Source organism: Pseudochaenichthys georgianus, chromosome 1, assembly GCF_902827115.2.
Source record: "Pseudochaenichthys georgianus chromosome 1, fPseGeo1.2, whole genome shotgun sequence".
Lineage (NCBI taxonomy): Eukaryota > Metazoa > Chordata > Actinopteri > Perciformes > Channichthyidae > Pseudochaenichthys > Pseudochaenichthys georgianus.
In genome coordinates this window covers 10,038,117-10,110,205 of record NC_047503.1, presented here as the reverse complement: position 1 = coordinate 10,110,205, position 72,089 = coordinate 10,038,117, and the positions used below count along the sequence as shown (strand labels likewise).

At 41.7% G+C, this 72,089-nt stretch overlaps 2 protein-coding genes and 1 long non-coding RNA gene across 3 annotated transcripts; 1 reads left to right on the top strand and 2 right to left on the bottom strand.

Annotated features, from left to right (window-relative positions):
- Positions 1-1,249: 1,249 nt before the first annotated feature.
- On the bottom strand, positions 1,250-10,273 carry LOC117453748 (ras-related protein Rab-33B-like). The gene is made up of 3 exons (XM_034092713.2): positions 9,759-10,273; positions 7,213-7,391; positions 1,250-2,556 (listed from the first exon to the last, which is right to left on the bottom strand). The coding sequence occupies exons 1-3, from the start codon at positions 9,975-9,977 to the stop codon at positions 2,235-2,237; spliced, it is 720 nt and encodes a 239-aa protein (XP_033948604.1). The 5' UTR covers positions 9,978-10,273; the 3' UTR covers positions 1,250-2,234.
- A 9,372-nt stretch (positions 10,274-19,645) lies between these two features.
- LOC117447320 (N-alpha-acetyltransferase 15, NatA auxiliary subunit-like) lies at positions 19,646-40,610 on the bottom strand. Its single transcript, XM_034084058.2, has 20 exons — positions 40,410-40,610; positions 37,308-37,392; positions 37,107-37,211; positions 34,944-35,101; positions 33,407-33,541; positions 32,832-32,985; positions 29,677-29,796; positions 29,471-29,566; positions 25,740-25,846; positions 25,471-25,543; positions 24,448-24,617; positions 24,208-24,360; positions 23,620-23,748; positions 23,235-23,448; positions 22,938-23,131; positions 22,688-22,796; positions 22,496-22,594; positions 22,239-22,382; positions 21,807-21,904; positions 19,646-21,375 (listed from the first exon to the last, which is right to left on the bottom strand). The coding sequence occupies exons 1-20, from the start codon at positions 40,461-40,463 to the stop codon at positions 21,178-21,180; spliced, it is 2,595 nt and encodes an 864-aa protein (XP_033939949.1). The 5' UTR covers positions 40,464-40,610; the 3' UTR covers positions 19,646-21,177.
- Positions 40,611-44,192: 3,582 nt separating this feature from the next.
- Positions 44,193-45,169, top strand: LOC139434448 (uncharacterized). The gene is made up of 2 exons (XR_011643802.1): positions 44,193-44,361; positions 44,873-45,169. It is a non-coding gene; the product is annotated as an uncharacterized lncRNA (long non-coding RNA).
- The last annotated feature ends 26,920 nt before the right edge of the window (positions 45,170-72,089 follow it).

The following is a 72,089-nucleotide window of genomic DNA, read 5'->3' as shown; positions in this document are numbered from 1 at the left end:
AACAAAAAACAACTACAGAGAAACATAAAGTCATTTCAGAAAGGGACGAAACATAGAGGCTAAACAAGTAAAGGTTCAGTTTATCTTGCTTCTATGTAGGAAGTTATGCTTTTGCATGTCGACACATTGTATTGATTCACAGTGACAAAATTACAGATGACTCTTTCTTTCTTTTGGAGTATGTTGCACGCTGTATAACGTGAGATAATCATGTTGCCTGTGCTGTGGAGGATCACACATCCTCACGCTGGTTTGTTTCAAGTGGATTACAGGCCCATGTGGTGGCACGGATAGCGACACTGAACTGTGGTTGCATAATGCACACTGTCCCAGAGCTATTGTTGGCCTGCACCAAGCATGGTTTTAATGGCAGAGCCCGAATAATAGAGTGTAGTATTAAGATGGTCTCACCCATCAATGTGTCAACACAGATATTTTTAGTTGCATGTGATCTGACACTAATAAAAACATCCTAATGCATTTTATACTTTGTTTCTGCCATTAGATCTCTATAAACCATTACACTATGGACCTTGAAGAAACATTTCAGACTTTTAAAGAGGTTAAACGTGTCTATCAAAGGTCACCTAGTCTAACATTAAGTGATAAATGTTATGCTCCATATTTATTGCTCTTTCACAACGTGGGACTCGCAAAAGAATGGTCCATAGCAAAGCAGCAGAGGAGGAGATACCCTATAACATCAAATTACCTAGTCTCTGGGTGTTTCTCAATGTCGAGTAAAGCTATTTCAAGTATACTACGTCATCGAGTGGCGCCGAAGGACTGTTTAAATGCCCAGCATACATGTGCTACCAAGCAAGCCTCCTCGACATTGAGAAACGGCCTCTGTATAGCCCTAAAAATCCTTGACCCGCCATTTCCCATAAATCAACTCAAAGGCATCTTTTCTTTAGTCGGCATGTGTGAAATTGGTGGAACACCCCTTTGAAATAATTTACTCTGTATTATTGCTATACTTTGCTTTCACAGTATATACAGACCATAGTTTATAAACTTGAGATATTACCCCTTCTCCATGCACCTTGGAAGTAGATACAATTGTGCTGCAAACCTAAACTCTGCTTCCACAAACATTAAATCATAAATGATGTTGTAGTTCAAAGTAAACGGTCAGCAAAACTGAGATATTTTAACTGTTCATTTGTTTTTTTCACCTCATAGCATGTATTCATGATTTGTGCAATGGTAAATAAGACACATTTTTCCTCCAGTTTATCATATTATGCTCATTTTCCAGTTAATATTGGTTTATCTGTGCCTCTACTGTGACATGTTTGCATGCTTTAATGTTTAAAAAGCCTTTTCTGCTCTGATTGGCTAGCTGGTCGGCTCTGCTTAGAGATATCCAGCCCTTAGCCTATCAGTACAATGTGTTGGAGCACTAGCCAATAGAACCTTGAGTGATACAGAATTAAACAAAGGAGTCAAATTGAGGTGTTTCAGGCAGGCTGGGGCGGGGGGGGAGTGTGGGAGAGAAACTCCTTTTGGGGGAACTTTGGGATTTTAGCCTTTACATTCAGAAAAACCTATACAACACACTACACCAAAGGCCCGCGGGCCGCTTATTGCCGACCCATGCACTACAGGAAAAGGAAAACCCCCAAAAAGCATAATAGGGCCTCTTTAAGTCTAGAGAAACACATCTACCAGATTGATGCTGAATGTTGCACCAACGTGACACATGCATGTGCACACACAACACACTCGTGCACACACACTCAGCTGCCCGTACCTCTGGTGTGTTGCAGGATCTACAGTTGTCATCATGTGACGTCCTATGAATCATCGATTCGACACAAAATCACAACACATGTGAGACATAACGCCCACACAGCAGCAGCCATCCAGCAGACCGGTCATGGCCATCTGGACACGATGCTGTGGTGGGAAACAACCACCCCACATAACCCCGCTGCACTAAAGTTACTCATACAGCAACCCTCTACTAAATAATGTTTACATTCACAGTCTTTATTTTGCACCCATTGTAAACAATAAGATAAAAATATACACACATTTCAAACAAGAACGTCTCACATTATTAAAGAGTTTTTAAATATTAAAAGTTCTGTGTGGGATTAACTTCATTCTCTAAAGAAAAACTGTAAAAAGTTTTAGATTTGTGTTTGGTCAAAAATTAACATTATGCACAGTATGGTCATCTCTCTCACGCACGTTCACACACTTCCATCTGAAAAGGCCTCTGTGTCTCAGCAGCAGGTCCACATGTTTTTCTCCGGTGTTCTCTTGTTCGGGATTTTAAAGGACCCGTTCATGGGGGGGCTTGCAGGTTTATTCTGTCTCCTTAGTTTGGCAGCGACAGCAAAAACGATGTCCTCCACTTTATCCTGCTGATACGGCACTTCCTTGCCACTCCTTTGACTGTTGCCGCTATTGTTTGGAGAGTTCTTGGCGGACGTCTCGAAAAACATCATGCCATGAGACTTGGCGAAGGTCATCGGCAACTCTTGGCTCACCTGGTTGTCAGCCCAGCTGGGGTCACGGAGATCACTCTTATTACCCACCAGGAACCTGGGAGCAGAAGAAGCAAACAAAGGATGATGTTATAAGAAAGTCACTCAGTAAATAAGCGCCACAAAGATCATTTTTGAAATACTCTACAGTAATGTATTTTTCAGAAATCATGACCCCGATACTTAAGATATACAACTATACGCATTTTCATGTTGGAACTATTTTCTTTCTACCAACATTTGAGCACTAGCCTCTGGTCCATGAGTAGATACCGTTAGTGGATGTAGTTCGGTATAATTTGTTTGCTGCTTTGTGTAAGACAAGCCATCTAGATCAGTGGTTCTCAACTGGTCAGGCCTCGGGACCCACTTTTTCCTTTGTCAATAAATTGCGACCAGAAATTTCGTGCTGTAATATATGGGCCATTCTACCGAATTGGTGCAAAGTCAAGTTGGAAATGTTTTGAATTTTTTATTTTTCTACCAAAAATGATCACTACCGAAACATAGTACATACACTGTAGTAAAAAAGTATTATATTAACCTGTTAAGATTGTTTTACCTTCCCTTCTCTAAATAGTATTTTAACAAATATTTCAATGCATTTTTAATCAAATTTCAAAGTTCAATTTATACAATTCATAAAAATCATAATGCAAACTTTCTTTGTAAAATGCATAACACTGATCATATTGATTCCAGAGTTGATGATTGTTGAAATTGAACATACATTAAACCAACCAGTATCATATCATTTTAGTTGATAACTCAATATACTTTATTTTTTACAAAACATCCAGTGTTTCGGGAGTGACCACAGTATTTTGTTCTCAAAGTTGTATCATATTCCCTCAACCTTATTGCTTAATCTTAACTCATAACATGCCTTATGTTGAAGTGTGAATGTTTGAAGCTACTGACCCAGAATCAGCACTTTAGTAACAGGCTGAAATAGAGGGGGGTGAGGCTAGAATGGGTAATCTGTTTGGTAACACATTGATTTTCAGACTTTAAAAACACATTTATTTCAAAATGGTGGGATGTACCATTCCATTTTGTCACTACCGAAACAATCATGTCAGTTACCGAAACGTATCCATATGTTTCGGTAGTGACTGTTTCGGTAGTGACTGTTTCGGTAGTGACGACTCTAGCTAAAATTGAGCATAATTAAAGAATACTAGCAAGTACATGGCTAGCATACACGTTTTTGAAGAGGTTTACACACATAAAAACCTAATACTTTGCATAATATGTGTTCGGTAGTGACAATTGTTAAGGTTACACGCAGATTTTCAGATTTTGAAACAGATTTATCTCAAAAGTATGGGATATAGCTACTCACAGGGATGCAGTGTCACTGCCTTGTCAAAAATGCAGGCTCAGCCATTGGACTAAAACCCCTTGTGTTTCGGTAGTGACATGAAAACTGGGGACATGATTTTTTGAGTATAGTTTTTTCATTAAAAAATGAAACCCACAATAAATCTAAATATTCCAACTTCTGTTTGAATGTAATCATAAATATCTTCTAAATACACCATTGAACTACATTTAAAAAAATGTTATTTACAGAAATTGAAATGTAGATGTAGATGTAGATGATGTTTGTATATATTAAGCTTATCACTATCTAATTTAATGCCTTATGTTTGAATAGACCATAACATATTCTTAGTAAATATCTATGTCTGAATATTGTTTTTTTTGGTTAAATAGTTTTTCTTGTTGTGGGACCGCACTTTTTTACAAATTCGGTAGAATGCCCCATATACGCTTTTCAGCATAAAATATTCATTAAAGTGAAGTACACTGCATATATGCCTTATATCCCTTCACATAACTAAAGTATGTTTTTAAAAAGGTTTAATGAGATGATGATTTTTAGAAATACTAACAAATAAACTAAGCATTCTGGTACACTGAGAAGAAAATAAATAAATGTATTACTACCCGAAATTTTTATAATATTTTATGCCATTGTTTGTTTTTCACTTAGTTCTGACAGCTTGCTGCTCCACACAGAGAGAAGAGCAAAGAGGAGATAGTCTGTGTGAATTACTTTAAATTGTGGGTAAGGGTAGATAGCTCCCATTGTTCTGTGACCTGTCAATCATCAAACCGGGGGTCATATTTCATTACGTGTTCATTTGTATCTGAAGTTGTACCCATGGATGTATAAAGAATAGTTCTACCGCAAAGTTGTTCTCTGTGGGGACTTCCGGCAACAATCTTGATTCTGATTGGCCAGAAGACTCGAAAAAACATCAGCAAATATGTTTTATTGAGAAGATTATCACTACGTGACAGACATCTTCAACACCGTTTATGGTCTCCGGTACTTCCAGTCCAACGCCTACTGCATGCACAGCGTTAGAAAATTGGGCCTTTAAAATAAAAGTTTGATTTTTTTTTTTAATGTCTTCACTCACACATCTGCGACCCACTCAAAACGGGTCTGCGACCCACCAGTTGAGAACCACTGATCTAGAGCCATTATATTGGAGAGAAGTTCAACATCTCCACGGTCAATCCATTTCCAGATATCATGACTCTGCAGAGCACCTTAAACTGGCAAGCCCGAAGGTTGCAGTTCTTCTTGCCATTTGTTTTACCGGCCTCATGACTCATGGTATATTGCCAGACTCCATGTTGACGGTTACCTTGGTCCCTGTCATTAAGGACAAAGCGGGCAAGGTAGGGAGCTTGGATAACTATAGACCAATTGCTCTGGCCAGTGTGTTATCCAAAGTCCTGGAAAGAATTTTGTTGGATAGACTATGTTCTTATTTATGTACCTCAGATAACCAGTTTGGCTTCAAGGCTAAGCATGGTACTGAGCTATGCATCTATGCTTTGAAGGAAATGGTAGAAACATATAGAAGACAGAATTCCACTGTTCTGATTGGTTTCATTGATGCCTCTAAGGCTTTTGACCGAGTTAACCATCATAAACTGTTTTTAAAATTGAGACAAAGAGGTGTGCCTAACAGTATAATTAGGATCCTGGCTTATTGGTATGCCAACCAGAGCATGCGGATCAAATGGGGGAATGCAGTCTCGGCGCCATTTGGTGTTGGTAATGGAGTCCGCCAGGGGGGCTCCTCTCACCGAGCCTTTTTAATATCTATATGAATGATCTATCGGATGATTTAAGTGTCTGTAAAACAGGGTGTGTGATTGGTCATGTGATTGTAAACCATCTTATGTATGCCGATGATCTGGCAATTGTTTCTCCTAGCAGTGCTGGTTTTCAACAGTTGCTAAATGTTTGTTCTGATTACGGAGTCAAATTTGACGTTAAATACAATGCTAAGAAGAGCGCTGTAATGATCTGTAGAGCAACAGGGGATAAGAACCTTTGTTTTCCAACATTCTATCTGTCAGGACAGGTGCTGTCTGTTTGCTGTAACACGAAGTATCTGCTGTCTGTTTGCTGTAACACGAAGTATCTGGGACACATCATCACAGATGAAATGGCTGATGATGATGACATGTATAGACAGCGGCGTGTCTTATATATACAAGCCAACATGTTGGCTAGAAAATTCTCTTGGTGTTCAGATAAGGTTAAGGTGAACCTCTTTAGAGCGTATTGCACTCCTCTCTATACTGCCCCCTTGTGGGTCAAGTATAAGAAGGCGAGCCTCCGGAAGCTCCAGGTTGCATATAATGACTGTTTGCGTATACTGCTTAGAAAACCAAGGTGGTGCAGTGCAAGTGAAATGTTCTGTAATGCACGAGTCAACACGTTCCATGCTCTTTTGAGAGGTCTGATGTACAAATTCATCTGTCGATTGAATGTTTCTCATAACTCTGTCATTATGCTGCTTTCAAATCCGTGTCTCAGTACTGGACGATACCAGTCACCTCTGTGGAAACATTGGTATGGCTGCCTTTTTTTAGTTTGTATTTGAGTGTTGTATGTTTTGTAATAATGGACCAAGAGTCTCTTTAAATAAAGATGATGATGATGATGATGTTACAAAAGATACACTGTTTTGAGGAGTGTCACGTAGGAACTATTTTCTTTCTACCAAACTACACCCACCAACGAGTGAGCACAGGCCTCTTAAGGCCGTGAGCTGATGCTTCTTCTGCATGATGATAAAGTTGGTGGCTGTAGTTTGGTAGAAAGAATGGTTTTGAGCAGTTTCCCCCAGGAAGTTTTCTTTCTCAACTGAATTAAAACCAACAACTGTGTCACTACGCAGAAGGAACCGGACGTCTTTGGACAAGAGGTTCTCCTGAGCGAGCTAACCTGCAACTTGTACCATTAGCTAGCTAGTTACAACGATAATTATTCACGGGGAAACGGCTGGCAGGTGTAGTTTGGTAAAAAGAAAATAGTTCCTACACAAAACTCCTCAAAACAATCTGTGGATTGTATCGATTAAGCGAGTCAGGATTTCTTAAAAAAAATACTTTGTTGTTGAGTTTTTTTAAATGTGGTTTTTGGGGCTTTGAGAACCACAATCCCAGTGCCATCCAGGTCCAATACGTTGGACAGAAGGCAGACATCTCTACGGATAAGATCTCCAATACTTTGCAATTAACACCAAAATTATCTAAAGAAAAAAAGCATGTGTTATTGGATTTGGGGGGGAAAGTTCACAAAAAAAGCAATATGGTTGTAGGATGGAGGACTAGAAAAGTTGTATATGATTATAAAAACGAATTGTCCTGAGTTTTATTAGGAGTAGTAGTACATTACCTGGGGATATCCTGCCCGAGGGAGTTCTGCCTGCACTCCTCGATCCACGCAGTCAGGCCGCTGAAGCTGTTAGGACGGCTGACGTCGTACACGAAGAGCACAGCGTGCACGTTACGGTAGTAGTGGTGCACCATGGACTTACGGAAACGCTCCTGCCCTGCCGTATCCCACAGCTGGAGCTGGTGGGGAGGGGGGAGATAAAAAGGAGAAAGGGAGAAAATGACATTTTTTTTTTTGATTTTGATTTTGATATACTTTATTAATCCCCGTGGGGAAATTGTTTCTCTGCATTTGACCCATCCTAGTGTTAGGAGAAGTGGGCAGCCATTTTGAACAGCGCCCGGGGAGCAGTGTAGGTGCCTTGCTCAGGGACACCTCGGTAGCACTTGGTCTTGCCGGGACTTGAATTGGTGACCTTCCAATTGCCAAGCCAAGTCCCTATCGACTTCGCCACCACCGCCCAAATTTAGTCAATTCATTCACATTAGGCGGAGTTGGTAGAGGTAAACATGTGCAAAAGAGGAAATGAATGAGAGGGAAGGCACGGAGAGGGAAATGAGCCATGTGTTGAGACACCCCAAACCAGACCGAGACACATGCAGTGATTCATCACTGAGAGGACACAAATCAAAATAAGTTAGTCAGTTGATCTGATCTTTAGAAAGTCCGATCTCTTGTTTTGTTATGTCCTGTGAGATTATTTCTGTATTGCAATTGACAAATAAACCTAAAATAGTTTGCACTCATTTATGTCTTTATGCTCAAGGACCTCAGCTGGCTTCAACGATTAACACTTTGGTGAAATTTGTATTGATTCTTTTTAGCAGCAACTTCTGTTGTCTCTTAACCGTCCGGCAGCAGCAACAACTGCTTTAGTAGCATTAGGCTCTTCTGACAATGAGCTAGCCTCAAACACCTCTGCGGAGTCTGATGCAGGCCACATGTTGGCCTTTGTCACATCTCAAAAACCGACATCAAAAGAAGAGGTTCTCCTTATTTTGACCTGGACCATCTGTAGAGTAATTCTGTACCGGATATTTTATTATCATCTGAAGTTAGGCACAGTAAACGGGAAATAAATATCTGTTTGTTTGTTTTGTTGCTGCAATCTTGTCTATAAGGAAGAGCGAGGGTCCTGACATGATCTGACATTTCCCCCCAAAAATCTGATTTGTTTTCTCTTTGTCATACGCTACGTGAATATGATAAATTAAGTGCTAGATTCCATTTGAACGATGTGTCACTCCCGCTAAAAAAATAACAGATGCAACAGAGGCAACATGATAAATGAACATACAGAATAACAAAATAAAATAACAAAACATATTGGATCACTAGCTCTATGCTTTGAAAGGACTTCAATTTGCTAACTGACTTTGAATTGGTTTAAGATGACTTTTGTATTGACTTGAGTGCCATGAAAGTTGACTTGACACTTGACCTGAACGGAGACACCTTTCGTTAACTCGCCTCAGGGTCAAATTAACAGCCCTGGTAAAAAAGTGACTTTGCAGAAGAACAAAACACGTCATCAACATCCACTTACATTTTAGAAGATATTTCTTTATAAAGCTCACTCTGAAAAGGAGCATATGATTTTGTCCCATTCCATTATCAATACAATGCATTGGGAACAAAGTGTGAAACCTCTAAAGTTATAAACACGTCCTCAGTCACCGCTTACTGACACTTCCTCCATCATGTGGTCGTTTCACAACAGTCAGGAAGTAGATCAACACCCCCAGATTGAATATCATCGCATAAACAGAGTCACTACGTCACAGAGTCTTACACGAGGGGCTCAAATGAAGCTCGTTGATGTAAAAGCTCACATGCCACAAGAATCAAGTATGTGATCTTCACAGTGATTTACATGCTGCGTTAGTTCTGCAAAGCAGCCGCTCTGCTCATTTCCTTTCACCCAGAGGATTCTCTGCTGTTCAGTGTGGGACTCAGCGGCGCCACACTGCAGAAAAGTGCATTACTAAAGAACCTAGGAGTGTTAAAAGTAAATTAAGAAAGCAGTAGAAAACATGATAAAGTCACATTTAAAAGGCTGAGGCAGTCTCAAATAACCTGCAGGAATAGTACATCCTCTATTACTTGCAGAGTTGTTTTGTTTTATTTGTCTAGTCCATCTCCTAAACTGAATTGGGCCCCTGAAGAGCACTGCATTTGTTGTGATGTAGTAATGGATGGAATACTGAATGTGCTATGAGGCACAGGTCATGGGGCCCAACGTGTGAGGCCCCCCCTGTCCTTTATTTACAAAATGTCACTAAAATAGACACGCACCTACGAGGAACAGACCTACAATGACTACAAAGGAACATAATACAAAAAGATGCACTCCCATGTAGGTGGTGGTGCCTTTTGCACTTTGTTCCCAATTTAAGAGCCAACAACGTTGATAACTAATCTGTTTATTTTCGCGTCAAAACAAAAGAACGGCGTACCATTGTGTTTCTGCATTCCTGTGCACTGTTAGTCTGTTGTAGGCTACGGCCCACAGGTCTTTTTTTAAATATTATGAATTCCCCGGATACCTTAATTCTCTCTCCGTTGATATCCAGCAGCCTCTCGCGGAAGTCCACGCCGATGGTGGCCTCCACTCTGCTGGGGAAGTCTCCGGCGCAGAGTCTGTGTGTGAGGCAGGTCTTCCCCACCCCGGAGTCTCCTATCACAAGCACCTTAAAGGTCCGACAGCGGGTCAGCAGCGAGGACACACTGCCCAGAGAGCTGGAAAACTCCAGAGAGGACTCCATTTTGCCGAGGGAGTTTCACTCAAAAACACCCAAAAAGGTTTTATAAATCTGCCGCCTCACAGGGTCTAAAACAAAAAAATAAAGTAGAGCCTCAGGGGTTCAAACACTTTCTTCAGGTAGTTTAGTGTATCCTTCCGCCGGGGAGCTAGTTGCACAGTGTTCGCGGAGCTGAGCAGTGAATGAGAGGAGCCTCTAGCTGCTAAAGCCTGGTGCCTACTCGTCACCTGATGAACTCCCTCCCTCAGACTGACACCACCATGCTGTCAAATGAGGGTTCCAGAGGCTCCTCGTCACCTGATTACTACTTGAGTGAATGTACTTTACTTCACTCAGCATAAACTGGTATGCTGAGTGAATTAGGGAGGCGTGTGGCGTAGTGGGTTGTCCGCAGCATGTCGTTGTGTCCCTGAGACACTTCACCCCAAATTGCTCCTGTGGGGATTGTCCACAGTATTGAATATGTAAGTCGCTTTGGATAAAAGCGTCTAACAAGTGACATGTAAAGAAGTAACTAAGTACATTTACTCAAGTAGTGTGCTTAAGAACAATTTTGAGGGATTTAAGTTACTTTTCAAAATTGGATTAATGATTTAAAATATAATCAACACTTAAATCAGACACCTGGAGTAAATTCACAAGCTACCCTGCATGCAGCATCCAAAGTAAATAAAACTAGCTGCACCTTTACCAGCTTTGATAAACACATTAATGCATCAATAATAAAAACATATGATGTATATTATTCTGAAATGGACCAATCTGCACAATAAGTACTTTTACTTTTGGTAGCCTACTTTAAAGGTCCCCTATTATACTGTTTTTCATCCATATCAGATATATACGAAACATGTCTCTGAAGTGTTTGGCTCAAAATACCAAACAGATTGTGATTGTAGCATCCCATAAACCCCTCTGTATGACCAACAGATGTGTATCCTCCGCGGTCTTAAAATCCCCACAATGCTTTGCGCACGGACCAATTTCCAAAGTCTTTGACGGAAAATGTAAGGCGGCGCCTCTCATATGACGCACACCTGTACACCTATTAGCCTGTTCCGACCATTCTTCGTTTTCCAAGGCTCGGAAGGATTATTGCCTCGCTTCTGAAGGACCTGACTCGGAAGACATGTCCTACCAAGGAAGCGTCATCGACAGTGAGAAACACCCAATGTTTCGTTTCCATAGGTGGGTGGGTCTCCAGTGCCTCATTGCTTCTGATTGACTAGTTTACAAAATAAAGGTTCTAACTCTTTGCCTTTACACAGTGCAAAAATGACAAGCTTCTGCTATCTTTGATGAGCGATAACATTATTTTTGGCCATACGTTTTTCATAAGACTGATGAAGTTGGAATCAGTTACAACTATCCCAATGAAATACTTTTACTGTGTACTTCTTGACTACTCTCCTACCAAAGTCCCCTCCATAGTACAACAATGCCTGTCTTTCTGCTATATGTGATGAGCAATACAAATAGTGTTAAGTTCTTAAGAAGACTGATCATGTTGGACTCAGTAGTTAGACTACTAGTAAAGACTATAAAATACTTTTATTGTGTACTTTCAGAGAAATCCTCTGTCAAAGTCCACCCTGAATACCCCAGTGCAGATGCTCCTGTTGTCTCTCAAACACAAGCAGACACATTACTTTCCAAAAATGGAAAGTTATCTTGGTCCCAATCCCCACGTGAAGAACAGGGTAAGTTTAGTGATGCTAATGTATTGAAAATGGCTCCAGGCCCCACAAGATACACTGTCAGCCATGTCTAAGACCTGAAGTCAGCATTGAGCTCTTCTTAACACCATCAATAGAGGATTGATTAAACAATATACTTGAGATTATGAATTTAAAGGTGAGGTGCATGCATGGGGACAGTTAGGAGTTGGGTGGGAACCACTTACAATCCCACATTGGGTTGTTCATTTTGGCAGGAGTGTAGAAATCAAAAAGGGAGGCATGCCTTTGGAATACTGACACTGGAAGGGAAATATTTCCATATTGACCCCAAACTTAATACATGTTACTATCCTTGATAATATACTGTACATTTCTTAAATGCCAAAATTGTACTTGGAAATAATATAGATCCTTTAACAACAGCAAAAAGATCATCCTTTAAAATGTTACGTCAATCAGTGAGATTTTATGGTGATTTATATATTTTACAATGGTCACATAATAGGAATTATGGATGTATAATGCTGTGGGTGGAGGGTAGTGTTTTTATTTAAATGGATATTTAGATAGTCAACAAAGAAACATAAAGTATTTGAAACATACATTTTGGTAACAATTTTGGATATGATCATTTTCTTGAGCTTTAAACTCCTGGGGTCAAAATGACCACCAAGGATAAAGGGTGTAAAGTAAATGTGAAGATAAAGGAGGGTTAAGAATACATTATATAGCAGTTATTTGTTTTACAATATCCTAAAGTCTATTTTTAACACACTATTGAGTTGGCTTTTTCATAACATTTAAAATATAAATTGTACCTAAAATAATACTGAGTGAAGGGTATACATATTCACACCATATGTAATCATAGGATATTTTTTGTTTGAAAGATATTTGTCCAAATTGAATACAAAATAGTACAAATGCAAAACATTAAAACAAATGTCCAAAGCCGTGTTATAGATTATTTGATTGTGTAATTACAAGGTGAGAGAAAATAGATCCACATCGTCCTATTAAACTTATATTTTTCAATTGTTTTGTACAGAAAAACCTTTTCTAAATTAAAGTAAATTATTTAAAAAGGTTGAGTCTCTAAGACTAAAATAGTTGAAATTGAATTTATAGTGCCTTATTTTCAATTTGAAAACACATGAGGATCAATTCTTCATGGGTGTCAATGGCTCTCTAAAGGCAGTATCTGTTTGCTAACCTTAGATATTGATTTATTTAAATAACTACTGACCTTTGAATATATTATTGCAAACATAGCCAAATTATGTATTTGCATTTCTTATCAAATAGGACACACATAACCACAAAGCATTTTTATTTGTTTTACTGACCACAAAGTTTTGCTTTTATGAGCCTCTACCAACTGGTTGAGCAGGCCTTTTATGGTAAAAGTGCATTTTCAACAATCATCATACAGTAAGCTACAGTATTTGTATGCATCAAATTCAAACAAAACACAAACTGAAATACATGTTTTTCTTTTATGGAAGATGAGCAATATATACGACCAGATATATTCATAAAAAATAATAAATTATAAAAAAAATAGAGATGGAAAAAAGTAATGTTAAGTGTTTTTCATTATTAAAAAAAAGACTTGCTCATCTTACTGTATATGCTGAATTGGCCTGACAACAAACCCCTGGCCTAACAGCAAATGCCTATATCCTGTGTTGGCCTAACTTGCTCATCTGTGTGCAACTTTGGGCTGCATTTCATGCATGAAAGGTGCTATATAAATTATTATCACTCTTTCACTCTGAGACTCATAAGGCAGTACTAGATTTAGTAATATTACCATGAATCTAGCCATTTATTTACCATATTTTATTGGAAAACATCTCTGAAACTCTGAAAAAGTGATATTGCTAGTTTACCATAAAAGGCCAATTCGACCGATTGGTTGAGCATATTTAAAAAAAAAAAAATTACAGCCTTGTTACAAAATGTTTTGTGCATCAAGTTATATAACTAGAGAATGCAATTCCTGAAGAAATTGCTAGTGGGAATGCTTTATGCTGAAAAGCTGACGCTGAATTGCTATGCTGAAAATAAGAAGAAAGTGAAGAATTTAGATTGAAATGATACATGAACACTGGGGGCTTGAATGTGTGATGAGAGAAGAAAAGAAAGTAAAAAGACTTGGAAAAGCAGCAGAATATTTGAACTGCACACTTTTGAACTAACTTGATGGCGAATGATCTGTCGCCATGGCAACGGCATTTGATGACACCCCATAATGCACTTAGATGTGTTGATGGCTGCATCGTTACCAAACCTGTGAAGTTTTGGGCCATTTCCAGCATTTTCACTGAAGTTGTGAGAAAACCGTGTTTATAGTGAGCATTGTGTTGCCAAGGCAACGGCATTTGAAGAAATCTTAAAACTTCTGAATGAAAGATAAACCTCTTACATGTGAACGTTTTGTTGAAGAACCGTAACAGATATCGGTGAAATTTAAACGCGTGAAGCATCTGAAGGAAGTTGAGCATCTGAAGTGTGCTTTCGGGTTAATAATGTGGCCTTTTTGGCAGATTAACTAAAAGGTGTGTGGCTAATGCTGTGAGTAAAGATCAGCTTGAATTTACAATTGGCTTTAATGGAGACATGTTGAAAGTTTTTGTCACTTCATGCCCTCAAGAGGCATTTTGTTTAATTATTTTTGCCTCATTTCTTTTCATTTTTCAAGCTATGAGCTGTTTTCCTACGTTTGTCATGACAAATTATGTCTCAGGAATGTAGGGTATGGGAATTATGGCAGGTTTAAAAAAATATATGAAGGCGAATTTCAAGCTGTCCTCCATGCACTCTAGCTGTGACATCACACACTCTAAAATCTGAAGGCCTCTTTAACAAGGTCTGAACAATGTTTAATATCTCTAAAAGTATGAATCAGATAAACAAGTTGTTTAACATGAATAATGTCAGAAATATGTGTAACATTTTAAAGTTGGAATGAGGTTTCTGAGTGAAAGTATGAAGGAACAGTTAGCAGTTGAAGTCGCATGAAGATTTTTCAAGTCTGAAGAGTTTCTCCATTGACTTCCATGTTAAAAATGTGATGAATTATGGGATGTATCTCTGGAATTATGAAAGTTATGAATGAGAAAAGGAATAGCCATCGATTCCCGACCGAGCTGAACGTTTTGATGTTCGAACGGAGTTTCTGCGATGTGGAATGTGGGAGAAGAAGAGGCGCAAAATAACCCGGCGGAATAATAAAGAATTTCGTGCGTAGCATAACAGATAGTTGGAATGCTGTGTCAGCATTCCCACCACAGTGACATCTAGAGGTTTTATTGTGCATAACATGTCAACCAAACCAGGGACGGCCCTTGGCATAGGCAGTATAGGCGAATGCTAAGGGCGCATCAATCTATGGGGGGTGACGAAAACAAGTTAGAAGTTAAAACATTTTTTTTTTTATTTCATAACACAATTTCCCGATTTTGGATCAACAAAGTACATCTTATTATCTTATACTAACAGAACCACGCCTATATTGCGTACCCGCCCCCCAAATCAAGTTGAACTGCCCCAGCCCCAGCAAAAAAACATAGACTGTTTATATAAAAACAGAAAAAAACAGAGGTTTATGTGAAATAGTTCTTTTTTGGAAATAATGGTTTTAGTGTGCAATTATAGGTTTTAATGTTGTATTTGTGCTAATTTAAGTTAAAACAAACTCCAACAAACGTATACAGCTTTTATTAACATTGGAATTTACTGTGTAAGCGGCCGCAGGGGGGAGAGCTTAAGCAACCTGATCTCACCAGAATGCGTGACTCCACCACGACTCCTTAACACCACAATGCGTGGTGGAGTCACGAACTTTGTTACATTTGCGTGTCGGCACCACGCAAACAACCCCAATGTAAAGTGAATGAGGCTCCTTTGTCGTGGTGCACACACGCATTTCTACAACGTGCATTGTGTGTAATGCAACTGTGATTTTTATTAAATTAGTTAGTTTTTAAGGAAGGCCAGAGCTTCAGCTGTGTCAAATAGATTGTTCCCTTTAGTTAACGTTATTTAAAAGATAATGATCATGTCTTGTATTACGAGCGTCCATTCCCATTGGATAACGGAGAATTTTACACCTGGAAGTAAGTAGCCTATTCTCCTTACTGTCGATTGATTTTACAGTGATATCTGCACTACTCATCGACTAAAAAACACCAAATTGTCCTTGTTAATTACACAACATTTATTGGTTTGAATTGTGTGCAATGCTTTTGTATTTTCCCCCTTCGATTCGGAGAAACAAATATTTTTTCGGAGTTTTTGGACGGCAGAAGACACTACACTACCCAGAATCCTCAGCTATCGTTTGGGACTACACCATGAACCCCGTGATCAGTCCTCAAGTTCTTTGATTGGTTGACCTCCAACTGCATTCCATATGAAAAAAAAACGTTTCGTAAAAGAGAAAATCATACTTTATTCAGCAGTGCTTGCTTTACTCTTTGATAGTCATCACATGAATGCATTGTAATAAATGGTTTGGCTGCATTAAATATTACACATCTGTCTTAGTTCTTTATTTATCTACAGAGATCGGGCATCAGAATACACCGGAAACTATTCTTCTACCGTTCTGTTTTAATTTCACAATAAAGTTAGTAGTAATATTTTGTTTTGATATTATTGTTTTTTATTAACTACTAGACGACTGGGTCATGTTAAGACCATCTTTTTTTGGTTGCTATGGGTTTTTTCCATCGCTTTTGTGTTACAAATATCAAAACAATAACAAAATAATATTCGTCGTAAACTAAACCGGAAACAGCAGTAGGCCTATATTTTATTTTGTTAACACTGTAAACTTGACAGCCTTTTAACCCAAACCACCTACTGGTTAAAGCACGTTATTACACGTTTAGAGTAATTGCAATGCAGGAAGATTGTGTTGCTTTTTAATGACTGTTAAAATGTTAAAATGCCTTTTTCTTAATGTCTTTCATTTTTGTAACGCACTTTTGAATGTGTTATATTTTATGAAAACATTCAAATATTAAGAGTACATACAAAATAGTGGGAAAGTAGAAGGTCAATTATATAAATATAGAATAGAAAATATCAAGAAGATACTCAAATGATATCTAGAGTAAAACAGTTTAGTGCCTGATAGGAGGATGTGCTAACTAATAAGGCTTTATTTAAAGAAATGTGCAGAATACGACAGTGTAATGGTGGAAGTATACACACATTGATAGATGTCTTGTAATGCACTGTTGATGAACCTGTGACCCAAGTTGTTCATTCATTGCATAGCTACACTGTTGTGTATATGATATGTCAATAAACCTTAGAAAATCTTGAAATCTTGAAAGGGATGTGCAAAATAGCAATTATATACAGTCTTTAATGAACTATTAGAGAATAACGAGTAATGAATATGCTTTAAACGGATCTGCAGATAAATATTTAGTCTTCTCAAGCACCAACTATCAAATATCTCGCCTGATTGTTGGCACTTGACAATCACCTTCACTGAATTTCATTCAGGTGTAACTAAAGTCTGATTTAAGGGTTGTTTATATTTCACATCATTAATCCAAATCTGTAAAGTAACTAAAATAAATGTAGTGGAGTAAAAATACCAGGTTAACCTTAAAGAAAGCCCTCAGGATTATAAAAGACCCCATCACCCCAGCCACAAACGGTTCTGTCTGCTGCAGTCTGGCAGGCGGTACCACAGCATTCGGACTAAACCACCAGACACAGAGACAGCTTCATCCCACAGGCCAGAAGACTATTAAACACCTGCACTTAGAAATAACATTCATCTGGCTGCTACTTAGAAATTATTTATCTAATATATCATATTCCAATCACTTGTATATAGACTCTTATTGCACTATTTCACTATTTTTTCTGTGTATCTGTTTTATTGCGTAGCACTGTTGGAGGAGCCTGTGACCTAAGGGGGGGGGGGGGGGGGGTAGGACACGTTCGATTCCTGTTTTGAATAGTGTGCCGTCGATGGGTTTCATTCCATTTCAAAGTCCTTTTGGACGCTCCGTGTAAACGTCGCGCATCCAATCACAGAGGTTGAGGATTGATCACGGGGTTTGTCAAGCTAAGCACATGGTGTAGTCCCAAACGATAGCTGAGGATTCTGGGTAGTGTAGTGTCTTCTGCCGTCCAAAAACTCCGAAAATATATTTGTTTCTCCGAATCGAAGGGGTAAAATACAAAGCATTGTACACAATTCAAACCAATCAATGTTGTGTAATTAACAAGGACAATTTGGTGTTTTTTAGTCGTTGAGTAGTGCAGATATCACTGTAAAATCAATCAACAGTAAGGAGAATAGGCTAATTACTTCCGGGTGTAAAATTCTCCGTTATCCAATGGGAATGGACGCTCGTAATACAATACAGGGGACATGATCATTATCTTTTAAATAACGTTAACTGAAGGGAACAATCTATTTGACACAGCTGAAGCTCTGGCCTTCCTTAAAAACTAACTAATTTAATAAAAATAACAGTTGCATTACACACAATGCACGTTGTAGAAATGCGTGTGTGCACCACGACAAAGGAGCCTCATTCACTTTACATTGGGGTTGTTTGCGTGGTGCCGACACGCAAATGTAACAAAGTTCGTGACTCCACCACGCATTGTGGTGTTAAGAAGTCGTGGTGGAGTCACGCATTCTGGTGAGATCAGGTTGGCTTAAGAGAGCTCTCTCCTGAAAGACTGAGAGGCTCTGATAAGTTATAACCTGGGCAGCAAATTGGTCAGGTCTGGCCAATACGACCGTATCAATTTAGCAGTGTCAGTAACATCAAACAGAGAGATACTCATACTTTATAAGATAGGGATTCATGACTGACAGATCGCGAGACAGACAGACGCGCACACATATATACGCACCCACACACGGACAGACTGTCTTGTGCATGTTTTTCATGTAGCCATATATTCAATGTTGTGCAAACACGCACTGCACTGTCTACTCTAGGCAAAGAGTATGAACCTTTATTTTGAAGAGGACAGCGCAAGCATAGAGCAAACTAGCCAAAGCAAGGAGGCACTGGAGACCCACCCATCTATGGAAACGTGTTTTAACAGTAAGAACAGAAAAACGAAATGACGAGCTGAATTTCCGTTTTGGGGCAAAATTGAAAAACAAAAAAACGACCCGTTTGTTTTATTATTAGTTTCAATTAGAACTAAAAAACAAATGGTTAAAACGTAACTTGGTCGTCTTCCCAAGGATCATAGAGGATGTGAGGTCAACACCCAAATGAAAACATGTTCACATGGATGGTAGAAATACATTTGTACCCTTTTTTATGTATATAATCTGTCTATATGTTTCCGTTGAGTTTTCAGTTATTCTTTTTATTGTGTATTCCTTGGATACGGTATTGATAGACAATATATATTTTGTACTGTACAATTTTCAGGCTGGGGGGCACCACCTAAAATCTTGCGGCTCTGACTCCACCCCCGTTTCTCCCTCCTCCACTCACCTGCTGTTAGAGGCGTCGTGCTACCCTCTACTGGTGGAACTACCTCAGTCATATTTGTGTCTTTCCAAGTCAAGTATCAAGGGAAACATGGATGCAATTGTATAGGGCTGCATTGAAAAAAATATATGAAAATGAGTAGTGTGATTTTTTGTAAACAATTTGCAGCAAAAAAATATTTAAAGGTCCCCAATTATACTGTTTTTCATCAATATATTATAGGTCTTGGATATATACAAACATGTATCTGAAGTGTTTGGCTCAAAATACCAAACAGATCATGCATTGTAGCATCCCATAAACCCATCTGTTTCAAAAGTGCTGATTCTGTGTCTGTTACTTTAGATGAAAATAAGGAGCCACTCATAAAGTGGCCAAAAAATGATCAGCTCATTTACAGGTTTTTATATAAATGGATCAGGACAAAAAGTGAGTGAATCCCTTTTCCCTCTACACAGAGGGGACACATATTTATGTACACAATACATGAAAGTGGATTTTGCACAATAGGTGACCTTTAATTAAAACTGTAAATACAGATAAAAACAGTCAATTGTTTTTTTCTTTCGTTTGGTTTTAATACAAAAATCCAGAGATATCATACATCACCATCTCAGATTTCATCTTTCACATTAGAACCCAAATTAGAGGAAAAAGGGGAAGAAAAGAGATTATTGGGGATAAAAAATAAAAAGTATAACACATTTCAGATGCTCTTACGTTTACTTTCCTTGTAACCTGTTCACTTCTGTCACCTTGGGAAACGGGCCTGGATGCTGAACTCTGACCTCTTGGAGCAATTTTAACTAGCAGAGTTCCCGCCCTAAGTGATGGAATCCCTGTGCATGCAGATAAAACCATTTCTAACAGTGACAACAGCAACACCACAAGTGACTGCCAGGAGGCTCAGTGGAATCACTTCAACCAGATCTACAAATGATTATCATCAATAATACGTTTATTTGATCCATTATGGACAGGAAGGTGTCTACGGTATTGCTTAGATCTATCCAACTCTCAGAACTTGTTAGAATGTTAGAACAGCAGTGTATTTGAAAAGGATCACAATCATATGTGCTACGATGTGCTCCATATGAACAGAAAGGGAACAATTTCCGAAGTTTAACCAGGAGCGGAAGCACAGTCTGACCAAAAAAACCAGAACAAAAACATGTGCGGTGACGTTCTTTGTGCCGGGCCTCCGCAGAGATCAGGCTTCCTCACTCACTCCATTGCACTGCCACTTGTAGATCGGCGGTTACTGGAGCGTTACAGCAGATTGGCGTGTGGTCGCTGGATGTCCTCGGTGTGTACTTCTGTTCCTCAGTAACTCTTCCTGCTCAGCTTCCTACAGATCTGTCAGAGATCAGATCCACTCAGCTCAGTCTCCTGTCCCCCAGTGACAGCTGTGTCCTTTTTAAATTTAAATAACCTTTTTAAAATAAGGGGAACCGTTATTGATCATCGAGGAAATCCGGCAGTCCATGTCAGTCCATCGCGGTTTCTCCAGACAGTTGGCCAATAACTAAAGTTTATTTTCCTACTCAGCTTGGTTGTCAGCTTTATTTAAAAATAGAAAAAAAGAAGTAAAATGGCCATTCTGTTATCTTTCTCTTCCCCCCCTCTTTCCCACAAATATACACAACCGCACACATGCTCTCAACACACAACCGCACACATGCTCTCAACACACACAACCGCACACATGCTCTCAACACACACAACCACACACACACACACACACACACACACACACACACACACACACACACACACACACACACACACACACACACACACACACACACACACACACACACACACACACACACACACACACAGTCCTGATTTTCACCAAGTGGGAGAGCCAGGCCATGCCAGACCCAATTTAAGCGGAGCCAAAATAATGTAACACCCATTTTCGCTTCCTGTGACTGGCTCTTAACAAAATGGCTGCCAGGCGTACCACAAGGCTCAGTGCTCGGCCCAATTCCTTTTGTCATCCGCTGTTGATCTGTAGCATGCTCACATCTCGTTGGCTAGCTCTTCCGTCTCCGTGGAGACATCCCCGTTGGCGATCTTTGTGTTCTCCTCATACCCGGGAGGTGTGAAAGCTAACGTGTAGGGGTAAAGCTTGTGACACTCTGCACGGTACGACTCGGCATGCTCCTTACAGTCGCCCAGCAGGCCGCCTCGGAGACAATCCAGGACCTCTGTGCAGATCTGAAGAGGGGAGCAAAGAGAGGAAGAATTATAAAAAAAAACAGCAGTTCCATACATTTAGAGATTTTTGTTTTTTAAAAGTATTTTTAAAGGCATAGTTCAGATTCTTTTTAAAAAGGGGTAGTTTTTATCTAAATGTATTTTGTGCCATTACGTTTCCATGCTTGAATATTTAACAAAAAAGGGCTATATTTGTCCTCGTGCTGCAGCACATGATAAGTGAACCGCTTAGAGATGCGTAGGAAATGTAATTTAATTACAACAGTCATATTTATTAAACATTCTCTGTGTTCATTCACATTATTGTTATGATAATTTAATATCAGTCTTAAACACACACCTTCCAAAAAAATTGTTTACAAATAATTCAATTATGCAGCTTTTTAGGCCTTTTCCTTTGTATTATTACTGACATTAGCATTGATGCGTACCTGTATGGTTCTGTTGTTGAGCGACTCATCTAGTGCAGTGGCCAGCTCTGTTGCCTTTGTTTCCGTCGATGACTCCAGATACACCATCATCTTAGCAGCTGCAGGAGGGAGGAGTTTGTTAAAAAGGTAGATCAAACCCTCAAAAGTTAAATGACGTGGTTCCAGACAGAAAAAAACTTGCAAATGTATACCCATTAAACAAGTGTTTTTTTTTTCTTGTAAATGTACCACCTGGCCATTCTGTGTTTCTTTATTGGAATAAGACAGGCCTCTGTAATTTTTGGAAATGTTTAACTACAGTGGCTCTTATATGGGTTCATATATTGAGTATTTAATGGGAACCCGACCTTTTATAACAGATGTACGTGTGTGTGTGTGTGTGTGTGTGTGTGTGTGTGTGTGTGTGTGTGTGTGTGTGTGTGTGAGTCCTACCAGCCAGTCGGTGTGGTATGGAGTTGGAGTGCTTGGTGAGGTAAGCCTGGTTGAAGCTCGTTGCGTTGCTGTCTCCAAACAGCCGGGTGATCTCCTGCTTCAGAACCGTCCTGACCGTCTCCGGCAGCTCCGTGCTGTCAAACACTGAAGGAATGGAGGAGGGGGAGAGATGTGAGCAGTGGTGTGAAGAATGTAGAAACAAACTGTGTAGTAGATAAGACTGAAACCCTATGTAACAAAGTGGAACCCTCTCGTACCTCCTTTAAAGAAGCGTACTAGACACTGGTGTAACCATGGGTGGTCTGGGTCAATAGCCAACGCCCTCTTCACGGATTGGAGCATCAGCAGGTATTTTTCTGGGGGAAAAAAGACCAAATGCAAGGTAAGATGTGAGCTTCAACATGGTAAGAACTAAAGAAAAGTCAGTGAATTTAAATGCTCTTGCCAACCTTTCCTGAAGTAGATCTCGAAGGCCATTAGGTGCGTGTCGATTTTGTCCTTGACCAGGTGTTTGAGAGGCATCAGGAACTTGACAGCTTCCTCCAGTGGATTTTCTACCTATAAACAGGAAGTGACAGCAAGGGAACACAAATCAAATCACTGATTGCTTGCTATTCTATGTGTAGCTATGTGTGCAGCATCAAAGACAAATTGCCTTGTCACTGACTCTTTAGGATTTTTCATGTTGTTCTTTCTAACCTTGACCAGCTTGTCAGGTATTAGCTCCTCCTTAGGCCCGCCGATCTCCTCATCATCATCCTCCTTCTTCTTCTTCTGGTTCTTAAGCTGCTTCTCCTTTTCAGCAATCTTCTTCTCCTCCTCTAGCTGGGCCTTTTTCTGGGCTCTCCGCTGCTTGTTCCTCAGCTTCTTCAGTTCTTTGTCCGAGAGGTTAGCTAGAGAAGAGAACGGGGCGTTAACGTATGGATAAAAGCATTTTCTCTTTTCGTTTGGCCCAGGAAAGTTTTAAAATGTAAATAAAATCAGTGTGGGACTTACCGGTGTCGGCCTGCAACTCCTTGCTGTCGTCAGTGAGCGGATTGTCGTGCAGGCTCAGGTAGATCTGGATGGCGCTGGTGGCAGCCTTGTAGTAGAAGGGATGCATTCGCAGCACGTCCTCCAGCTTCAGTAGATCCACGTAGGAGCGTAGCGTCATCTTCCGCATGCAGTAGGTGTGGAAATCAAACTGGTCGTCCGTGATCTCCACAAAATGCTGATAAGAGATGGGAGAAAAAAGGAGGAAGATGTAAAAAAAAAAAAATGGAAGAAAAGGAAAACAAGGATTTGACCTGTTCATGACATTTAATTTGGGTAGCCAAGGAGTTTTGTGCAAACGTTGCTAGGACAAATACACCAAGTACACTCCATGATAATAAGGGCTCACCCTTTCAATCTCGTGGCACTTCTTGAGGGCATCCCCAAACTTGTTCATGGACTTGTAAGCGAGTGCACACTCTGTCTGGAACCACATGCACTGCATCTCGTTCAGGTTCTCCACTGCTGACGCTCCCTCCTGAACAAAGAAGCAAAAAACACATGCATGAGCAAAGTCAATTACAAAACAGGGGGATGCTCTATTGTCATGTGAGGTCAACTGCTGCAAACGGATTTGGAAAGTCAGTATGTGTCACTGTGAACCTAATACTCCCTGGGATGTTAGGTTTGGCCATGTCAGCAGGATTTCTGAAAAACTACTGCAACAACTTTAGTGACATTTGTTGTAAGGCTGTAGCATGGGAAAAGAGAGAACTCTTAACATTTTGAAACAGATGCAATTCATGGATACATTAAATATTGTGCAGTTCCATTAAATTTGTGGGACTGGGCATTTCATTTTATTCTACATTCATGCTTTGGAAAAATTAGTTTTCAAAGTAAATTCATAGGAAATGTTTTATGTTGTACGTGTGTTTAAACAATTTTTTCTGATATTTTCAGAACCATATCTCAGCTCAGTTTGTGCTTTTCTCACCCTAGTGAACTTGGAGCACATTTCCTCGGCCTCTTTCACCATGCCGGCCTTCAGCATGTACTTGGCACACTTGGAGTTGATGAATCTGTCGGCGGTGTCCAGAGCCTGGGCCTCGTCCATCCACTGAGCAGCTTCTTTGATGTTGCCAGCATGCTGTGGGAGGATAAAGGTCAATACGGCAGTCATGACACTAACACAGCTACTCGGTAAACACTTGGAGTAATGTGTGCCGTGCGTTACCTTGTAAATCTTGGCTTTGATGAGGAAGAGCTCGATGAGCGTGGGAGTGCTGTCGATGGCGGCGTTGATGTAATCTAGAGCCAGAGTCTGTTGGTCAATCATGTCGTAATGCTGAGCCAGGAAGTACTGTACCCAGAGCAACGTGGTCGGAGGTTCCTCTTTACCGTCATCTGCCACAGTACAGGAGAGATTGCGTAAGTTCACGTCTACGATTACTAAGAAAAAAAACTACAGTTAACCTTGTAAGTTATGAATGCAAATGAGTAAACTTGGTTGTAATAGAATTTTATAGAAGTCAACCCCATTTTTGTTGCATTTTTTCTGCAACATTCCTTTAATGGATTTAAGTTCTGAAATGTCCTCTTGTAATTATTTATTTCACATTATAAGCGGTAGAATGTACCATTCAATGCTATGGATTCATAATAACTACCTATGCAGGAAGGATTCACAAGTACATTTGCAACATGCAATTCAAATAGTTAGATATCAGCCTCACCATTTACTGTTTGATCAAAAAGAAAACTTCTGAAAAAATATATTGATATTGAATCCTTGTTGATGTTATTCAGTTGAGAGAAAGCTTGTTCTTGGCATCTCAAATTAGGAGTGCTATGGATGTTGTTCTGGCTGATTTAGATGTGATTATCCGTGCCTGTGTCAGAAGATGGGGCACCCCTGCACATGGAGGCATTGCTGGCTCAGCTCTGCAAGCATGGCTTTATACTCTTTGGTGAGTCATTTTTTGATTCAATTTCCTGAACGACATTGACATTGCTTGGACATTAACATACAAGGAGGCAATTCATTCAGGAGACCAATCATAACAGAGCCAGCCAGCTAACCAATCAGAGCAGACTGGGCTCTGGTTTCAGACAGAGGGTGAAAAGAGGTGCTGCAGCACAGGCAGTATGAGAACAATAGAGACCTTTTTGAACATTAAAGCACGTAAGTAAAACATGAATAACAGAAAAAGCACAACATTAACATAATTCATCCTCTTCATCCTGATTTATTCCTCACCGTTCTGGTTGAACATTCGACAGCTCTTTAATGTGGTTTCATATCCGACCACCAACTCCTCTATTATTGCCACCTGTAAAGAGAAAGTGGAGTACATTAGATCACCTGCAGAAACCTTGGGAATAACTTAAATCTAGCACACTAGAATATTTCCTTCAGATTGACCTCGCTTGCTTCAGTGCATTATGTAAGCTGGTTTTGAGGTGAGGATAAAAGTGTCATTGTGATTTAGATCAGTTATCCGACATGTCTTGCAGCAGTGCCGTCACCTTTTCTTTGTTGATGTACAGCGACTTCAGGGTGGTGAAGACGGGCGGGCAGCCCTTACTGAAGTTCAGCCGCAGATACCTGTCCAGACACTCTCTGAACTTCTCGCCTGCAGAAAAAAATTAAACGAGATGGAGAAGATCAGAAAACTGCACTTTGCAACACACACACTTAAAGTGGAATAAAAACTGGGAACACAAACAGAGTGGTGCAGTGATGACGTTATGTGGTGGGCCAACCCGGACGTTACCATCTCAAAAGGCTCCCTTGACTAAAAGAGGGATTTCTCAAATTTTGGAGCAATGAAGAAAATAAGATATTTGGCAAACACATGTTTATTATACCAACATGTTTTGTTCAGCAGGATAATATAAATGTATTAACACTACTTATGATTTTTAAAGCATAACATTTAATGGGCAGAAGTAAAAAGCTAACAGTTAAAAAAAACGACATCATGGTTGCGAATCACCACTGTTAAGCTAAAGGCAACTGACGTTTAGTAGTCTAATTTATTTAGTATCTTACGTTTTTATGACACATAGGAACTTCGGACATTCAATGTGGTGTGATAACTGATGTATTATATGTCGTAGGACAAAACCTGATGTTTTAACCACAAACCTTATTTTAGTAATCTAACCACAAACAATAAAAAAAGCCGACTTTTGCCCTTTTCACATCAATGCGGTTCCAGGGCCGGTTCGGAGCTAGAGCCTGACAGTGTGAGAAAAAGTTTTTACAGAGTACTTGTCCATGGACAAGTGAGTTTGGCAATTTATTGTCCGAATACATTTTTCACTTGTCCAGAATGGACAAAAATGTGGGGCCACTGGAATCTTCTTCTTCGCCATCGTATTTTACATTTTCCCACGGTTTTTACGACACCGCTAACGTAAGTGAGCGGTAAGCTTTTAATGCATCACACATAGGGTTGGGTATCGTTTGGATTTTAACGATTCCGGTTCTGCTTTTCGATTCCGGTTATTTTTGTTTCTCGATTCCGGTTATTTTTGTTTCTCGATTCCGGTTCTTTGAGAGGGTAAAAATAAGTCCCATGACAAACTGGGAGAAAAATATATTTATGAAAACATTAAGTAAAATCTGTATTCCTATTTACAAATCACTTCATACTGTTTAATTTCTTTCGGTTATTGAATACAATTATATAAAAATAATCTCTGCATTGTTTAGTTAGTTCTAAGTGGTGCAGTTTGAGAATGTACAGTTGGCCCAGTCTCCTCTGATGTTACACTGCAACCTGCCTGTGAGACAGAGTCCAACCACACATGTCCAACACATAGGACATATAATAATAACAATAATAATAATGACACATTAGATGTATAGCCTAGAGGCCTAGCGCTTTTCTACAACTCAAAGACGCTTGCACGATTACACATGTCCTGCAATCAGGGCCGCTATTATTAATAGAAGTTGTTTATTTGCATTAATTATATTTTAATCTTTTTGAGAATAGTATTTGGCAGGAAATGCAGACGTATTCACCTGTAAACGCATACTGAACGACATACATGCACAACCATTTACCTCACTGCATAAAAAAGTGTTGATAATAATAATAAACAGGAATTATATTTATATTATTATATTAGCCTACTTTGTTTCGAAGAAAAAAAAAAAGTTAACTCCTGTCGGTTGGGGGGGGCCTCATCTCACAATGTCACTTGGGGCCCCAAGTTGGCCAGGGGCGGCCCTGCCTGCAATACACATGCTGCAGCTGCTCACTGTTTGTAAAAGTAAATAAATAGTATTTTCATTTCAATAATGTACTTTCTATACCCTGCTTCATAAACAATACTGACATCCCTGTGCTCCTCCGAGTCTGGGGGTCCGGGAATGTGAGGACAGGGCGAGGACACAGACAGGGAGGCTACTTCATAAAGGAAATGGCGGGCAATATTAACAACATAGGAGTTAAAACGCTTAATAACCTTCATTATGTGTTAGAGAAAGAACATAAGAAAGTTTGACAAAGATTAGGCTGTTAAACGGGCAGAAAGAGTGTGTGTAGAAAGAGAGAGAAAGACGCTGAGCTGCACCGCGCAGCGATCAGCTGATACGGAGCATAGAGAGAGAGAGCTGCGGTCCGCGGGGCTCGGCCTCGCCTCCTGTCCTCACAACTCTTATTAATCCCGGTACCGGACAATTGTTATTTGTTCCCACCCCGCTCCGCCCCGCCCCCGTCTAACTGTACAGAAAGCGGCGAGATGCATTTCCTTAGGAATCGACAAGCAGAACCGAAACTAACATTTCTAAACGAACAATGGCGGGCACGTACAATTTGCGAATGAGTTCTGCCTTTTGTAAACTGAATGTATCAATAATTTGTCAATAAATCAGGCCGAAAAGCGTCACTTGTCCGCCGGACAAGTCAATTGAAAGATCTACTTGTCCGATATTGTAAATAACACGTCCCGGACGGTGGGACGTGTACTTTTTCGCACACTGCCTGATAAGCACCGTTTTTTCCTGTTCACACCGCAGCGGAACCGCCTCTTTTCCCCGTAAACCGGTTCTTACTTATCACGAAAAAATTGTCGGTCTAGAAGCAAGAACCGTATACGCCACACTTACGTCGCAGGGGGGCGAGATTAACCTGAGCTAACAGTTTATGACGAGTACGGCAAATAAAAGTTGTAACAAGCAGTAGCGCTGAGCAAAGTGACTAGAACGCAACCACATACTTATACAAAAAACACACTTTATAAAGTCAGGCAACACTAACCAGGCTTTGTGTGATTCTGTTTATTTGTACCTTACTTTGACCATCCGTTCACTGTTATTGTTCATTGTGGAGAGAGGCAGACGTTTTGTTTTGTCTTATAGCAGCTATCGGATGGAATCAATACATGGGCTGCACAGGTTGTCATGTCCGACTATCACAAGTAGAATCATAATGAAAAATACGCCGGTAAAATGTGCCTGTAGAAAACGGCTTATGCCACGATAGGATAGCAACAAATAGTCAAGATAGTCAGTTTAGCTTCGGTTGCTATGCTAACATCATTTTATACCAGAGAAACCTTCATAACAGCGTTGTGATGCCAAACAACGTCAATTCAGACTGACAAACATTCACTTAAGGGGAATTGGGGATATTTATCAGATGCTTGTGTGACAGTCAGACAGTGAATACTTTACAGCGGCCGCTGCCGTGTGAGCTAACCCGGAGCTAACGGGAGAATAAACTCCGGTGGTCGGCAAATGCCACTAAAACACATGAATAAACAATGAACCACGGCACTCTGGAGAAAAGTATAAGGTTAAAGAAGTAGTTATTTAATTTAATCTGGCTTCGTGTGATTAAAAGCAACGCGATCATCGACCCAACGCAGTCCCCTCATTGTTGTTGTGAGCGCTGTTGGAGAGAAAATCAGCGACGTAAATGGTGACGTCATGACGCAGCCGCGGCAGCACCAGTCGGGCTCTGGGCGGTGTGAACAAAACGGGGGCTGAAAATAAAAACCGGTTCCGAAACAGAAGAGCGCAAGCACGGAGCTAGAACGGGAACCGCGTTGGTGTGAAAGGGGCATTAGAGACAAGGTAACTGGGAGTTCTAAAATGCTAACTCCGTTTTTAGAACTCATTCCTGCATCACGAATACAATCAAACAACGATAGCTGTAGTGAGCTGTTAGCTAATTTTTTTATTGCTTGGACATGGATGACTGAAGTCACTGTTGAAGTTGATAGGAGATTATTGGCCTTACCCAACAGGAAGTTGAGGGGGAGCCGACGAGGAACCAGTCCTTTGGGGAACTTCTCCCAGGCGTCTTCATAGATTTTTTGTCTCTCTTCTATACTGCCTGGAGTTAAGCAAAAATGTAATGTTGACAATTGTAGCTTTTACAATGAATGTGGACATTTTAATATTCGTCAATATCGTGTTTCAAACAGAAAGCATAAAGTGTCCTACCTGGCTTCAGGGCACCTTCCAAGCCGCGGTAATAGGCCCAGTTCTCGGGATTCCTCTCCTGCAGACGGCGGTAGACTTGTGTCGCGTCATCGAGACGCTCCAACTTCAACAGGATCTCTCCTATAGAAACATGACAGAAGGGTGTTAAAGTACATAAAAAAGAGTCACAATATGTAGGATTTCCACTGACAACTCAACGTTAAAGCTGGAGAAATGTATGAAGTATAAATTGGAATCTTGGAGAGAAAAAAAAATGCCATCTTCGTATCACTTCTCACAGGCAGCAGATAAAACGTGTTGCCTGTTCTGTTGAGCATTAAGATATCTCATAACATGAACAAACTCAGTCTGAGTAACTGAGTATTTTGCAAGGTTATCTCATGAAATTGCCCATCATGTTTCATATTCTTTGCCAGAACAAAGGGCAGAGATTGCTGAAGGACTCAATGTCATGTGCATATCGACTATTGTATTATAACATTATTAGTGCGAATGCTGTGCATAGTTCTTCAAATCTTTATATCTTCTTATTTCAACCAATATTTTGCCGTCCGATAACTTCAGCCTACTTTCAGCTACAGAAACCATTCAAATATCAAAAATATTCAGCCTTTTCAGCACATGATGGGAAACTTTCTCAAAATATTTTATACTTTTTGAAATATTCAGCTTTTTAAACTCTTTTTTTAACATGTAACTCAATGGGAGGAACCTTGAAGTCCGTGTTTCGCTGCTAAGTTCAGCAACACGCTTACTTGGTTTTTGTAGCTAAAAGCAGCTACAGAGACCATTCAACTAATAACATATTCAGCTTTTTCAGCTAAATTCAGCAACAAATATTAAAAATGAGGAATAACAGGATTTTAGCAGTCAGAACAACTAAAGCAGCAGGTAATAATAACAGAAACGCCAAAGAGTCACATCTAATAGACATATAAAAGCATTTATTTTAATTGTGTAGCAGTCAGTTTATAATTTTGGCAGCACAGTTCAGCATTTTGAAAATGTATTGTCATGCCTCTGTGCAAGGCTTAGTCTTTCTATCTTTATAGCCACTGGTGTAAAGTAACTAAGTTCATAAACTCAACAAGTACTATACGTGGGTACAATTTTGAGATAATTGTACTTTATTTAAGTATTTCAATGTTTTGCTACTTTGTTCTTCTACTCCTCTACAGTTCAGAGGTACATGGTGTACCTTTCCTCCACTACATGTATTTAATACCTTTAGTTACTTCACAGATCTGGATGAATGATGTGAAATATAATCAAGTGTTAAATTCACAAGCTACCCTGCAGTATACAAAGTCATTCAAACTAGCTGCACCTTTACCAGCTTTGAGAACACTTTAATGATCAATCATTATAAAACATATCATATATATTATTCTGAAATGGACCAATCTGCACAATGACTACTATTACTGTCGCTACTTTTACTATATTTTGATGATAATACTTTTCTACTTTTACTTGAGGAACATTTTGAATGCAGGACTTTTACTGTGATAGAGTATTCCTACACTCTGGTACTTCTACTTTTACTCAAGTACAAGATCTGAGTACTTCTACTTTTACTCAAGCACAATATCTATACTTATACCACCTCTGTTTATAGCCTATGAAAAAAACGAAGGCTAAAGCTAACGTTAGCAGATAGTGACAATGTATGCTAGCTAGCTAGCTCGCTCGCTCGCTCAACGATTCCTTAAATAATATTGCGAAAAAAACACTTTTCAGTTCACATCACGCTCTGCCGCTCTGCTCTGAACACCTGAACGGCCCGTTCTAACAGCTGTTCACCAGCGGTGCAGTCTGTGCCACAGTGACTCCGCACAGTTAACGAACGCACCGTAGATAATGTAGCTGACCCTCATCCCGGAGCAGCAGAGTTCAGCCGGCCCGACAGGCAAGAAGACTAGAGCACACAGCTCGCGCTTCATATATTAAAAAATAACACCATGCGCGTCATGAAGGCACATAACAGCTCGCGACCGCAGATTATTTCGGCGATTAGATCAAATGTAAATTATATTTGACGCAACTTTAGTTACATTTCCATGACTTTTCCAGTAAAAAAAATATTGTTTCCCATAACTTTTCCAGGGCCTGGAATTTGCATTTTGAATTTCCATGACTTTTTCAGGTTTTCAATGACCGTACGAACCCTGTTACTTGGATTACACTTTTATCCACCGCAACCAAAATACACTTCAATACTGTGGACATGCCATTCAGAGCAATTAGGGGTTGACCAAGGACACTTCTACATGTAGACTGCAGGGGTTGGGATCAGCCACTGACCCTGCGATTGGTAGATCAGCACTTTGAACCCCTGAGCCATGGCCGCCTCAGTAGGTGTACAACATGCACCCATGAAGTGCACCGGACGCTGGTGCTAAAACTTCTGTGTCAGTCAATGACTTACATAGGGAAAGAGACGTCTGTATATCAGCAAATACTTTTTTTGAAGTAAATTAGATACCCAGTACCAACACTTTTAAAGCCTTTATTAAACCATTACGGCCCGTCCAAACAGCGGCTTGCGTTGTCGCTTGCCGGCAGGTATGTCTGAAGCTAGACCAACGACCAATCACCTGAATCTCTCGCCCCGGACACACAAGCAGCGGTTTGATTGGCTAGAGCTTGTACTGGCATACGATTCGATTGGCTGACGCTTCCGTCGAAGCTTCAAAAGTTGAATATTGCTCAACTTTTGCAGCGAGCACTGCGAGAAAAGCTACGCTTTGCTCCCACAATGCAGTTTGGCGAAGCGTGAGGTCACCCCATTCAAAGTGAATGGGCAGAAGCGTTGAAGCTTCAACACGCGCCGCTGTGTGGACGGGCCGTTGGGGTCTTAAGGTTGTAAAATGCGCTAATAGTCAAATCCAAAGTTGTTTCCCTCTCCATTTACCCAACTGAGCGGTGGGAGTGCGCATGCTCTATGAGCCCAGATACGATTACTTTTGCCCCTCGAGAGGCAGGCCATTTTGGCTTTACGCACCACTGAGCAACTTTCATAGGAATGGCGTCCCGGATCCAACCGCCAACCTTCTTTGTTGGACAGCTTCTCTACCCCACTAGTAAACACGCGTTTACCCTGATATGCTCGTGTTTTAACAAGAGACTTCCCAGGTGAGACCTCAGTGACCCACCTCGTGTCTCCTCCACAGCCAGTTTGTCACAGATCTGCTTCTCGTAGTTGTTCAGATGCTCCAGGGCCTCCTTGTAGAGGCCTGCCTCCCTCAGCACCTGGTTCTGGTACAGCAGCAGCTCGCTGTACTCGTAGTCCACTTTGTCTGGAGACGTCTGGACAAACAAATGGGCATGAAATCAATATAATAAACGGTTGCCTAGTCACGCCAACCTGTTGTGTAATATATATATATATATATATATATGGCACAAAGACAGGAAGCAGAATGGTCTTATCAGGAGCAAGCCAGAGAATGGGAGCTTTATTGTAGTAATATATTTAAAACCTTTGGGAAAAAAGAATGCCAGGCTTAAAAGCACATATTAAAGTCTTTGATCAATAATCAAGTTTGATAGATGTGATGACAAAATGACAAGACAACCACAGTTTTTTTATAGACACAAAGGCTTCAGAGGTTCACCAGTGGGGCATTTACTGACGTATTTAATGCTGTTGATCAAAAACGAGAAATCTCCTAAGCCAACTCATCTCTGGGTTTAAGACACATTCTTGCACCACTCCATTGGGTCTAACCTGTTGTGTTTTCCGGAACTCCTCAATGATCTTTGCGGCCATCTCGTAGTCTTCCAGGAGGTGATAGGCGATGGCGTAGCCGATCCAAGAGGCCCGCTGTGCTGGACGCAGCTGCAGCAGCTGGTACCGCGTCTCCTAAAAAAGAAAGAAAGATATACAAATGCAGGTTTATCTTGCCATGCTTACCATCACAACTAATTGACAAAACAATGAACTCTGACCCCTGTTTGACAAATCTCATGAGTCCTAAAGAATTAGCACATTGATGTGTAGCTGGGGGGGGATTAGATAGTTACTACACCATGTTGTTTCTAGCTGGCTCAGGGAGAACCTAAAGAATAAACCTAATACATTTGGACTATTTGTAAACCAGTCTTTGATCTTCATACTTCTTACTAATAAGCATCTAAATCCCAGGCTGTGTCCCGCAAGAGCTGTTCTACATTGCGAAGCCTGGCTGTAACCTGCGACTGCCAACTGATATGCTCAGTCCTCCCCTAAAATCAGTGCCAAACTTGGTCCTGGATAAGGCAGAGCGACAGATGGGAGTGTGTATTCCACAGTTATTTTATTCTCTTATTACAAAGTAAAGTTGCCAAGTAACGGCCCGTCCACACACAGACATGAATAAAATCTTGATGTTGGGCGTGTCTGAAGCGTGGCGATTTTTTGCGAGCAACGCGACCAACAACCAATCACATGAATCTCCCGCCCCCGACATACAAAGCAATAGCAATGTTAAAACGAAGTAAACTGGATATAAAATCCCCAAACAGGCGAAAACCTACCAGTTTCACCCACTGTCTCTGCCACCTCCCTCCATGCCTGATTCCTCCGGTTTGTATCCCGGTAAATAGTTCTGGTCGTAAAGAACCGGGTGATTTGCTACCGTAATTTCTCGTTTGGAATATGAGGAAATTAACTGCGGTCTGGCTCTCCCAGCTCGCACGCGGTTTGATTGGCTAGCGCTTGTACTGGTGGGATTTGCATAAACGGGATTTGATTGGCTGATGCCAGCTTCGAAAGCATTGGGACCATCAAAAGTTGAACATTGCTCAACTTTTGATGCTCACGATGCTTGCAAAGCCATGCTCCGCTCCCCACAATGCAGTTCGGCGAAGATTCAAAATCTTCTACGTCACCCCATTCAAGTGAATGGGCGAAGCTTTGAAAGATTTTTTTCATGCCTGTGTGTGGACGGGCCGTAAGGGATAATGTGAAACGAGGCGGTCATTAACTATTTTTTTTTTTTTAAGCCACTTAAATTAGACTTTCACTAACTCTCATGTGCAAGTAAGCCATGCGTATTGGGTGTGTTGTATCCTGAGGGAAACAGGGAAGGAGCCTGGGAGCAGCAAAAGTGAAGTGCCAAGGCAAGTTTACACATGTTAAATACAAAAATGTAAAGCAATCTGAAAAGTCATTTTTGAGCCGGGTTCCCTATACATTTTGATGAGGTCACTAGAATGATGCTACGATCATGAGCATCACAGGATCAAATCCGAAAGCACCGCTCATGAACCCCCTGTCAGCTCACCCTGTAGCCCTCCAGGTCTCTCATCTGGATCTGCAGCAGGGACAGGTCTCGGAGGATCTGCAGGTTGTCCTTGTCCCACTTCAGAGCGTTGCGGTAACACTTGATGGCTTCGTCATACTTCTTGTCCGAGCGCTGCAGTAGACCGTAAACGTGCCAGCCTGGTGCACGAGGAGTTAAGGAATAATCTCCATTGATTCTGATGAAATCAAACTATTATTAAAAAGGTTATAAACAAGAGTTGTGATCACTAATGAAGCTCTCCTGGTTAGAGTGGACAATCAATTTGACTTAAACCTCTGTATATAATGTAATATGTTGCAGTGTCTGTATTGTAGCACAATGTGTAGATTATAACTTCAATTTCCTATGTTTATATACATAATTGTATTATATTCAGGGCTGCACATAACTTTTTTGCCCTGGTTCTCAAAGGAGCACCTGGAGATGTTGCTTGGTGCTCATCCTTAAAATGAAATAAACCGTAACTTTTGAGGGGGTCTTGACTTTATTTGCCAGACACGGCACTAAACACACATGCAGAGGTGAACACAAGACAACATTAGCACGACCAGTAATCCTACAAGCTGTCATCACTACCTCCTGACTGTTCTCCTCACTGTCTTCCTCTCTGTCAGACATGGTAGCTGATGATGTAGGCCTACTACTTTCTCTCTGGTTGAGTCTGCGATTAGCTGCTTGCATCCACAAGTCAACAGCTGGTTTTGGGTCGAAAGTCTCTGTTGTCATCTTAGACAAGTGGATGTAATCAAATAAGTATGTGAACACAACCAATAACCTACCATAGCTAATAACAAATTAATGTAACTTGTTTTATTTGTGTTGTTCATTCATATCTTATTTTACCTTAATATTTATTTATGCATTTTTTTTTTTTATCTCTCCAGTTTTAAAGGATATTTTTGGTTTACTGTCCTATAGTATACATTGGAATGATTTCAAACCTGTTTATCCCAATAATTATAAAGGAGAGCCTTGGAAATATGTGTTTACATAAATTGTGACCAAACTGTTTGAACTTAGACTAAAGTGAACTATCTAAACACTCAAGAGTCCTTTACCTCACTGAGCTGTAGTTATCAGCCTCTCAGTCTGACTGGAGAGGACTCTCCCTCCACATCATTGTAGAAACATCTTCTTCTTACATCCGTTAGAGCAGCTAGCACCAGATTCTAATAACAGCGCCGGTACCGGGCGGTGCGCCCTTCTCTCTCTCTCTCCCTCGCATTTTGGCTGTGAGCTGCGGGCGCCAGATAAGCCAACATCCCCCATTTTCATCACTTACAGCGCCCATCGTACAGGGCGAATGAAACGTGTAACCGGGGTGAAAAGGGTGTTACATTTACTTAATGAATGTTGTTACATCAAGGCTGAAAATTGCGCACCAGTTATGTGCAGCCCTGATTATATTTGATCCTTTACATGAACTACGTTTTTTTAACAGATTATTTTATTTTTCATTTTAAAATTGAGCAACTGTCACAAAACCCTATTTCCACCGGGATAAATCAACTATTCTTATTGTGTTATCAATCACTTCATAATGATTATTTGAAATAAAAGATATACATTTTCATAAGTGATATAATGCGAACAATTGCCCACATTTTTTTTTATCTAAATAGAGCTTGACCTAATCAAACATTTTTTATTATTATATGGTTGAATTCTTTAATCTATAAATAGGTCAGACAAATGTCCATCACACTGATTGATCAAAATCTCTGATTATATTACTGATGATTTTCTGTCTAGTCTCTGCTCTTTAAAACTTAGTATATCTTTATATCAAAGTAAAAACAACAAAATCCCAACATATTTACCACAGGTTCTTAAACTGAAGAGTGACTGGTGAGGTTAAAAACGACAGCAGTGTGTTTCCTGCTCAGAGAAGAGTGGACTATGGCATTAGGCGGCCCAGCACTATCTGCTGGAAGAATGAACAGATTTCCCTTCGGCCTGGGAGTCACAGGGAGAGACAGAAAGAGAGCAGCGAACAGAGGAAGTGCAGACTCAGAGCTCCACAATGTGTGGCATCTCAAGGTCCTTCATTTTACAAAAGACACACCAGCTCAAGGTCTTACCCACTTAACCTGGAGCATATCTACTTTAATAACACACAAATGATGACGTGGGTAAGGATACAGACGTGGCTCTTGAGGTCATTGCGCAGGCCTCTTCTCACCAGGTCGTAGGCCTCCTCCTTCTTCCCCAGACAGTTCAGGGTCAGTCCCTTCATTGCCAGGGTCTCTGCAGGGGGACAGTGAAACACCACACAGTGAGAAATATGGAACATAATATTGCCTGATTTTCATCCATCTATCCATTCAAACATCTGATGCTTACCTCCATGCTCTGCAAACTTGGGGTTGGACAGGATTTGTTTGCAGAACTTGAGCCCGTTTCTGTACTGCTTGTGTTCATAACATCGCTGTCAAAGGAAGGAGAAAAAAAGTCACAATAAGCCAAGAGATGTGGAGTGACATTTCAGAGAGAGACAGAAGTCATGTAATACTCAAAGAAACTAGCTCAGTAGCGGAAAAAAACGTTGAATCAGATTTTTTACTAAGACACCCACAGTATTACACCACTTTAAAGGAATTACCAGCTTTTTGCCCTAGAGTTATATTTAGTATGCAGTTTCACAATCAGTAGTATAGCACCTCTCTTTTTAAGCTGATCTCCGAGTATGTGTGAGAGCAATAGGAAGAGTAAAGTTGGCAGAGAGCATTTCGTTGTCCCACTGCCGACTTCACTAATGGGGAAAAAATGACGACATTACTGAACAAGGTCTGTTTTGAAATTGTGCGTTCATTCAGTCTGTCAGAGACTTTATGAGTCAGCATACCATAATAATCTAGTGAGGCTGTCCAACAACATCATCTCTGAACAGCGAATATGAATTGTTGCCATCTAATCGGAGATACAGGATCCCTCGTTTTAATAAAGTCAGACGGAAGCAGTCCTTTGTGCACCAGTCAACTCTAACAGTAAATACAGAGCTCAATCAAATGCACGTTAAAGGGTCTTTGAGCATGTTTCTCTCTGTGATTGTGATGTTGTGTTAAATGTTTGTTTTTCTTGTATTGTGTCCTAATATCTGTCCTTGTTAATGTTGCAAATGGAGCTGCTGTGGCGGAAGCCAAATGTCAACCATTAAAAGGTCCCATGTCATGGCCATTTCTACTGATCATAATTCCATTGTTGAGGTCTACTAGAATATATTCTGCAATTTTCCAATGTGTATTCACTCGGTCCTAAACGGCTTGTTGGAGCTTTGAGAAACACTGCTTTACATGCACAAAACCCTTTATAATCTACTACAGGAAAGGGAGAAAAAAAGCACAATAGGGCCTCTTTAAAAAATCCCTCCATTAGTGAGCTTGAAGAGAAATGAGGCGTGGCTGATCCCAACTCATTGCCCTTCAAATTCAAATGCAGCACAAAGGTTGAATTTCAGACTGATGAAATACACATTTTTACTGAGATTATTGGTGCAAGGGCCAACTTTAAAGTGTTGCCCCCCTACCACAACAGAACACAATGGAAACTCATCAAACTCCACTGCCATGCAGAAGTTGGAGACCTGCCAACTTCTAATAATGCATTTGGGCACTCTGTCTGGGAAAGCAAAAAATAAATGGGGTGTGGTCCACTTCTGACTACAGCGAAAGAGAAAACGGCTTAAAATCTCATACTATATTATCACATCCCCAGTGCAGAAAGCATAATATAACAGTACATTTATTCTGTGTTTTTCCTCATACATGTTACAATGTAACCAGACTAAATCTCTTTATGCCATTTTTAACTGCAAAGACTTGCACTTAAAAAAATTGTTTTGCGATCCACATACTTATCGTAGATCGCATAATACATGCAGAGTAACGCAAGACTGTGGCACCTGCAGTACCATACGTAACAAAAAAACTGTGACAAGTACAAATGAAAACAACTCAGAAATGAGAAGTGCAGGCTTTTCTTTCATTTTGATGAATGTTTCCTGCATTATTGTCCAGACAAAACAAATATTGCTTTAGTTGTCATATGCCAAGTGAATGAAAATACACAAATTCTGCACCACCTGGGTTACACGAGAAATTAACTATAATTTAAGTGTTAATTGGAAAAATGCACATTTCAGACTACACAACAGTGTGGTGCAACAACGGTTCAAGGACAATAAATGATACCTCTGCGGTATGCGTGAAAGAAAACAGACCAACCTTTCAAGATCAAGTGCAGGTTACAGGTCTGTTTGAATGAAAGAATGTCCTCTGCCAATGTGCTGATAACCAGCCACACACTGCTAGCAGATCCCCTGCCTTTCAAAACAATGAAGGCTATCTGAACTGGAAAGTGACTTTAAAGGGGTCGCTGCCACACTTTTTGGAAAGTATGTAGCTAGCTTTCGATGCAGAGATGCTTAACATCATACAGCAAAATACGCACGGTTTATTGAGTTCTTAGACAGCTCCCAAATTGTCATTTCCAAATTGCAATAAAGCTATGCTTACACCACACATGTTCAACGATTCCTTTGACCCACATCAAACTGTGTGCAGTACTTGAACACAAACATGATAGTGAGGGATGGATGTAGCTAGCTGCCAGAGCACAGCAGGCCTGAGGCACCTACAGATTTGCTGACAGTCACACCGGTCCTTCGTTTGCTTTCTTTCGTTTTCACACATGCTCTACTATTTTGACCCTAGTCAAGCTAGACCGGTTAGGGTAAAGTGTGCATCCAACGTCATCCTACGATGACAGATTAAGAGTGACAATCAGCCTAAAATACCTAAAGTCTGCTAAACCAAGATACCCAACACTAGTTGCTAGCGTTAGCCGATTAGCTAACGTCAAATGGCCAGCCGGTGTGCTGAGCTTGCATAGCTGGATAGCATGGCCCTCATACGACACATGTCAAACTTAAATATATATTCGGGTAAAACACCTGCTATGCAATAATATAACAACAAACGTTGAGCTAAACAGCTATAAGAGGTGGTTTGAAGAGTTAACTAAAGAGCCCACACGACCGTTAAACTGGCTAGCATGTTAGCATCGTGGAGGATAGCGTCAAATTATGGCTTGTTGTGTGTGACAAGCGGCGCGGCCTCCTGCAACTAACTAGCTTTCCGGCTATTTAAAGCCGTACCAATTTGCTTATTAGTGAGAATGCATTTTTTTTTAACTTCAACATGTCTGTCAAAATCACAACAAAGTCCAGAACAACCATTTTAGCTTCACGTTACGGAGACAGCGCATGTCAGGGCCGGGCTAGCTAGCTAGCCCATTCAATTATGCCATGTTGCTAACACACTGACGCTAGCGCTAGCAGCCGGGAGCTACACTGGCACACAGAGTGCCACCGATTTAGCTTTTGACCCGCCAGTGTTCTGCATTAACGACACATAACGTTATGCAACGCTTTAATAATCAACTCACCAAAATCCTCTTGAAGAGAGCGTTCTCTTTCGGCGGCAAAGTAACTGTCGGCATTGTTGAGATCAGTTTCTCCCTCGACCTCAGCACATGTAGCTAAAGTTAGCCCGGGTAGTCAAGAGGAGTAGAGCTGAGTGATGGCTCGCCTGCTCGCTTCAGCCGCTCGATTGCTCCGTCTCCTCTCACTTCCTCCTCACGTGATGACGGAAGCTCCGACACCTTTCAAAATGGCGGCGGGGGCCTTTTATGAGACGGACCCTGGCAGATTGGGATAACTAATGTCAAATATCCGCTTCAAACATGTTTTTCAGACATATAAAATACTCTGCGTACATTAAAAAGTTGTATTTGATGTGTTTTTTTACCCACTAAGTAAAAAAACTAGGCCTACCTGGTTAAAAATGAAAATAGAAGCATCCATCTAGCAATATGTAAACATTCAGAAACTTAAAATGTGCAAATGTTATGTATATTTAAACATGTCCGCAATAATGTCAACCTTTTAATATAGTAGGTTGTGATTGGCCCCAGTGCACTGCAAATATTGTTTTGCGCCCCATCGGAATCGCCCCAAACATAAGCGCACACTCATGCGCTCACACACGCACAGACATAGACTCTCTCTTGTCATTTCTCTTTTGAGCGCCGCTCTTGTGCTTTGGTTTGCTGTACATTATAAATGCAAGCTATTACATTTTTTATAATGCTGCTAGCTACAGTAGGCTACAGTACCTGTGGTTGATTAAACGGTTCGCTCGTCACGCAAGGTATTACATGCAGTGGCGTTTCTAGTTGCAAGAAAAAGTATGTGAACCCTTTGGAATGACCTGGATTTCTGCATAAGTTGGTCATAAAATGTGTTCTGATCTTCATCTAAGTCACAACAATAGACAAATACAGTCTGCTTAAACTAATACCACACAAACAATTATATTCATGTTTTTTATTGAACACATCATGTAAACATTCACAGTGCAGGGTGGAAAAAGTATGTGAACCCCTAGGCTAAAGACTTCTTCAAGAGCTAATTGGAGCCAGGAGTCAGCCAACCTGGAGTCCAATCAATGAGACGAGATTGGAGGTGTTGGTTAAAGCTGCCCTGCCCTATAAAAAATACACACCAGTTTTGAATTTGCTATTCTTAAGAAGCATTGCCGGATGTGAACCATGCCTCGCACAAAAGAGCTCTCAGAAGACCTACGATTAAGAATTGTTGACTTGCATAAAGCTGGAAAGGGTTACAAAAGTATCTCTAAAAGCCTTGATGTTCATCAGTCCACGGTAAGACAAGTTGTCTATAAATGGAGAGTTCAGCACTGTTGCTACTTTCCCTATACTAGGAGTGGCCGTCCTGTAAAGATGACTGCAAGAGCACAGCGCAGAATGCTCAATGAGGTGAAGAAGAATCCTAGAGTGTCAGCTAGAGACTTAAAGAAATCTCTGGCACATGCTAACATCTCTGTTGACGAATCTACGATACGTAAAACACTGAACAAGAATGGAGTTCATGGGAGGACACCACGGAGGAAGCCACTGCTGTCCAGAAAAAACATTGCTGCACGTTTGAAGTTTGCAAAAGAGCACCTGGATGTTCCACAGCACTACAGGCAACATATTCTGTGGACAGATTAAACCAAAGTTGAGTTGTTTGGAAGGAACACACAACGCTATGTGTGGAGAATCCAAAGGGTTCACATACTTTTTCTTGCAACTGTATGTAGGCTACAAAAGTGGTGGGGCACAACACACTTAGATGTCTATATATAAGCTTCTGCAGTGAGGTTCATGGCTGGTGAGACACTGGCACTGACTCTTCAGGTTTACAAATATTATATTTTGACCTAAATCAAAATATAATATTATTTTCAAAAGCCTCTTTAGTCTGATGCTTCAATTAATTTTAAACAGACAGTTCAACAGAAGGATACCCAAAAAATGTAATTGTATCATTTAAATATTGAATTGTTCTCTCTATAGGCCTGAGATCCCATTTTCAATAAAATGGTGGTCTTACCTTGACTTGAAGATGAAGTCCATTTGCCTATCCTTCTGGACAAAAATCTCTATTACTTTTTTGTAAAAGTCCTCCTTATCTTCTTGTAATTTTCATCATAAATCTAAATTATGGATCTATGATTCGAAAATTATAAAAGTAGGGTAGACATGTGGATATTATCCGGCTGAACAAAACGTACATTTATCTAACTACGTTTCCCACAGATCTTATTTTGAGCTATTTTCTAAAATCCTATGGAGAAATGTCATTGCTTTTTTGTGGAGGGAAGCCATGCGCAGCTTACTTCCTCCTCCTCTTCACCTGCTCTTCACACACCACACTTTTCGCGGCACACGTACTTACAGCCAATCAGCTCTGAATGATGTGAGATGACTATGGTGGGGATGGCAGCTCAGTGCGCCTATGGTCATTATTTGTTGCCACACACATTAAATAGGAAAATATTCTGAGCATGCGCAGTGTAGTTTTTACAGTCACCGTTCACTTAGACAGTGAGAGGGAGGGGCAGGATCGGGTTTTGTCCCACATGGCTCTAAACAAACAGCGGCACACACTGTAGACACTAATTAGAAGAACACATACTAAAACAGCAATGTACAGACGAATCAGATGATTAAACATGATCTTAAAATATATTTTATATATATTTTAATTTATTTTTTGCATTTTGTTTTAAATCATTATTGTAATACTTTCTGCTGACACTAGGTGGGGTTGTGCTCCACCTGCCCCTAATGACCAGTCACCACTGATTACATGACAATGAAAGCAGTGGCGAGCCGTGACTTTTATAGCTAGGCCCTCTCTGACCCCCACACCTTCCCTCGAAAAAAAGACCCCGGGGTGCAAACATGCTGTCATGCTGTCAGGCCTGTCATAAAATGCACCCCACCCAAAAATATGTTTCTATTCATCCCACCCTCAAGCATTTTTTAGGGTATGGTTGTAGGACTAGTACCAATGAATGGAGCAAGTTTCATGTATGTGACCCTTTTATTTTACAAGATAGCAAGGGGGTGCATATTGTGATAAGCAGGCCTGTCATAAAATGCACCCCACCCAAAAATATGTTTCTATTCATCCCTCCCTCAAGCATTTTTTAGGGTATGGTTGTAGGACTAGTATGGAGCAAGCTTCATGAATGTGAGACTTTTATTTTGTAAGATAGCAAGGGGTGCATAACGTGGCAAAAATATGCTGACAAAGACTATGTAACATTTGTAAACATATATTTTGTTTATATGACAAATATGCAAGACAATAAATGGCAAAGATAGGCCTGTACGTTACGTTCATAACTAACGTAACGTGGGAGAAAATATGTTTCTCGAAGATAGGCATATGTTGAAAATAAACGTATTTGAGATACGTTGATAACAAACGTAACGTGGGAGAAAATATGTTTCTAGCTAAACGTAATTGAGAATGCAGTTTAGTTCTGTGGGAACGTAAAATAAGTGACGAATGAATGAAAAATCCAGGATTCAACACCACTACCATCAAAATACGGAGCGAAAAGTTTAACCACAAGAATCAAGACTATATGACTATAGCCGCGTTCACACTGCGGTACTTTTCCCACAAAGGTTCATGCGAACTTAGTTCATGAGAACTCTTTAGTTCGCATGAACTAAGTACAGATCGCGTTCACACCATAGACTGTATATATAAATGGATGTAGGGTCCGTGACGTCACCCATAGGATTCTGCAGAGTTGCCGTGAAGCCCTTAGTAGGCGGAGTCGGCCCGTAACGGCTCGACAGCGACGTCAGAGTTCAACTCCCGCCTGTTCCAGCCTGCTCCAAATAAGGGCAAAGAGGCGGAGCCGAGGCGGGACCTGCAGCCACCGAGCTGGAAGTTCCAGAGCTAGCTGAAGCTACCAAGCTAAGCTAACATGCTCCCCATCTGTACATTGCCGTCGCATTTTACGTTTCTAAGGTAAGCGGACATAAAACTATCCAGCAAAACTATAAATAATAATCTAAGTTATTGAGTTTTTAGCATAATACTTCAGAATCTTAAAACCCCTTAACATTTATATGCAATTGTGCTAAATTCAACACTGGAATCAAGCAAATATTAATATGTTTGCATGACATTAGTTATTTGTATTTTGATATCACTTAATTATACGTTTAAGTCAAGCTAAGGTACATGTGATGGTAGCTAGTTAGTGCTCTTACCTGTGAGGCCTCCTCCAAACAGCATAATAACCAGACTGTATCATTAAAACTAAGTACCAGTTCTAGATCCTTGACTTTAGACAAACAATTCAAAAGACAACATGTATTTAAAGACCAATCTTTATTTGAAGGTGCCTCTTAACCTGAGATATTAGTTATACAGTAATAGTATTGACAATCTAAAAAAACTGAGCAACTCAACAGTCAACTTTATGTTTCTTATTGTCTAAAGCATTTATTATTTTCATTTCCCCTCTCATATTCAGTGTGGTCCAGAGAGCTGCAGAGACTTCAGGGAGAAACCTCCGTGTGATGGACGTCCAGTCTGTTGGTGTGGAGAGGACTGAGGGTCTTTCCTCAGCGAGGAGGACCAGGCCTGATGAAGGAGCCCATGCTGGGCATAGCTGATACCAACTGCACAGGCCTAGTCTGTCACGTTATTTGACTAAATGTGTTTACTTATAAATGTAATAGGTTTACACCTTCTGTCCATATGTGCTTTTTATTTAAAACATTTGATTAACTTTTGGTTCACATTTCAATAAATTGTATTTGTATTTGCACTCTTTTCGTCCATTATTCTTACTGAAAATGTTAGATTACACATTCACATCTGACTGAAGATTGGCCCCATTTATTTGTGATGTTGCAAACTCTGCGGTACAAGGCACAGGTGATGTGAAGCTCATAAAGTGAGGCAAATAGAAATAATCAGCTGATGGAGTGTCTCATAACATCAGCTTTTAATGTTCCTCTTGGATGCTCTTCTTGACCCTCAGAGAAGGAGAAAATGTCGTGTCTTTCAGGCATGTCCTTTCCTAACAAAAATGACAGGAAACATAAAACATATTATTGCAGAACAAGTGTGTTATTTATGAAAGCGTTGTGTTTGTGTGTTTAGGGGCTGTAGATATAATTATTTTGTAATTGTAATGGTTTTTTGTTTTTTTTAACAGTGAGCAATCAGATTATGAATGAACAGTATGAAGTTCATCAACATTGAAATATATTTTATTATCAAAATAATATTTAACTGTTACAAAACGTAGTGCAACTGTAGAAGCTTGCTCTGTTGTCTCACTGAAAGAATCACTTTTACCACGTTTTTACAGACAATATTGAGAGATAAATAGTAGCAGTTCTCACTGTGTTAAATATCTTTGCCTTCAATACATTAAATTAGAAAGCTGACAAAGTCATATTGCTAAATATCTAAAATGTAACTTTTTGCATGGAAAAAACCCTCAACTTAACTGATGTGTAGGTGATCTGGTATTTAGTATTGTTTATTGGAATGTATATCAGTGTATTCAAGTCAATACTTCATTTATTTAAACCAATATCTTTCTTGATTCTTTGTACAGTATGAAAAAAAGAGTCTTTGTACCTGTGCTGAAGTTCACTGCTGTGAGGAGTCCAGTTCTGTCTCTCACTCTCTGGTCCAGCCTGTCTGCATCACCTGGACACCTTAAACAAACAGATATATATGTAAAGTACCATGTGTACAAACAATATGACTGATTCTCTTCTGTTGAACATGTTGGATAGTGTATTGTCCGAGTCAGGGTCCTTTTTATTTTACTGTAACTTTGGAAGTTGTGTTACCAATGCTTACTGTTTATTTGATACCCATTTGGTAATGCAATTAATAAAAACAATAAGGTTTTGGTTCGTTCTTCAGATGACTGTGACGTTAACGTGTAAGCTCGATAATGAACTCCAGCTCAATCAACCATATTGTAATATCTAAGTAATCATCTTTAAATATGACATTAATAATTGTAATATACACACCTTATTGTGAGGTTGATTTCACATACACGACATTAGCTTGTCTACATACTTGAGCATAGCCAATTTAAATTAACCTTAGATGCATACAGTTCTACCTACATAATAAAATATCTCTAAATTACAAGGATGTAACCTTATTTTATCAACCTCAAACAGAAGCCGTTTGTTCAACAGTATTATCCCACTTAACACTTGTCTATTTCGCTTTATATATACAGTCTATGATTTTAACTTGGAGGCTACGATTAGCATCGTTAGCACCGATGTAGCTACACTAGCTTACATGCTAACCCAAGCCTTACCATTCATTACGTAGCTGATCATTAACACCAAATCATTAACACATAAATAAAGCACTCGAATTTCACTTACCGCATTCATGCACCGTCTGTTTTAACCGCAGAGCGAGTCACAATAGTCCGATATATAAGCATGAAGAACAAACAACCACGGCCGGCTACAAGTTGTGTTTCCTGGATGAGCTGAGCAGGCAGAGTCCCTGTAGCTAGCTTCACGGAGCAGCTAGCAGAGAGACAAGAAGCTAACAGCGGCAGGCACTTGACAGAGCCGTCACTCAATGTGACCACGCCCTAATTGATGCACAAACTTTAAGACCTAATATAAATAAAAGGGTCGCGTTAGAAAACACTTCACTCTCAGATCCATAATCATGAAGGTGGAATCTAACTATATCGATAATAAAATGTATGGAGCCAGGGGTAGAAACATGTTTTTTTCTGCTGTAAAGTTGGGCATTTTAACATGGGGGTCTATGGAAATTGCTCCTTTCTGCAGCCATCGCCTATCGGCCAATATATGAACTACAGTGTGTGGCACTTCCGTATTGGCTTCCCGGCTCTTCCCCAGAGTTTGCCGCTTGGTTCATACCAGAAAAAGTCCCTGGGGGTGGATTAGGCAAATGAAGCCGCTGACGTCACTTCTTCTTCTTCTGCTTTGGGTTTACTGGCAGGCCGCAACCCACTTCAGGCCGCCCAAAGTCCCCGGCCGGAAGTCCCCGGAGTTGGGGACTGGCTTCAGTAGAAGCTGCTGGGACTCCCAGCAGCTTCTACTGAAGCCTTCCGAGTAAATCGCCAGAACGCCGACACCTCCTCATCTCCACCGCTCCCATGTTTTATTTTGTGTTGCCATAAGTTAGTCTCTCTGCGTTTCTGCGCTGGGCTAATGCTAATGCTAATAATGCTAATGCGAGGATAATAAAATGGCGGCTTCACAAAACTTTTTGGGAGTTTTACGGGGCGTGGTTTGCAATCCGCCCAGCCAATCAGGAATATAGCTCTTTTCTCAAAAAAGAGCGGCTCGAAAGTCCCTGCTCTCTAGCAGGGACTTTCGAGGGGGTAAAAAGGTTCGCATGAACTACTTTTAGTACCGTCTCTTTTTGGTGTGAACGCGATCATGAACTAAGTTCGCATGAACCTTTGTGGGAAAAGTACCGCAGTGTGAACGCGGCTTATATGACTATATAGCCGCGTTCACACTGCGGTACTTTTCCCACAAAGGTTCATGCGAACTTAGTTCATGCGAACTCTTTAGTTCGCATGAACTAAGTACAGATCGCGTTCACATCAGAAAAAGTCCCTGGGGGTGGATTAGGCAAATGAAGCCGCTGACGTCACTTCTTCTTCTTCTGCTTTGGGTTTACTGGCAGGCCGCAACCCACTTCACGGCGTATACTGCCGCCCAAAGTCCCCGGCCGGAAGTCCCCGGAGTTGGGGAAGGCTTCAGTAGAAGCTGCTGGGAGTCCCAGCAGCTTCTACTGAAGCCTTCCGAGTAAATCGCCAGAACGCCGACACCTCCTCATCTCCACTGCTCCCATGTTTTATTTTGTGTTGCCATAAGTTAGTCTCTCTGCGTTTCTGCGCTGGGCTAATGCTAATGCGAGGATAATAAAATGGCGGCTTCACAAAACTTTTTGGGAGTTTTACGGGGCGTGGTTTGCAATTCGCCCAGCCAATCAGGAATATAGCTCTTTTCTCAAAAAAGAGCCGCTCGAAAGTCCCTGCTTTCTAGCAGGGACTTTCGAGGGGATTAAAAGGTTCGCATGAACTACTTTTAGTACCGGCTCTTTTTGGTGTGAACGCGAGCATGAACTAAGTTCGCATGAACCTTTGTGGGAAAAGTACCGCAGTGTGAACGCGGCTTATGAGCTACCAGCGACTCACAGTCTGTAAATTACCATTAAAAAAAACCTGGACGTTTAGCTTTCGTTTTAAGCATCGTTTTAAGGTCTAAACGTTTCATTTACAAATGCGCGTTCCCGTGACAATTTCATGATGGACCGTGCATAATTTGACACAACACCTGGATAGCTGGGTTGAGCCAAGTCTCGGTGAGAATGAACACGTTACAGTTGTTAATGTCCCGTTGAAAAGCAATCCGACTTCTGAGTTCATCTAGCTTATTTTCAATCGATTGAACATTAGCCAGAAGAATACTCGGAAGAGGGGGTCGGTATTCTCGTTGTATCAGTCTGACCAGCAACCCGGCGCGGGACCCCCGCTTCGCTTTGTCTTCTTCCTGCGCTGGGTCTCTCGGGTAGGCCTACAACAGGTAGCCATGGCGAATGTGGGCTACCTGTCCACAAAGTTTTTGATGTGAAGAAGTTCTTCTCTGCTATATTGTATAGCAGAGTTGGTGCGGTCGGCTTGCATGTTGCGAACCATGTTAAAAGCAGACGGTAAAAAGTAAATAAACACTGAAAAAATACGAAAGAGGGCAAAGTTGGAGAGGAGCCAAAAGACAATGCGGCCATCTTTCATGGCGCAGAATTTAAGTTGCATCTAACGGAAGCCATTTGTCCTTTATGGGGAATAGTGCACAGGTACACACACACACACACACACACACACACACACACACACACACACACACACACACACACACACACACACACACACACACACACACACACACACACACACACACACACACACACACACACACACACACACACACACACACACACACACACACACACACACACACACACACACACACACAATCCTGCAGGCTTTCATCCTCTCAGCCCCTTTAACCCCTTGGCTGTTTTTGTCATCAGAATCAGAATCAAGTGTATGCCGGGGCGGGTATGTTTACACATAATAGGCCTACAAGGAATTTGCCGTGGTGTCTAGAACTGCAAACATAAACAATCTAAGAAAATACGTTTCAATATGTAAAACAAATAATGATGATAAAAAGAAGAATTTTTAGGAAACGATTTATCATTTAAAAATAATAAAGACAAGTATTGAGACCACATTTAAATTTAAATATGCAAAGAACCTTAAAAGCAAAACAACTAAAACTCTTAAGACAATGAATATGACAAACAGTGTATTCTATTTTAAATTGGAGGACTGTGCAGTCATGTGTGCAGTCATGTGCAAAATATAGTCAGATATTGACTTGTTGAACAAAATCTTGTCTGTGCTTCTCTAAATGTATATAGATAGATAGATAAGAATATATAAATATAAACATATATGTAAATATACACATATACATACCTGAACTACCACACCGCAGATAGTTCCATCCCCTCTCCTCCAGGTATCTGGAACCGTTTTGGCTTGATTCTTACCAGGTCCGAGACATTGGGCTCCATGTCAGTGATTTCCCTTAGTAAAGGTTCAAATTCAACAACATCACAACGCTGCTATGCGTAATTTGGTTATCCCTTTGAGACTAAAAAAAACCCACAACATGGTCAGTATTTAATGGTTCATCTGTTCAAAAAAAGGTTTCGACTTCTCGTAGCCAGAAGACATCACTATGATAACATCAGGGTGCTTTTGTCAGACTTTGGGAGGCTCCAAGAGCAACAGAAGACATTTTACAACTGTACTCACAAGCTAGGTAGCACTTCTTGTGACAAATAAACAAATGTTGATGTGAAATATTGGTGGAGTGCCCTATAATTGGTCTAACATTATTATTACCTTAATTTCTCCACGTTCAGGATGCTGTTCTCATGTAAATTGGGGAAATAAATGTAGTATTACAGTGAACAGTTCCTGCCAGTGTCAACTAGAGGGCGCCAGATTGACACAAAAGAAGTGAAACCACATCACTGCTTACAAGCAGATAGTTGGTTGTTTATCTTTACTTCAGCCAATAAGCAAACTTTGTACTCACTTCCCTAACCATGTGTGTATGTATGTGTGTATGTTCTAAATATTACATCTACATTCGTAGGTTATCTTAAACATGCTGGGGAAAGCATGATGAGCGATTATCCAACAGTCGGATACTTTCCATTTATATAACTCAATGAAAAAGAAAGATAAATGCCTCTGCAAGTAATTAGAAATCCGCAAGTGTGTTTGTGATTTTCATGGTGTTTTATTCAAAGTGGGAAACAGCTTAGGCCTTGCTCCGCTGTTATCTGGTGGCCTCCTAGTCCTCCACCACCACAATGGCTCCAGCAACCACATTTATCAACTTGACACACACACACACACACACACACACACACACACACACACACACACACACACACACACACACACACACACACACACACACACACACACACACACACACACACACACACACACACACACACACACACACACACACACACACACACACACACAGATCCCCTGTTCCCTCTCTCTCTCCCCTTCATAGTCTTTCCACTCCACATTCTGCAGCTACATTTATTCTCCTTATTGCTCTCCGAGAGCCAGGGAGAGGAGAGTGAATGATTCTTCCAACTCATCACCCACTCTTTGTGACACATCATTTGCCGTTGTGATTAGAGACTATAACGGCGCCTCTGGGGTTTGTGCAAGGCTGATGGTGTGTGCGTGTACCATAGACTGTATATATAAAGGTGTGTACGTGTTAAGCTGAAGGAGCAAACTGGCTGTCATTAACTTGGACTTTAACGTGTGACTGGCTTGTGCTGGCGTATACCACCTGAGCGCTGTCGAGCAATAGAGACATTGTGAGTGAGATCATGAGGACCCTTTACCTGCCACTTGCGACGTGAAATAATTAATTAGTTTTTTTTTTTCAACCAGAAACTTTCAGTAACGTTACTTCTACAATTTTACAAATTAGCCTTTAGCCAGGATGTTGATTGGGTGCACAACCAACTTTGGTCTAGACTAAAATATCTCAACAACTATTGGCTGGATTGCCATACTATTTGGTACAGGCATCCATGTTCGACATATAGAATCAAGTCCTTTGACTATGGAGATCCTATAACTTTCTAGGGCAACCATGGCCACTCTTTACCTCAAAGAGGTTGTGTTTTGAGTCATGACGATTTTCATAAGCCTTGGGGAATGATGAAGCATCGGCCAATGAAGAATCCATAACACATTTGAGCAGATCAAAGAGCCCATAAGTTATGTTTCACTTTTGTTGATGTTGCAAGATGGCACAACGTCTATGTTGTTTCTACAAACTGTCCAAAATAAATCCCTTGCTATTCAAGTTTTTGGGTGTTTTGCACTTTATTTCTCAAATGTTAAAGTGGCCCTCTTTTGCTTTTTGGGGTTTTGAAACACCTCCATTGGATTCCTTTGTTTACTTCCTTAGCATAGTGACATCACTATGTAACACGTGCACTTCTATTGGCTAGCACCCCAACACATTGTATGAGATAGACTAAGGGGCGTGACATCTCTCAGCGGTTGACCAATTCATTTCATACAGAGGGTGAAACATTAAAGCATAAAAGAAAATGTTTTGTTTTTGCTCCTTTTTAATCAATTGCAAAAAAATGCTTGGTCGCTTTAGCGTCTGAAATGTGCCATTATTTTAATAGATATAATGATAAATAAATACAAAAACCGACACTGGCACTCAGAGAAGGCAGACCTCCCCTATAAGCAGGGCCGCCTTAATGCACGGGCTGACCTGGAATGGGGCCTACGGAGATCGGGGGCCTATCATGAGCTAATAAAAAATAAATAAATGTAAAATATATTTTTTATTATTTCGTGTGTTTTATCTTAATTTTAAATAAACTGTACTGTTCTCACTAGATGTTCCTGGAATCTAGCTATTCAGTCAGCATAAACATGAACTTCGAATAATTCCAGGAGAATGGGATTCTGAATTGGAGATTACTGAAGCTCTTGAATATTCTTATATTCTTTATTGTAAAACTGTAACACACAATAAAAATACATTGTTTTACAGTTGCAATGGGATAAGTATACATGACAGGTATACAGAAACACAACATAAATTACCATGCTATAGTCATGCTAGACTAGTTAGACAACTTAGAAGGCTAACAAACTAATCTATGTTATGACTGAAGAGAAAACAAGAGTTTAGCTAAATGCTAATATGCTAAGCTAACGACAAGCTAATATGCTAAGCTAACAACGAGCTAATATGCTAAAGAGGCTAAGCTAACAACGAGCTAATACGCTAGCGGATTACTGTTACATTGTCATTGACATGAGGCGTTAGCTTAGGCCTAGTGGTGCAGATGCAGTTTAACATTGCATAATAAAAGGTAAGAAATACAATCAAATTATGAAATAAACACTGTTCTACATTAATATAGTTTCAACTAACATATTTACTTACAGACAATGCGCTTAACAAGTCTCCAGAAGATGGATGAAGCCAGATTGTGGAGCTAATTTCCCATTGCTTTTCAACTTTAATAACTGATAAAAGGCCCTCTCCTCCCAAATAAATGTCCAGCACTCAGTCTCTAGTCTCTTCTCAATAACCCAATACACACAATTATCAATCTTTAATTGCAAATAGATGATATTCATGATGACATGATATTCAGTCTTAGTGTGTGTGTGCATCGAATATTTTTCAAGGCAAATATACGTTAAACCCACTGCAGCCTTGCACTTCGCCAGGAGAGGTCGCTGTAACTGAAGCTTCGAGAAATGAACCTATTTCCGACACAATTGTCCAAGTGGTTCGATGCTTCATTCAAAGCTTCATTTTGCCATCACTAGTTTCAACTAACATATTTACTTACAGACAATGCGCTTAACAAGTCTCCAGAAGATGGATGAAGCCAGATTGTGGAGCTAACAAAAACTGGACTGCCACATGTAATTTCCCAACTGACTGACACAACTTCCTGTATGACTATTTCCTGTGGTAGATAAAGCTGCGCTATTATCACTCGCCACTAGGGGCTCCCACAAACACACAGCTCTATACACGGAACACAACACTCCCCGCTTGAGGTTTTGGAGACAGGACCTCACATTTCTACAACTACTTTAATCTTGAGAGTCCTCTGGAGACAGTAGAAGGACCACTTCCGTCGCAGGTCTGGAGTAAACCTTTGGCTTGCCCTCCTTGATCACTCGCACGTCTACTTTCCTCACCAGTCCATCCTGGCTCGGAAAAGCCTTTGTGACGACTGCCGTGAGCCAGTCATTTCTCTTTGCTTGAGCATCTGTCATTAAGACTACATCTTCTTGCTTGAGATTATGCCTCTTGTTTACCCATTTATGCCGGACTTGCAGGGTGCTCAAATACTCTCGGCGTCACCTAGTCCAAAAAGTGTTTGCCAGACTTTGGACTCGCTTCCATTCTGCCTTGAGAAGCTCTCCTTTCTTGAAGTCGCTTGGTGGAGGGGGAGGAGCGCCGACTTTCTGGGTCAGGAGCATCAGAGGAGAGAGGATAACGGGAGCTTCTGGATCGGAGGCCTTGCGTTCATAATAGCACTAACCTCGGCCATTAGGGTCATCAAGACTTCATGAGTTAGGCGTGACTTATCTTCCAGAAGCATGCAGTCCAGGATACGATGAGCAATCCCGATCATCCTCTCCCATACACCGCCCATGTGAGATGAATGAGGGGGATTGAAAACCCAGATGCATTTCTGTGCCTCCAGAAACTTCTCCACGCCATGCGGGTCAGGGAGGAATCCATCCATTCCGAGCTCTCTGCATGCGCCAACGAAATTGGTGCCACAATCTGAGCGCAGCTGCTTTGCGGGCCCTCTGATAGCGAAAAACCTTCTGAGTGCATTAACCCTCTGAGACCCACGATCCCAAAGATCACGTTGTGTTCAAAGCGTCATAACTTCTCAGCTGTTTCAGCCAGAGACATGCCGTGTTATTTCTCTTAAACTACAGAAACGGTAATAAACAACTCCATTATGTTTTTCATTGAGAGGTGTTTACTTATTTTGGTGAAGCGAATGAGCGTAGAGTTTTAAAAGATGCAGATAGTCTCACCTTGATTCTGGCGCATTGCTTATCGTTTTCTCCTTTATAGATCTATTCTCATCCACCATCTTTGTTTGTGACGTGAAGAGTGAAAGAGTCACGTTTCTGAATCGGACACTCTGAGTGGATGCAGTCACAGCCAATCGGAGTCTGATTCAGAGGGTTGCCTGTCTGTTCTGATGTTATGTGTACTGAAACGAGAGCCGGTATAATTCCATGCGCGAAAACAAAATAAAAGTTGGAATATGTTCTTTTAGTGTTTTGAAAGTAAACTGAGGTATGGCAAGGACGTTTACTACAGCTGAGGCTTTGGAGCAAATTTTTCAAGGGAACAATGTTGATGAAAATTCAGACGAATCTGCTCAGCATGCCATGTGTGATTGTGGACATGATATATCAAGTGTACTCTTCAAAATTGGCAGGACAAAAAATGACAATTCCTCGCAAAAAAACGCCCATGGACACTGCCCAAAAGAATGGGCATAACTAATGAACAGAATAAGTTAGAATCTTCTAATCAGTTATGATACAATGATAATAAATGTGTGCAATTTTCTGTGTTGAATGTTTCTTTCGATGTTATGGTTAGCAGTTCTTTTTAATGAAATAAGTAAAACATTCAAGCTCCGTCTTTTATTTATTTTTTATTTATGGGTATATAAGTATATAAGTCTCTAATGAGTGACACATATCTTTAGCTGAGGTTGTGCTGATTTCTGGGATGTGTAAAACTTGATTTTACTGCAAAGAAATTACAATTTATTAGGCAAAACACAAAAATATACAAAAACGGAAATGTCCTATGTGGGTCTCAGAGGGTTAATGAAGCTGCTAGCACTCATGGCTTCGATGATTTCGATTTGCACGGCTCGTGTACACATACATGAAAACAACACTGCCCAGCGTTTACTGTTGACTTGCCCTCCTCTGGTACGGCGAGAGGCCACCTCCCAAGGCCCGAATACATCTACTCCCACATATGAAAAAGGTGGTGCTGCCTGTAGCCGCTCGGCTGGCAGATCTGCCATCTGTTGGTGCTCTGTTTTCCCTCGAAGTCTTCTGCAGGTCACGCATTTGAAGAGCAGACTACTGATGCTTCATTTAGCTCTCACCAGCCAGATTCCAGATGCTCTGACAGCGCCCTCTGTAAAATGCCTGCCTTGGTGTTTCACAGCATGGTGGTGATGACGAACAATGAGGGTTCCTAGATGGTGATGGCCTGGAATAATGATGGGGTTGGTTTCGTCTGTGCTTAACTGAGACTCTTTGATGCGACCTCCCACTCTGAGTATTCCAGTGCTGTCGACAAAGGGATGTAGTTTCCGCAGACTGCTGTTGATAGGGAGGTTGCCTGACGTTTCGATACACCTGAACTCTTCTGCGTAGCACTCACGTTGCACACTTTTGATCACCAGTATCTTAGCTTTCTCCGTCTCCCCATTGGAAAGCCCCTTGTGGCAGATGTGCCACCCGTGACAGGGGTCCACCTGTCTAGCTTGGGAGAAAGACGAAGCGATGTGGACTAAGTGTCCTACTGCCTTGATGAGAGTGTCAAAGTCGGAGAAGCGCTCAAAGCGTGCTGTGTTCAAAGTGTCCTTTTTGATGTTAGTGATGTTAACGACGACTTGTGGGCGAACCTCGGAATCTGAGATGGAATCAACTAGATCATAGATCTCTTGACATTCTGGTTTTGGAGGAGATGGATTCCAGAGAAAGGCTGGCCCGGTGAGCCATGTTGTACTTCCCAGAAGTGACGCTGGCACGGATCGAGTCCCATGGTCTGCTGGGTTATGATCGGTGGACACATACTGCCACTGTTCTGGAGCTGAGGACTGACGGATTTGCTGAACTTTGTTGTCTGGTAGCCTTTGTCTGGGTGTCTTAAAGGACAAGGGAGCAACCCAGCTGTTGGAGTTGTCTTGATGGACCTCGCTGTCCATGATGTGGAGAAACCTCACGTCTATCGAGGGGGCGAGTTTGTGGTCGCTGGGAGTGCGACAAAAGATGAATTGACCCATGTTCTCCTCATCTATTGTTGAGAGTGAACTGTCTGAAGAAGTCGCTGGGAAAGCTTGGTGCATAGTGTCATGACCAAATATTTCTTTTACCTGCACTTGACTGCCACAGGGCTGCAGGTAGCTTGGGCGGCCATTTTCCAAGATGGCAGTCTTGAGCGTGCTCACTACAGATGGCTTGTGAGCCCCTCCTAGACAGACGTCGCCGATTACGACCCAACCAAGGTCCAACTTCTGGGCGAATGGAGCATTGTGTGGCCCGTTGATTTGCTTCCTGATTTTATGGACTCTAAGGATGTCCCTGCCAAGCAACAAGAGTATTTCTGCTTGCGGATCAAGGGATGGTATCTCGTCCGCCATCTTCCTCAGGTGATTGTGGTGCAAAGCTGCATCAGGGGTTGGAATCTCTGAACGGTTGTTGGGGATCTGGTTACATTCAAGGAGTGTAGGGAGACGAAGACTGATCTTCTGGTCGATTGACTCTATAACGTAACCATGGGCCCTTCGTCCAGTTGTCACTTTGAGCCCTGCGCATGTTTTCAGCGTGTATGTTGAAGCCTTGGATGTTGAAGACACTGAAGAACTCTGACCTCGCCAGAGATTTGTTGCTTTGCTCGTCGAGTATAGCATAGACTTTCATTGATTTCTCATGGTGCCCCTCAGGGTAAACACTGACGAGACATATCTTTGAGCATGCTCTTGCGCTAACTCCTCTTCCACATACCTCTGTGCACTTAGCGGTGACGTCTTCAGTGACATTGTCCTCCTCCCCGCCATGCTCTGGAGAAGGGGTGAAGGGCCTGGATGTCCATGGCGCGGGGCCCGGATGGAGGGCTGACAGATGACGATCACTCTGGCATTCTCCGCATTGTACTTCTGCTTTGCAGTCTCTTGCGAGATGTTCTGTGGATGAACAGCATCTAAAGCATATGGAGTGATCTTTCAGGAATCGCTTGCAATCCTCGATGGTCTTCTCCCTGAAGCTTCTGCACTTTTTCAGCGGGTGAGGCTTCCCATGTATGGGACAGAGCTTGTTGTCGTCGACTGATTTATCTTTACCTCCGTATTCCTTGGCTGGGAACACAGTTGTCTTGTTGACAGTTACAGATGCTCTGGTAAACCTGTCTGACCCCTTTCTTGGTTCTGACGGTGCTTGAGAAACAGCGAAGTTGAAGCTGGGATCTGTACGTGTCATAGCTTCTGTGCGCACAAAGTCGACAAAGACAGGAAATGGAGGAAAGCTGACATTGTTGTCACGTTGGTATCTCGACCCGTATGACATCCACCTTTCCTGGAGATTATACGGCAACTTTTCTGCGATGGGATGAACTCCCCTGGATGTGTCCAAGTACGCTAGCCCAGGTAGGTAACCATCCAGCTTTGCTGCTTCAACCTCTAGCAACAGATCTCCAAGTTCACGGAGCTTTTGTGGTTCTTTGTTTGTCAGTTTTGGGAAACGCTCTAATTTGGAGAAGAGAACTCGCTCGATGGCTTCAGGCGAGCCGTACGTCTCTCCCAGCCTCTCCCAGGCCATACTTAGTCCAGCTGGCGGACATCTGATGTTCACTGCTTTGAGCCTGCGAACGTGCTCTGAAGACTCTCTGCCAAGCCATCTACTGAGGAGGTCCAGCTCTTCTCCTGCAGTAAGGTCTAATCCAGTAATGGCGCTCTTGAAAGACGATTTCCAGGGCCAATAGTTCTCTGGTTTGTCGTCGAAGGTGATTAGGCCTGTTATGACAAGCTGGTTGCGAGTCAGACACTTGGCAAGATCGTAGTTGGTAGGTATTCTGTTGTACTCTGAAATACGTGGATTTATGCCGAAGGCCCCATGTGGGTGAGTGGAAGGCTGGTGTTGATTGAAGGGCTGTTCGCCTATGTGTGAGACCCCATGCTTGTTTTGATGGGAAGGCTGCCTTGGTAATCACGTGGAAGTCCAGTTTGCCATCGGCGTGTCACATGTGGTGTGTGAAATGGGGCTTCGTCCATATTGGAATGGTATGATGACTTAATAAGTAACTTCTCCCTCAAGTATTCCTCCGTATGTTGCAGCCGTTTTTGAGGTGAGAGAGGAATAGGCTTTTTGCCTGCAGATCCTAGATCACTCTCAACTAGGCCGGCTTCCAGCATTTCCAATTCAGCTTTAGCAGCATCCCTTTCTTTTTCTATCTGAAGTGCTTCAAGTGTAGCTTGTAGACGGGCTTGTTCGACCTTTAAAGCTATCTCCCGCTGAGTATAGCATGCTCTGGCTTCAGCTGCTTCGGCTTTTTCTCGTGCTCTTGCGACGGCAAGCATGGTATTTGAACTGAGGGATGAGCCGCTTACCCTTGAACGGGTTTGTAGAGACCGGGTTTCCTCGTTGAGTTTGTCGTTCGTAAGTTCCGCTTTGTCCCTGGCAGTCTTGGAACTTGCATGACTCATCTTGAGGTGAAAGGTGGCTCAATGTTGTTTAAGATATCTGAGGTTCCACGTAGATGCTCTCCGATGTGTGGAGCTTGTTGTAATGCTGTCTTTTTACTGTACTGTTCTCACTAGATGTTCCTGGAATCTAGCTATTCAGTCAGCATAAACATGAACTTCGAATAATTCCAGGAGAACGGAATTCTGAATTGGAGATTACTGAAGCTCTTGAATATTCTTATATTCTTTATTGTAAAACTGTAACACACAAGAAAAAGACATTGTTTTACAGTTGCAATGGGATAAGTATACATGACAGGTATACAGAAACACAACGTAAATTACCATGCTATAGTCATGCTAGACTAGTTAGACAACTTAGAAGGCTAACAAACTAATCTATGTTATGACTGAAGAGAAAACAAGAGTTTAGCTAAATGCTAATATGCTAAGCTAACGACGAGCTAATATGCTAAAGAGGCTAAGCTAACAACGAGCTAATACGCTAGCGGATTACTGTTACATTATCATTGACATGAGGCGTTAGCTTAGGCCTAGTGGTGCAGATGCAGTTTAACATTGCATAATAAAAGGTAAGAAATACAATCAAATTATGAAATAAACACTGTTCTACATTAATATAGTTTTAACTAGTGATGGCAGTTTGACACTGAAGCTTCGAACGGAGCTTCAACCCTGGACTTCCTATTTCATAGAAGCAGTGCTTCGAAGCTTGCTTCAAATCACGTGACATATGACGTCAGAAGCAGCAACTGCTTCAAATCACGTGACATGTGACGTCTGAACCAGCAACTGCTTCATTTCCTGAATGAATCACTTGACTGGTTCGCAGTCCATTCACGCGATTCAATGCACTGCCTCGTCTCGATTCTGACAGGTGACAAAGTTGAAACAGTTTCGAATTTGAGCGCTTCAACACTTTATGACCGCTCTAAACAATGCGCAATGTGTGGGTTGTTGTCGTAGTTTGCGTTGTTGCTATTGAGTTGTTGTTGGTATTGCATTTGAATTGTAGTATCATTATAGAGCAAGCCAGGAAGAAAGATAGGTCGTTCTGGCTTGGGAAACACTTCGAAATGTGGAGAAGTTGTGAACAAAAAGAAAAAAAGTCATCAGCCATATAAAAACAGTTCAATATTTTAAGGAATAAATAGCCCAGTGGGTAGAGCCGGTGGCCCGAATGCGGCGATGTCCTCCGCGCAGCTGGTTCAAAGCCCGGGAATGGATGTATTTTAATCATTGCTTTTCAACTTTAATAACTGATAAAAGGCCCTCTCCTCCCAAATAAATGTCCAGCACTCAGTCTCTAGTCTCTTCTCAATAACCCAATACACACAATTATCAATCTTTAATTGCAAATAGATGATATTCATGATGACATGATATTCAGTCTTAGTGTGTGTGTGCATCGAATATTTTTCAAGGCAAATATACGTTAAACCCACTGCAGCCTTGCACTTCGCCAGGAGAGGTCGCTGTAACTGAAGCTTCGAGAAATGAACCTATTTCCGACACAATTGTCCAAGTGGTTCGATGCTTCATTCAAAGCTTCATTTTGCCATCACTAGTTTCAACTAACATATTTACTTACAGACAATGCGCTTAACAAGTCTCCAGAAGATGGATGAAGCCAGATTGTGGAGCTAACAAAAACTGGACTGCCACATGTAATTTCCCAACTGACTGACACAACTTCCTGTATGACTATTTCCTGTGGTAGATAAAGCTGCGCTATTATCACTCGCCACTAGGGGCTCCCACAAACACACAGCTCTATACACGGAACACAACATAAACAAAGTCTTGGCTTTCAGAATATGAAACTTTTATTTCCAAAATCAGACGATAAATACATTTTTCAAGCTTGTAAAGGGAAGAAGACAGCTCTCCCTCGCCACTGTGCTGTTCCACAGCGCTGAAATTATGATTGTAAGGCGTATAGTAATCATAGATAACACGGCAGGGTCCGTTACAGTTTGTTTTCATCTGATTTCAAATAAACAAAGTCTTGGCTTTAAGAATATTAAACTTGTTTTGGCAAAATCAGATGATAAATACAACTTTGAAGCTTTTAACGGCATAATTACAAGCGGAGAATGGAGTAACTTGACGTCACAGCAGGCATAACAACAGCCGGTGTTTCTCGTGAGTGTTTTCCCCGGGAAACAAACACAATACACACAAACGCAAAAATACACAAATACACAAACACACACACGTATATACACACACACACACACTCACGAGCTTCCCCCAGACCAGTAATCCAAACGAAAATATCTTCCCTCCATACTATTTTGATCATTGGCTCCGCTAATCAATCAGATCGATGGACTCAAAAATTATGACTCCGTAACAGTCAGTGGGCACCACTTAACAGCCAATCAGAATGAGAATATGTTTCACGTGTGACTTATTCAAATTGCGAGTGATTGAGTGACAGATGAAGGTTGTTTAGGAGAACATTTCGGAGAAGAAAAAGTTTGAGAGTGGCGCTCAAAAAAGAAAACCTAACACTGATGTCAATTGAGCATGACATTCTTCATGAGATGGATTTTAAGAACATCATAAAGGCTTTTTCTTCAAAGAAAACCAGACGGAAGCTAAAGAGGTAAGGCAATGCTGCAATATTCATTGATTCCCAGTAGCCTGCAGGTTTAAATGTGCATCGTTTTACATAACTAGGTTTGTGTTAATCCACCGGAGATAATGATCATTCTCATCTACTGATACCTGGCATTGAGGCTGTATGTTGCTGTTCATGGTGCTGAATTAGTGGTGTGCGTGCGTGCGTACGTACGTACGTACGTACGTACGTACGTACGTACGTACGTACGTACGTGTGTGTGTGCGATCACAGAGCCTGCCGAGGCTATGATGACTTTGATTTGTTGTTTAAATAGTGGGCCTACAAAACAGCCCCAGGGCCTGATGGCAGGTTAAGGCGGGCTTGCCTATAAGGCCGTTGCTTATCCAGCAATGTGTCGTGAAAACTAGGCAGTATAATACATGTTTCATTGAAAGAAGCAGCAGATTATGCAAAGAATAAAGTAGTTGCTTCTTCCAGCCCTTCTGATTGGATTGGTGTTGGCAATCCAGGAGTTGAAATCTTCCAGGCTCCTGAACGCTTCTATCAACAGTTGCTCTACTTTTCCACACCAGTAATGAACACCTCAACATCGTGCTCTCTGGAGATGTTATAAGGTGTGTTCATGGGGGTGGATTCAAGCAAACAACCCCAACTGCAGCCTCCCCCGATCTTCCTCCTGTCCTGTCCTTCATCCTCCCTCTTCCTCTCGTTTTTCTCTGTCCTAGGTGGTGTCGCTACTGAACATGAGTAATGATGTTGTCATCTCTGCTAGTCTCCATTTATCAACGTCAAACTGGAAGCGGCAGTGTGGTGAATATGTATGTGTATGTGTATGTGTGTGTGTGTGTGTGTGTGTGTGTGTGTGTGTGTGTGTGTGTGTGTGTGTGTGTGTGTGTGTGTGTATGGTGCTGGTGGGTGGGGGGCAGAGAGTCGAGGAGAAACAAGGTAAAGGGAAAAATAAAGGTGTAGCAGGAATGTGGAGAGGAGAAAAGGAAGGTGGCCATGATGAAGAGCAAAGATGAAGAAATGGGGCGTGGCTTACAGAGGATGAGGAGGAGTGATTGAGTTTGAAAGGGGCGGAAAAGATGAAATAGAACAAAAAGGTCCCTGCGCTGCATGTGGTCTGTCTGCTGACACCAACAGGGAGCCCGTGATTCATCGTCGCTATTAATGCCAGACAGAATTAAGGCTCTGCTCTTTAGCATATGCAAGTCTAATTATGCAAATCAGGTCTGTTAGACAAAACATTACTACAGCAGTTAGTCAGTCTGGTTTTAGACGCAACATGAATGTGTGTGCATTTGTCTCTGTCAGTCCTGCGACCCTGAAACGAAATGAAATGACTTGCTTGACAGCATAACGGGTAGGATATTGATGTTGTTGTGTATGCACAGACAAAGTGTCGTTGTGTATGGAGCCCATGGACAATAACCACCAACCAATTGACAAACAAATATATTGAAACTGGGGTTATCCCTGTTCCTTAAGTGATTGGTAGGGGCTATTGTCACAGTTTACATTTCTAAATAACAAAGGGAGACAAGTGTAGTTTGAAATAAAATAATCTCTTTAACTGCAGTGGAAATAATAATGTCTAAAATAAAGAAAATGGTTTTGCCTGCAGGTATGAGACTGTATTGAGGAGACAGTGGGATATAAGCTGTGGCTGATTTCAACGTACAGAGAAACAACATTGAGCTGTGGAACATTTATACGCCATCTTGAAAATACGTATTTTAATTTTCTTCACTGTTTGCCCTACACCATGTAGACCTACTTTTCATAACCTTTTTTACAATATTCCTAAGATTGGCATTTCCGTGCATGTCCAGAGCAGCGATTGGTCCAGGGTTGTGTGTTTGTTTAGCATTACTGCTGACTGTGTGGCAAGGTACAAAAACCCACCAAGCAGCAGCAAGCTTTTTTAGTAACATACACGTTAAAAATAACTTCTGCCATGAAACTACAGCCAGAGCTTGTATTACTAATTATCCATACACTGTCGTAGCATCACTTTCTGTCTTCAAACAGTAGGCTATATAAAGCATTTTAGCAAACAGGTTAACAAATTAAGCTAGCCAGCACAACTTTAGAATGATCTTAATACAGAGGTGAAGTCCCGTCACTTTGCTGTGTCTCAAATGGGACCTTATTTTAGAGATAATGTGTAGTCAACGGCAGGAAGAAAATAAAGTGTTGTAGTAACAATTAGTTTCGTGTTTAACCGGTGAGGTAAATATCTCTCCTCTCACCAACACTTTAGCTTGCTAGCTAGCTAGGAAACCGTTTAGTGACAAACTGCATCTTTCTTCACTTCCACAATAATCTTTTTCCAAAACAGCAAAGTCAAGAAAGTTGCAATTTGTTGTTTTGCTTGCTGATTGGTAAATACATCAGAGAACTGTACTACGAAGCTGGATTTTCCTAACCTGGATATGTTTGAGTTAGCCGGTTGGCCTAATCCAAAACATACGCGCTGTCCAGTGGCGGCTGGTGGAAAATATTTTTGGTGGGGCTGTTGATATAGTGAGTAAGCATTTTTTTTTTGGGAGAAATGACCCCTTAAATTAGGACTTCTGGTGATGTCATGGCCCGTTTCCAGTGCAGCGCGGAGCTCGCTTTAAGCGTGCCGAGCCGTGCGGGGCCCATTTTTGGTTGTGTTTCCACTTGGCCTAGTACCGGCTAGCGGGTCCTAATTCACAGTTTTTCTTGCCCCATAAAATCGTGGTTCTAGGGCCAGGAACAACCAGGCTGAGTCAGGCTGAGTAGCCTATGCTAAACTAGAGAGAGAATCACAGGCAAGGGGGCTACAACTACAACAAGATGAACATATTTTACCGTGATTTAATTGTAATACACGTTTAAAAATGATGCCGAATTAACAACATACTGATACCGGTTAGTAAAAACCATGAATTAACGCTTTGACAAGCTGCAGACAGACGGCAGGCGAAAAACGTGTTTTTTTTTGAAAATGCGTGTTTTCTAAATGGAGCTTGGCTAAGCTAACGTTATATATGCTCCGACCGTCCACACTCACAACAACGGCCTATACAGACATAAATAAACCAGCGACTGTATTCACCATGACACAGGCAGTCTGTGGTTTGTACTTGTTTAACTTTTGTCTAGTTTCTGAACAGATCGTATCTGTCCCCGGCTGTTTGAAGAGCAAGCATGGGAAACAAAAGACAGCATTTACCTGTTTGCATCCAGCTAGCCATGCCTTTCTGGTGTACCAGCTACGTGAGAAGCCTCGTTGATACGTTTTGTCTTTTTCACGAGCTTGCTGCGATATATACAAATCGGGTTGGTCCGGTCCAAGGTCTTTAAGTATCGATTTATCTCCCAAACTTCTCCTTTCGAAAGGATTGGAGAGTAGCTCTTGCACAGAATTGGGTGCGGACCGAGGTCCGGCGACTCCACCTGCACACCATTCTCATCCAACTACTGCGTCACCTTGGTCACTCAAGAGTCTAAAAAACAACTCGCGTCAACCCATGTAAGCAACGTGGGCGCCAACGTGAGCGCTCTCGTGACCAAAATATTTGATGGCGCTGATTGGCTGAAATTATGTTTCGGCGGCACAGTTTACTATTGAGACTTTTGCAACGTGCTGGTTGCTGCTGTTTGGCTCGGGGGCTCCTTGCACGGCACCCGGCAATGGCAAGGCCAGGCAGGAAACATGTGACTTATCAGTAACTTTCGACATCGTAACACAATTTTAAACGAGATTTTATTGCAGATTATACATTTTACTGATACCAATTGTATGATATTTACCTTGTTCATTAAAAATTAAAATATAAAATATATATATTTTTTAAATATTTTTTTTTAAAATATTTTTTTAAATATTTCTTTTTTTGTATGTGGGAAGAGGTGGGGCGAACCCCCTAGCGCCCCTATGGGCCGGCCGCCACTGGCGCTGTCGCTAAACGGTACTACGACGCTGGTTATCAAGTGGATCGCTCAAGCCAGCCGTGTCCTATCTAGTTAGGTGCGTTCACATGAAAGGGGTGGTATTTGGAGCATTCGACCAATCACAAACATGGAGAAGCGCACTGACAGCACAGCACGTCATACTTCATGAATGAAAAGTGAACTTTAATACTAGTCAAATATGAAGAAGTTAAACTTTAAACATCCATGACTTAAACACTTTAACCAGGATAAAAGCTACATAGCTGCACCTGCAAGGTGAATACAGCTGGCAAAAGAAAAAGTGTTTGAATGCGTACATTAACAGGTTTATGATATCACTGCCCCGTCTAAAACACGATCTGACTTTAATTACATTTGACTCGATTGTTTCGTCAACTTAATGTGTTGCTTAAAATAATACTTCTGCATCCAGTGGTTCCCAAACGGTGTGCCGTGAGGCAAGTCCGGGTGTGCCGTGGGATTTTGTGACAACCATACATTATTATTGCAATATACAACTACACAAAAATAATTATTTTTTAATTTACTATATCAGTACTTTGTAGGTTTATATGTACGTAATCTGCGCGACTTGCGCGTCCACATGCAGTGCTGCATAAACATGGCTGAGTCAGCGATAACTCTCGAGGGGTGGAGGTATGCCCATTATTTTGAGTTCGGTGAGGTGCAAACTGTGTCCAGGCCAGAAGCTGTTATCCACTGCTGTAAACACCACGTCAAACCTCAACAAGCACCTGCAAAGAACACATGTGGAACACAGGTGGAGCCATAGATATATATAAACACTAGATGGCTCATGGGAGAGTTTCCAGCTAGCTGACCGGCCGCCATCTTGCTACAGTTAACAGTTACTCTGATTCGCGTTATGGTAGCTGTTGTAAGGTGAGTGATCTGCACAACAATACTCTTAACTCGCTGAAATCTTGACTGATTTACAAACGGTTTGGTTTATTATAAACATGATTAGCATGGCTATGATACAGGATGCTTGGACATGTTGAAATTGCAGCTTTTCTTTGTGTATGTGGTTGTATTTATTAGCTGGCTAATAACAAGAGGCTGTCAGTGAGACCTAGTATTACAAAGTTCACCCAGCAACTTTACACCAGTGGGAGAGGCAGAACTGCTCTTTCTTTTCAACATAACTTAAGTTACACATGATTTCTTCCAAGTGTTTTGGCTTGTTAAAAACATCTTGCATTATGATACAGTAATTTGCTGGCTTTGTGTTTACAGAAGTACCTGACTATGCCGGACTTTTGTGCAGCCTACGGATGCTCTAATCACCGCAGTATGTCTGTCTGCAGTCTATATGAAGATCTCATGTCAACAATAATTGTGATAAATTAGACATAACTGGCCTGTGAGCACATTTTATGTTGGTTTGGTTCTTCTGATAAAGGTGTGAATATCTAAATAATATACCAACATATGCTATTGTCATTAGTTGTGTCCCTGTTCTTAAAGCTAAGGCATTGCTAAATTAACAACTCTTGGCTTACAGAGTGGTAACATGAGACCGATTTTTATATATAAAATATAAATGTATTTTAATGTTATAATTTATTTTAAATATTAACAATATAATAAAAGAAATGGAAATATATACACTGGCAAATATTTAATATAAATACCTTGTGTGTGTGTGTATAGCTATTGCTTTATCTGATTAATGTTATTTTCATACGAAAGTCCATGATTATAAGTATGCAGTATCATAACTACATCTTTGATGTTTATAAAAAACCAAACCGTTTGAAAATTGGTTGAAAATTGAGCAAGCTATGGTTATTTAAATAGTAAACCATAATGTTATGAATGAGAGAACTGGGGTTACCTACTGTAACCCAGCTTCTATGAGTAATGGCGCAGCCCTCTAAGGCTATCGCTATTGGGTTATCCCTCTGCGCCCCCGCGCAGCACTGAAACACTTGTAGTCCACGCCCACCCGCTAGGTGGGCCCCACCCTCGGGCCTCCTTCCGGTATAAATAGGAAGGTGGCCCGGCAATCTGCTCCCATACAATATAACTTTTCTTCAGCTATTCGTAGAGCCAGTGGGGCCCAGCGCTTAGAGGGCTGCGCCATTACTCATAGAAGCTGGGTTACAGTAGGTAACCCCAGTTCTATTTCGTATATGGCTTCGCCCTCTAAGGCTATCGCTATTGGGTTAAGGGCGAAGCATGATGTAGTCTGCAGAGGTGTGGACTCGAGTCACATGACTTGGACTCGAGTCAGAATCGAGTCATCAATTTGATGACTTGAGACTCGACTTGACAAAATCACAAAACACTTGCGACTCGACTTGGACTTGAACACCAATGACTCGGGACTTGACTTGGACTCGAGCCTTCTGACTTGAGGTGACTTGATCATTTAATTCAGAGGTCTGTCTCCAACACGCCGATCGCGAGCTGCCGCTAGAAGAAAAGACTCCCGTTGGGGAGAGCAGAATCTTCAGCCGCTACTCTTGCTGAGAATCCTTGCAGGCAGGGGCGGGACTTTATTTAGCTGGGCCACCAAGCGGCCAATCATATGCGAGGACACACTAGGATCATACCATTATGTGAAAGAAGGGTGGGGGGCACAGAAGGTGTAGTGGTACAGGCCAGCTGCACAGAGCGACGGGGGAGACGGATTGGAAAAAGAAATGAGCGAAAACCGAAAAAATAAGCAGCATCTGCTGCATTTCAATGATATTGGAGAAAGCAAAGCTGAGTGCAGGATTTGTAAAATGAAAATAAACTCTTTTGGTTACCTTTATTTTGGTAACCACTCAGGATTTACTGTCAGAGGTGGGAGAAGTTCAGATCTTGTACTTGAGTACAAAAGTACCACAGTGTAGGAATACTCGGTTACAATAAAAAGTCCTGCTTTCAAAATGTTACAAGTAAAAGTAGAAACATATTCTCATCAAAATATAGTTAAAGTACCACCTGCAGAGGGATCTAGATGCAGGTGTTCTCTTCCCCATAGAGACCGCCTCGCTGCACATTATCCCTGGCATGCAGATAGATAGTGGGTCCCTTATAACATGTTGTACACAGTGGAAATAAACATTCTGGTCACCTCAACATCAGGGATCTTATACATTAAACTCCTTCTGAATCAAACCGTCACGGTAGCCTTACCTTACTGATCCCTTTTAAAATAAAAAAACACACGTTACTTTACCAGCAGAGAGAAAATGGATTATTAATGTGACTAATAAAAAGCAGTTTGATTATTAAGTATTATTCTGTTGATCGATGTCATTACATTTGGTGAAAAACACATAATGACTTGTTTATGACTCGTTTTGTCAACGTTTAGGACTTGGACTTGACTTGAACTTGCCCATCCTGACTTGAGACTCGACTCGGACTTGAGCGCAAAGACTTGACTCGGACTTGCAAAACAATGACTTGGTCCCACCTCTGGTAGTCTGCGCCCCACTGGGTCCGTCCAGCACTAGAAGCACAGACACACCTGCTCAATAACACCCCCCTGCCTGTTGTGCCATGCGTAATGGCACCTCCCCGTCCCTGGAACATAGCAAACATACCTGTTTTCCTGACGGGGTGAAGGCTGGGAACAATACATACCGACCGCTGTGAGAAGTAGAGACGAAGGTCCCACCTTATCCTGCGATCATAGAGGGGGAACAGCCGCTCTTTCCGCGCCAGCCAGGTAGGAGAGCGCTCAGCTGGATCCCTGACGTTACTCACTCTAATCAGACACTTCGTACAAAGTGTATTAGAGGAAGGGGAACATCCCTCTCCTACGAGGGGAAAAGGCCGCTCTCTGTGTGCCGAGAGGCAGGAGAGAGGCGCTCAGTTGGCTCCCTGACGTCACTCACTCTGACAGGACACCCAGTATACGGGGTGCGTCAGAGGAAAGGGAAACATCCCTCAAATAAAATTGAATAAATGAACAGGGGGAAGACCAAGATGCAGCCGTGCAAATATCTTCCACTGACATTCCTCCGTGCAAAGCCGTGGAGGAGGAATTCCTCTGGTGGAGTGCGCATTAATGTTCTCCGGGGCTCTACCGAGACATACACCCCTCACACTTTTAGGCAAAGGGCTGCGAGGGAGTTTCCACACGCTGCATTTCACTCCGTCTCTCATCATGCGGCGCGTACACGCCCAGAGGATGAGAGGTATGTGTATGCTGTCCACAAGAGGCGTTATAACGGTGCTCGTGGATTCATTATGACCGTGTGTAGGAGGCATATCTGGGACAGAGGAATGCCGCGAGCTCTGCAGTTTATAAACCAATAAGTTTAAAACAGCAGGCTTCTGCAGCGAATGAACCACCTCTGGTGTGTCCCCCTGTTGGAAGAGACCCCGGGGGATCATCACGTGACCAGCTGACGCCAACGCCGAGCAGCTGCGTCACGGAGAGGGCTGTGTGGGTTGTGACATGCTGGAGGAGAGCTGTCAGTTCCTCCACTCGCTGCCGCGAGAGCCGCGCTCTGCTGGCTGAGTTTATCTTCTTCCAATTTCTTATGAAACCCAGGCTTTGACAGATGCGATAAGAGATGTATCGTCTGGAAAGCGACTTCCTCCCTGGAGCGAGCCAGCAAATAGCAGATCGTCCAGAGGAAACCACACTCTCATCCCTCCTGTGTAGTGACTCCAGCCTTCTCTACACAAAAATGGGAGGAGCCAGGGAATATCCGAACGGCAGACGATTTTCTGGTCTGATATTCCCTGAAATGAGAAAACGCAGGAATTTCCTGTGTTTCGGGATGAGGGGTACGTGGAAGTATGCATCCTTCAGGTGGAAGTGTGCATCCTTCAGGTGGAAGTGTGCATCCTTCAGGTGGAAGTATGCATCCTTCAGGTGGAAGTGAACCAGTCGTCCTGGTGAACACATTCCAGCACCTGTTTGATCGTCAGCATGTGGAATACTGACAGATCGAGGATGTCTCATTGCCCCAGTCTTTTTCGGGATTAGAAAAATAACGGGAGTGAAAACCCCTGATTTTTCTCCCTTTGATGAACCCTGGAGATATCCTGTTTCAATAGGAGTTCCAGCAGCTCGGATTGGAGCGCAAGACATAGCTTCTGGGAGGACAGGAGTGTTTCCTGTATCCCATTGAACTGTGGGGGGGAGAGGCAAACTGCAGGACGTATCCTCTGCTGATCAGCCTGCTCATCCATCTGTCCATCGGACCCACGCGCTGCCACTCTGAGAAAAACTCTGAGAGCGGGCGCACGTGCTCGAGATGTGTTTTTGGTCGTCATGGTGACGAGCCACGCCAGAGCCCCTTCCGCCGCTGCCCGTGAGGCAACCCAAGGCAGGGGCCTCCACACGCTGCGTCTCACTCCGACTCTCATCATGAGGCGCGTACACGCTCAGGGGATGGATGGAGGTATGTGCAGTGCTGCCCACATGAAGCGTTATAACGGCGTTCATGGGTTTATTAAGGCCGTGTGTACGAGGCGTATCTCGGACAGAGGAATGCTGCGAGCTCTGTAGGTTATTAACAGGGGTTAAAACCGGCAGGCGTCTGCAGCGAGCCCTGCTGTCTACTTAATCAACAGATTAGTGGCAGCCGGCTTAATTAGCGAGCTCTGCAGTTTATTAACCGATAGGTTAAAACTAGCAGAATTCTGCAGCGAGCCCTGACGCCGTGGCGCTGCGGGCGCTGCCGCTGGGGCACTCAGCCTCCCGTGAGGCGAAAAGGCTGCGAGGAAGCCTCCACACGCTGCGTTTCACTCCGGCTGTCATCATGAGGTGTGTACATGCTCAGGGGATGAGTGGCGGTGTGTCCTGCCCTGTAGGCCGCCGCGGCTTTGTTGTCTGTGCGAATCAACACATGCTGATTCCGCAGCAACGGGGCAAAGTGCTGAATTACTCTCCGTACGGAGATCAATTCCAGCACATTTATGTGGAAAAACATGTGACATGCAAGTTCCTCCCCACCCTGAGAGAGATGCGTCTGTGAACACCGAGATGTGTGACGTAACTCTGCCCAGGGGAACCCCCTCTGACAGGACGTGGGGACTTTTCCAGTATGTTAAGTCTGAAACCACGGACAGAGGGATGACCACCATGCGCCTCTTCTGTCGTATGGGGTCCTGCGTGGTATGACACGTTGAAGCCAAGGGAAGCCAGGCTTCCCCTGTTTTTTCGGATTGTAGTTATAATTTAAATAAATAAATAAAAACACTTTGTTTTGTTTCTGTAATTCTCCTTTCTGCCGGACCGTCTCTCCGTCTCTCCCCCATTCTCATTGAGTATTTTACAAAGAGTGAAACAGCGCCCCTCTAGATGTCATGGTGAAACAGTAGATTGCATTCACTGTTGCGAGAGGAGGCCAGCAGAATCTAGCTTCCCTTGGTGAAAAAAAATGGAAGGATCAACCAATCAGATGAGGCCCACGTGATGCCCCTGCCAACCTGTGATTGGTCAGGGCCATGCCAGGGGAAGCCAGCCGCCTCTAGCTTCCCTTCAGGGGCGGCTGGCAGCTGGCGATTTGATTGGACACTGCCATCCAATCACATCAACATCAATTTTACTACTGTAACTGTCATC

Coding starts and splice junctions, on each gene's coding strand:
- LOC117447320 (XM_034084058.2), bottom strand. CDS start 40,463: ATGCCGACAGTTACTTTGCCGCCGAAAGAGAACGCTCTCTTCAAGAGG. Junction 24,618..25,470: donor TCGAATGTTCAACCAGAACG/GTGAGGAATAAA, acceptor GTACTGTGGCAG/ATGACGGTAAAGAGGAACCT. Junction 24,361..24,447: donor TCAAAGCCAAGATTTACAAG/GTAACGCACGGC, acceptor ATCCTCCCACAG/CATGCTGGCAACATCAAAGA.
- LOC117453748 (XM_034092713.2), bottom strand. CDS start 9,977: ATGGAGTCCTCTCTGGAGTTTTCCAGCTCTCTGGGCAGTGTGTCCTCG. Junction 7,392..9,758: donor TCAACGGAGAGAGAATTAAG/GTATCCGGGGAA, acceptor CCTCCCCACCAG/CTCCAGCTGTGGGATACGGC. Junction 2,557..7,212: donor CTCGGGCAGGATATCCCCAG/GTAATGTACTAC, acceptor TTCTGCTCCCAG/GTTCCTGGTGGGTAATAAGA.